Source organism: Carassius carassius, chromosome 22 (genome assembly GCF_963082965.1).
Source record: "Carassius carassius chromosome 22, fCarCar2.1, whole genome shotgun sequence".
Classification (NCBI taxonomy): Eukaryota; Metazoa; Chordata; class Actinopteri; order Cypriniformes; family Cyprinidae; genus Carassius; species Carassius carassius.
The window spans coordinates 25481511-25553599 of NC_081776.1; the positions used below are offsets into that span (position 1 = coordinate 25481511).

Below are 72089 nucleotides of genomic sequence, written 5' to 3' on the forward strand. Positions count from 1 at the left end.
ACAACCGTCTCCTGCCTGAACGACTACCGCCCTGTAGCACTGACATCAGTCATCATGAAGTGCTTCGAACGGCTAGTCAAATCCCATATCTGCTCCTCTCTGCCTGACACCTTGGATCCATTACAATTTGCTTACTGTTCTAACAGATCCACTGATGACGCCATTGCAATGGCCATACACTCTGCACTAGAACACTTGGAGGGAAGAGACACCTATGTGCGGATGCTGTTTGTTGATTACAGCTCTGCATTTAACACCATCATCCCTACCAAACTTATAGCCAAACTGAAAAATCTGGGTCTTAACAGTCACTTATGTAACTGGGTCCTGGACTTCCTGACCAGCAGACCCCAGGTGGTTAGAATTGGCAATCACAAATCCTCCTCACTTACACTAAGCACAGGTGCCCCAAAGGGATGTGTACTCAGTCCTCTCTTGTACTCCCTGTTCACATATGACTGCTCTGCTAAGCACAGCACCAACATCATTCTCAAATTTGCTGACGATACTACTATCCTAGGACTCATCACTAATGGCTATGAGACATCCTACAGAGATGAGGTTAATGCACTCACAGCATGGTGTGCTCATAACAATCTCTCTCTAAATGTCACCAAGACCAAGGAGATGATTGTGGACTACAGGAAGTCACAGAGAGAGGATCATGTTCCCATTCACATCAATGAAGAGATAGTAGATACAGTTAAGAGTTACAAGTTCCTTGGCATTCACATCTCTGAGGATCTTTCCTGGAGCCTTCACTCAGAGACCATAGTGAAAACAACCCATCAGCATCTCTACTTCCTGCGGACACTTAAGAGGTTTGGCATCTCCTCTAACATTATGTCAAACAAACCACTGCACTATTGAGAGCATTCTGACCAGCTGCATCACTGTATGGTACGGCAACTGCTCATCTATGGACCACAAAGCTCTTCAGCAAATGGTGAGAACAGCAGAGTTCATCATGGGCCATAAACTCCCAGCCTTACAGGACATCTATCAGACTCGCTGCATGAGAAAGGCTCGCAGCATCATCAAGGACCTCACCCTGCTCATCACCTGTTTGCCACACTGCCATCTGGCAGACGTTTCCGATCCATCCGATCACGGACAACCAGACTGAAGAACAGCTTCTATCTTCAAGCCATCAGACTACATAACAATCAGCTGTCCTCCATCTAAAAAACGGAATACATGCTGCTCTAATGTTTACTTCATTGTACTTGCACTGCCACTTTTTTTAATATTCCTTCATGTTACTCTGTAATGACTCTTTGAACATTGCTCTACTCAGGAATACATCAGAATGTGTGCTGCTCTTAAGTTTATTCATTGCATCTGCACTGCCACTTTAATTTTTCTTCATGTAGCTCTGCGTCACTCTACGATGACATTTTAGACACTGTTCTACCTCAGTAATCATAATATTACCTCAGGACTACTTATGAACACTTTAACTCTTAACACTGACTACCTTTATTGTACCTGTTACTTCCACTTATGGGCATATAATGCTCTGTCCATGTCTTTCTGTCTATGGGCACTGTAGTCACTGAAGAACCTCATTGCTTCACAAGCATTTCAATGCCCAGTTTTCCGCAGTGTTAACTATGCAAATGACAAATAAATGCCTCTTGACTCTTGAGACTCCAGATCTAAAGGACCTTCCACTTATTGCAACTTCACGATCACAGAAGAAGAAACAAACTGCGTCAGCAGAAACGTCCTGGTCTTCAACAGAACAAACTGACCTTGTTTTAAATGAAATAAGAGCACTTAGAACCTGATTGGGGAAATCGATGGTCGTTTTGACACTATCTAAAGTTGTCTCGATGTTATATCGACCTGTTTCTGCAGTTCACATGACTTTATTCAACTTATCACAAAGAGTGTCTGTGAGTGAATCCCATTTAATGGAAGCTGAAAACAGAATCTCTATCACAGAGGATGCTCTGCGGGCCCACAAAAGTGAACTTTCTGCTTTGACGAAAACGGTGACTTGGCTAAGTGGATGACCTAGAAAACTGAGGAAGACGTAAAAATCTGTGAATCGTCGGATCACCTGAGAAAGCTAAGGGCTCTACGCCAGTCTCCCAATTCCTGAGGGAAATTATACTGAAATGGCTTGACCTGTCTTTTGATCTCAGGCTTGAAATTGAGAGGTCACACCAATCCCTTGCACTTGCTCCAGGAGCTTTCAAGATCTCTTGATGATCTACGGCTCTGTCTATTAAATGCTGCTCCATTTAAAAGCAGGTGATGGTGATTTAGCGGTTATCACGGAACCAGATTTACTGTTTAGATGCGCATGATCATATTGTTAGATATTAGAGCTGAAACAACGAATCGATTAAAATCGATTATTAAAATAGTTGTCAACTAATTTAGTCATCGATTCGTTTGCTAAATAACTTTTATTTGCCGTAAGCGGCTCATTTCGTGCATATTTCAAATCTGCGGTGACCAAAGTGTGGCAGTAATGAGCCACCGGAGGTTTTACTCAGCCAGTACAACAGGAGAAGTAGCGAATAGCCAATAGCTGGCCTTGTTTTATGTCACGTGCTTCCCGAGCAGCGTCTCTGCAGCCAGACATCATATGATGTCTATGTCTGCAGCATTCAGCGTGATGTGGGAGTACTTTACATTGGGCCTTTAAAAAAAAGAAGAGTAACCTGTAAACTCTGCACTACTGAACTGTTTAAGGGGACGTTCACATATCGCGTCTTTTGCGCGCTCAAGTTTGTTATTTCCAACACCGCACCGCATCGAGTTAAAAACATTTCAACTTTTCAGAATGCCGCAACCGCACCGCGGGTCATGTGACAAGAACTAACCAATCAGCTTCATCCTTTCCCGTAACAACGTTAAAAGCTCAGTCAAGATGAAAGGAACAGCTGATCATAGTTGTATATGGATTTCCATTTTGAAATAAATTTAGTAGCAGAGCTACTGCAAGCGATTTTTTCAGCTGCAAATCCATTTATCCTTTGCTGAAATTTCCGCGTCTTCAAGGAGAGAGCACGTCATGGTTGCTTATCAAAGGCAGACGCCTCGGTGGCGCTTCTGCCCGAGCGCTTTGGAAAGGAGGAGAAAGCGGTGCGCCTAGCGTTTTCCACGCGTTTTTAGGCGCGATTTGTGAACGGCCCCTAAGACTTTCATTTGTGCAGATTCTCCAGTACAATGTTGTTTGCAAATGTTTAGTCGTAAAAGCTGAGAACATTGCTTTTTAACAGTTAACATTTAAAGCTTTACAAACATGTTCTGTGATCAGTTTGTCGTTTACCAGTTCAAAATTCAGTCGTGCAGCCTAATTATGACTGAATGAGAGAGGTAAATGTAGATATTTGAAATGCACTTTTTTTTTCTAAGTATTCACTGCTCTTTTTCACACAGCAGGTTTTTTGTGTGTGTCCTATTTTTTTTCTGGACAACCTTCTGATGGATTTTACTTTAAATTGTGAGTTCCATTCAGGTTTCATGCCATTGGCACTTTTTTTGAAGGATTGTTTACAATTTCACAGCAAAAGCTATAAAGCTGTTTCCCAGTAAATAATAAAATACAATGCACTGCAATTTTATTCTGTTTTATCCTTATTCTTCGTGAAAATATGTTCTGAAAGATTCCTTAATAAGCTTTGTTCAGGATGTTAAACTACTTTAGGAGCTCTAAGGACTGCCATGGTGAAAACATTATTTGAAATCTCCTTGTGAAATTTGCTAGAGTATGGGTCAGTGTTCTGATTGCAGAAGAGTTCGACAAAGGATTACTAACACAATAAAACAACTCCAGGTATATTTTTGATGAGGATATGACAGTGCAAAATGGTTAAAATCTCTTAAATCTATGCTGAATGATAAAGACCCTTTATTAATAATTCACTTGGGGAAAAAATGGAAAAAACTAAAATATAAGTACATAAACCGATTAATCGTAAAAATAATCGACAGATTAATCGATTATCAAAATAATCGTTAGTTGCAGCCCTATTAGATATATTGCCCAGCCCTAACTCTAAGTGTACTTCCCTTGGGATCCATGAGCTCAACTTTAAAAAATGTTTTATATGATATATCTTACACCGATGCATATTAAGATGATGTTTATCAATGCTACGGTTTCAAGTGTGAACAAGATAAAGGTACATTCGTTCATTGTTTTTGGTACTGTGATAAAATTTTGCCATATTGGAAGGAAATACATAGGGTAATGAAAGATCTTCTTGAACTAGACTTTGATACGACCCCGGCTTTGTATTTATTGAATCTTAATCGTATAGTCTGTTTTAAAAAAGATGCAATACAGTTATTTATTGTTTTGGTATATTTAACTTAAAGGGGTCATATGATGCTAGTAAAAAGGAACATTATTTTATGTATTTGGTGTAATGAAATGTGTTTATGTGGTTTAAGGTAAAAAAAAAAAGAAGCACATTATTTTCCACATACTGTACATTACTGTTTCTCCTCTGTGCCCTGCCTTCTGAAACACATCTATTTTTACAAAGCTCATTATCTGAAAAGCGAATACCTCAAGCTTGTTACGGAAAAGTTATGCCCCTTAACATATTATGCCGTCTCTCATGCCAGCATCTCTGCTCGTGCACATCCCATCATCGGTTCTCTTTTAGCAATTCAGTCAATGTACTGTTAGGAGTAACTTAATAACTTATACCGTCTTTTTATGCATTGCCTATCGCACTGCGTAAAACATAAAACCATATCTGCATTTGTGATCTGAGAAACAACATACAACAAGTCTACTCTACAGCTGTTGTGCCACAGACGCATTGCAGGCTACTGGTTCAGGAAACAGTCCTCATCCTTCATAAAATGTGCTGCACACATCTGAATATTTGAGTTGGACTGTTCTTGAACGGTGTTGAAAAACAACTTAACCACTGATTTCTAGTCGTGTCCTCTTTTGGAAGGCCAAACTGAGTTTCACTTTAATGAAACACACAGCAACTCCACAACATGGCAGCTGCAGCAACAGAGAGAATAAAAGGTACACCTTCTTTCTTTGCGTGAACATTTGGGCGGCATTATGCAGATCTTCCCACATCATGACATAGACATGTGGGGCGTGTTGGAACGATCCGTTTCAGGGGGGTGTTGATGATTCTTAACTTTTATAAAGAATACCTCTTTGGATTTGAGACTTTAATCTTTGCAACTTCACAGATCTTCTTTATGCACCAAGAGTTTGTAACTCTCCAAAGAGAAAGGATAAATTTAAATAACATATATAATGTATAATTAATGGTGCGTCTATTTAGCCAATCTTCCTTCTAGAGTTTTTTTTCTTGGGGGCTGTTGAGTTTATGGTCATTTAATGACTTATGAGGTAAATGTGACATTATGTGGCATACTGTTTACAAGCTGTTTTATTGACATCTTTCTACAGTACAAACACTGATCGACTGATTACATTATACATTAAATTGATTTCTGTAAGTTATAGCCTACTTCTTTCAGCACACAGATAGTTAAGAAATTTCCCCTGCGGTTATTATGGGTGGCTCAATAGCGCGATATGCGGTATTACCGACGTTTTTTTTTTTTTTTTACATACCTAATTTATCCTGATTTTGCTGCATACAAAGCTCTATCGTTGAGTTATGTAGCATATATTGTTGCTTTTTTTAACTGACAGAGATGTTTTAAAACATTTTTATTTATTGTTAAATGCCAAACAGCAACAAGAACATGCGTTTTCCAATATTATTATTATTTTTTTTTTTTAAGAAATCAAGTTCTAACATGTATTACATGTATGTGCGCGCGACTTTGGACAGCAGCGGAAATCTAGACTGATTATCGCGCCACCACTGGTCCACCAGGACAGTAGATTCGCGCTGGAGTCGATGCACTCCTCATGCAGATAGCGTGTGTGAGCTCGTTATCTGCTCACGCTCTCTTGGGTATGGGCACTGACGCAGAGGTTGTCCGTGACTTCAGCATGTATGCCTGTTACTTTCACGGCTGTATTTTGCAGATTTCGCAAAGGCTTCAGCTACTCCTAACTGTCGGCCGGTCTCAGCTGTTCTTTTTGATGTTGCTGCGCGACCTGATGCTTGAGGGGGCAGCTGCGCTGGATGACAGGGGACACTCGAAAACGCTTAACATGGCTTAATGTACTAAGACAGTGATATTAACAGACCAAACTCACTAAAAATCATACTAATAAAGTATACTATCTATAAAAAAAATCAGATGAGCCCTGAATATGAATGCAACTCGTTTAATAACACGTTAAGCCTTTTCCTCCCATAGAAAACCGTTATAAGAAAACGCTTAATGTGGCTTAATGTACTAAGACAGTGATTTTTAAAAACCAAACTCACTAAACATTATACTAATGAAGTATACGATGTACAAAAAACAAAACAAAAAAACAGATGATCCCTGAATATGAATTCAACGCGTTTAATAACACGTTAAGCCTTAGGATGGTTTTCTATGAGAGGAAAAGGCTTAACGTGTTATTAAACGCGTTGAATTCATATTCAGGGATCATCTGATTTTTTTGTAAATAATATACTTTATTAATATGATGTTTAGTGAGATTGGTCTGTTAATATCACTGTATTGGTACATTAAACCACATTAAGCGTTTTTCCCGTTAAGCGTTTTAGAATGTCCCAATGACCTCAAATTAGATGTATTGTATTGTAGATGTATTGTAGATGTACACACATTTTGCATATCGGCTCATCTATATTCGCTGGCTCGTCCTTTTCATTGGGTTGAAAGCCAAAATGTTCCCAAACTGGCGACGTGACATTAGGTTTTGGGACGAGATCGAGCGCCTCCCATCATTTTAGCCGGCCTATTCAAAACTAACGAAGCACCATAAAGCTACAACGGCTCACGAGAAAATTACAGTCATGACCATATTGTATCATTAATATAATTTATTTAACATTGAATGCACAGTGACAAATTGGAAAAAAAAAAAACTAAGGCCACAGCCTCATAAAAAAAAAAAAAAAAAAAAACCTGAACACTGCGGTTGCTGCGGTTTCTGCGGTTGCTATCTTTGCTCTGCGGTTTGCTTGTCAATAGCGCGGTATTACAATTTTGCGGTTATCGCGACAGCCCTACACACAGACTGATGTTCATTCATGTTTATTGCGTGTTGTAATCAGTAGTAAAGCAGAAGAGATGTTCATTCACTTGTGCTTTGCTTGATCTGAGGCGACAGTGATCTGTCATGGCACATAAAAGAGTGCCAAAACAGTATTTATTGAAATTTGAGATAAAACCAGCAAAATTTGTAATCCTTAATTTCAAAAGTAACAACTGAAAACAGCATCTAGACCAAAAGACAGACTGGGATTTAAGAATCAACATCAGTATTAAATTTTGAGAATCAAATCAAACAATCTATGGAGACTGTTGCATAAATAATTGACATGAATAAAAGTTGTTTTATTGTTTTTAATCAAGCAGAACTGGGTTTAATGTTACACTCAATGACTGTTTTGTTTGGGCTACTATTATTTTTCCTGATTTCTATAGAGCTGGTCATTTTAATAAGGATCAAATCAAACTGAGTTCTGCTTTGAGAAAGAAAACCAACCTGTTTGTGTCTCAGTTTCTTCTTGTTTGACTCTTAATGTTTCAATCTTCACATCTTCACTCTCCTCTTTAATAAACTCCATCTTTGTTTGTTCCTCAGTATCTTCATGTTTGACTCTGAATGTGTCTTCAATCTTCACGTCTTCTCTCTCCTCTTTAATAAACTCCATCTTTATAACAGTGTGTGTCTCAGTATCTTCAGCAGTTTTTCTGTGTGTTTGAACACTGTCCTGTTTAAGATGAGAACAATGAACAGAAAGAAGAATAAACTCAATCTAAATCTCTGGGTGCGTCTCAATCTGCTCCCTAGTTCAGTAGTCAGCGCACTAGTGAGGGAATCAGTCAGAGTCAGAGTTACCGAACTTAAATCACCCGATGAATAAAAAAAAAAAACTAGCAAATGAAGGGACACAAAATAAATTATTCATTTTGTGAATCAATTGATTCAATTGACTCGGATCTTCAAAAAGCTCAGTTTCTCCATCACTACTCGATGATGAACTGATTCAGATAGAGAGTGATGAGACTCACCGTTTCTGTTACTCTTGCGCTTTAAAAGCACAAAATACCCTTCATTAATAACACTTAATAAAGCATTACAGTAATACAGTCGGTAACAATTCATTTCTATGTTTTATAAACAAAAATCTGATTTAAACACATTAAATGATTAAAATCACACACCTTTCTTCAGCCGAATCACAGACAGGGAGCGCGCGCAGCCTTATGACGTCATATCGCTAGAGCAAAATAAAAGTCCTGTTCATGAAATTAATTGAATGAACTGCAGAGCTGTCAAAAGACCAAAACTGATCTTGATCTCCAAATTACAGGACTGGAAAGAATTTATGAATATTTTAAACTCAGAGATTTTGTAGAACAAAATTAAATGTGTGGCTGCAGAAAGCTCTTAGCCTACTATTTAATTTTTTAACTGAAACTGTAAATGTAAAGGATTACCCAGCAAACATGCCCCTGTGGTTTTTCTGTGGGACAGTGTGGGCAGAGCAAACCACACTAAACCCACGTGGACCCATGCGGGTTGCCCACAAAAAAATAAAATAAAATAAAAAAGGCTAGTATATATATATATATATATATATAACTCTGGAAGCTGACTGAACAGGAGCCTGCATTTTGATGAAGACTGCAGAGAAACAGATTTTACATGTATACCATTTGCAAAATTACACTTTGGGATGTCCACATAAATGGAACAAATGCATATACTGTGTTTTTGCCACTCAGTCTTAGTTACATAAACATCACTGTTATACCTGGAAATAGAAGTCTAAGAGCTGGACAGAGCTTTCTTTTTTTAACTTCGTCTTCTGTATCAGATGTTCTGTTGTAAATGAGATTGGGTCTAATAGAAAAGGAAAATTCCAGATACATCTAGCAATTTTATTTTTGTGATTATTCGTTCCCCTTGCCATTTATTAATTTTTCCCCCTTCTGAAAAGAAATGCAAACAAATGTCAGGTGATACCTGGATTTTCTTTTTTTAAACTCTTCTCAGCTTCTTCATATGTGGCTTCAAGTCTTTTTTTTCTGAGTGTAATAACTGTAAAGTACACAATTTAATTCCACCTTTTCCTTAATTTGTGCTTAATTTGAATTTATACACTTACCTCAATTTACAAGGTGTCTAACAGGTTCATAAGACCACCATTCCTCAGTAGGCAGCTCATTTTTTTAAACTGGAGCCCGTACCTTGGCTGTGTCTTTGGGTGGATATGGTGGCCATAAAAGCTTCTTTCCAATCAGCCAGCTGTGTGGCACAATTTCTGTGCCACCATTTTCCAATTGAACGATGCACCACTGCTTCGTTTGTTTGTTTGTTTTTTGTTTTTTTGACAAAATAACTCCCCTACAATACAAGAATACAAATTTAACCTTTCCCTTGGATAGAAAAAAAAAATTAAAGCAGGAACTAATTATGTTAAGTACAAGCTTCTCTTACAACAGCAAAAGCATGTTGTATTCTACAAACAATTCATTATGTCATATGAATGAGTGGCATGGCAATTAAGACATTTTTGTCAGGACAGAGTAAATATTTCAGCTTAAAGGGTTAGTTCACCCAATAATCAAAATTATGTCATTAATAACCTCTTAATCGCCATCAGCCTCATTTATGTTAAGGAAACAAACCGTAAAGGCCTTTTTTTTCTTTTTATATCTGCTGCATTTCAAATAATATAATCTATTTTATGTTCAATGCCAAAACAGTCACAGATTATGGCTGGGTGATATATCTAACAATATGATCATGCGCATCTAAACAGTAAATCTGGTTCCATGATTAGCGCTAAATCGCTATCACTTGCTTTTAAATGGAGTGCCATTTAATAGACAGAGCCGTAGATCACTGACAAGATACATTTTCATCAAATAATTTGTCATTAAAAGCGGATCACTTACGAGATTTGGTACAATTGCATTCACATAAGCAGCGAACCGTACCAGAGTTCACATGAAGCGTACCCCAGACCACCGTTTTTAAGCGGACTCGGGTACGGTTCGCGGGTGCGCATCCAAGTATGGAAGACAGCGTTCACATCATCCAAACGAACCGAACTCTAAAATCAATCGACCCCGGGTGCGCACCAAAAGTGCTAGTGTGAAAGCACCCTAAGGCACCTCGTTATCTGGATCCAGTAAACTCTCAGACTCCATTCCATAGAACAGGCAGTAGAACTTGTCTAAGACCTGTTCGTAAACATCCCTACATAGTCTTTCAATCCTACATAGACAATATTACAACAATTTTCAAACTAATTCATTAAATCTGTATAACATTTGCTTCCACCCACACAGAACACCTTTGATTGTGGACACTTCTTCCGGTTATGTGTGAGTTGCGATTCTCTCCCCTATGTCCCACCATGAAGGGCACCACTTCAGTGTTCTCCAAGCCCTTGTCTGAGCGCACTCGAGAGGGAAGTCAAAATTTCTGAACTGCTTCAATGAAACTGTCAAGAACTGTCAATGCTCGGTTGTTCGTTGCAGCACTCAATTAAAGCTGTAAACAATTAAAGCCGTCGATGCCTCCATGAATAAAAACCCCCACCTAAATAACAGAGCATATACATGAAATGAAAACTTGAATTTAATGACTCCTTCCCTTCCCCAATTATCTCCCCATGACAGTTTTTTTTCCTGAATTTGGTGGCCATCCAGATGAAATTTATCACCTGAGCAAATAAAAAAAATACCCTTCCAAGTTATTTTTATTCAAATGATTGTGTAACATATTAAAAACATATATAATTCTATAATTAATGTAAATTTTAACACACCAAAAGTTTGTGAGTATCTTGGGGATTAAATTATATTTATATATATATATATATATATATATATATATATATATATATATATATATATATATATTAGTGCTGTCAATCGATTAAAAACTTTAACTAGATTAATCACACATTTTTTCTGTGATTAATCGCAATTAATCGCAATAAAAAAAGAAATGTTTTTGTACGTTTTTAATATATTTTTTAATGTAATAATTTCACAGTTAAATTTAAATACTTGTTTAAATCACATCTTTTTATGAATGAAGGCCAGTATTACTGATATTAATACAGCTACTGATTTTTTATTTTTATTTTTACATTTATTATTAGGCTTCAAAAATATAACAGTTTTTAATTTAAGTAAACTTAAAACAATGCTAACATAAACCCATAATAAATGTCATGTTTACTCCTGCCCTTCCTGTCTTAACAGTTAGCAAATATACAGAAATTTAATAAAGTTATCAAAGTTATATGCAGTCTGCACTGCATAAACTATAAATTAAATAGTTAATCCTTATTAAACAGGATTAACTATTATATAAACAGAACTACAAAAGTTATTTAGTCAAGAGCAGCGAGTCATTTTCTCTGTTCCCTTTGTTCTTTAACTTTACTGACAGGAAGCTTTATTGGCTGCTGTCCCTTTAAGAGCAGACAGACACGCGGATCTCACCGTTTATATACTGTCTATGGATCTCGCCTCATTCTCTCACAACTCTTTTTGTTCATTTTAGACTCTATATAAATCATTTAAGATTGCTCTTATGAGGATAATCGACAAAACTGGCACTTTGGGATGTTTATTGTTAGTTCAAGCGCTTAAGAGAACTGGATTCTGGCGCCCTGTCTATGCATTGTGTGTGTGTGTGTGTGTGTGTGTCACATAAGGGCATTCACAGACAGTGCATTCTCTTTTGTCTTGCCGCGCTTGAAATGTTTAAAAGCATTTAAATGAATAAGAGCGTGATCATATAATGTTAAGCTAGCCAACGGATGGCAGAAAATAGGAATGCTGCGTTAATTGCGTTAAATATTTTGACACGTTAAACCAGACAAAAATTAATCGCATGCGTTAACGCGTTAACGTTGACAGCACTAATATATATATAATGTATAAAAGCCAACTTTTATAGGGGCAATTATTTTACTTTCCCCTGAATACCTAATAAAATTATATTCACATATTTTGACTCTAATAGTTACTTATTTTCTCATGTATATAACAGTCAACTTATCTTATGGAAAATGTAAAGTAGGAAAATGTTTTCCTACGGATAGCATTAAAACAAAATATAAAATAAAAAAAACTGAAAGGTTTGTATATCATGAATGTTAGTCTTTTAACTTTTAATGAATGTTAGTACTTTATTCACTTCTGATGTATACACAAATTATGTTAAGGTAAATTAAGAATATCCAATTCGTGACGAGTGGGGTGGGGCCGAGGGATGTGGGAACACGAGCGAGGCCGGTGGAGTCATTGGGAAATCAGCGACACCTGCGACCCACCACCTGTCTCGAGTCCCACAGAGGAGATGGAAGTGTCCAAACAGTGTCCAAACTTTTGGTCTGTACTATATATATATATATATATATATATATATATAAAATATGTCCTGAAATATTATGGGGGACCAGTAGTCAAAAAAGTTTTAGAACCACTGACTGGTAAAGTAAGGTGATCTTCCAGGACGTGTCCTCAGAAAATGGCATATCTGGTCACCTGGTATAGGCCTTATCTGGCCCACACACACACACACACAACAAGTCAGAACTCAACCTAAAACCGGTTTTCCACACATGCCAGAACTGACACTAAAACCGGCTTGATGTGTGTGGGTCAAATCTGGCCCAAATGACCTCTGCCACTGCCAGAACTCAACCATATTTGGCCCAGATAAGGCCTGGAAGTATATGCTATCAGGGAAGTGCCACAAAAAAATAACTGCCCTGATGTGGCCCAGAACTGGATTAAAGACCAGGCCCACACACATGGGCCATAACCAGCCCGAATCTCAGCCAGTTAATCACCCTTAGCTGGGCCTGAACAGGGCCGAATCAGGTTTTATTATTGGTGCCAATTCTCAGCCTTAAGTAAACCAGTATCCCTAAATCTGATCCACACCTAAGCCTTATATAGCCTAGACCCAGAATCTTAAAATTTCATAGTATTGCTTTTTATATTACTATAATAGCCATTATTTATTTTGTGACAACAGAGTTAATGTGGTGACGTGACCCAGATGAGAACCAAAAAACTTCAAGTGTCAACATTGAAGTTCTTCAATGAATCTACCTGACTTTATACCTGGGAATAAGACACACAAGCATTCGCTAGAGGGGTTTCATAAAATGACCTACAAAAACAGGTAACAGAGTTAACAATGTTAAAATATCCACAATGCTCTGATCAGACGCTTTCACAAATTCCATTTGTTCTCTTTACTTTAATGAAATGAAAACATGCAACACATACATATTAAAAACATTCAGTACATATTTACATGTTAATGAAATAAAACATTCACAACAGCACATATCTACATATTAACCAAGTTTACACCTGCAAATAAGATCTTATTTTAAATAGAGATTTCTAATTACAGTTTGCAAACATGATGAGCTTGTTCACTTTTGACCACTTAAAGAGGTCGTGGAAAACATATTTGACCTGTTTCCTGATATTTTATTCTATCTGTCAGATTGACCTACCAGGTCTTACTGTGCATCCGCACAGCAATAATGCCTCCTTTTTCTCAACAATTGCTGTATTTGCATTACTGTAATGGGTTAGTGTACCCATTAATAAAACATTATTTGACAAGTAGCATTTTTCATTGTTGAATTGTACTACCTACTGTTTTAAAGGGAGGTAGCAAAATCTGACGGGGTAAAACAAATCAACAGAAAACTGGATTGTTTTTGTAGTGTAAACACTCATGTGATCAAATGTATTCAAACAGCCACAAAATACTGCCTACTCTTTGCCCACAGATCTAAACACAATGGCAAGCATCTTTCCAGATGGGATGTAAACTTTGTCGGATGAAGTTGTAAGTTTGGTTTGAAGATGAAAAATGTACAAAGCACAATGTTCTCCACCAATTTCTACAAAACCACAGCGTTAGGTGTGGTTTTGTAGAAAGCTGCTGCTCTCTTTACCCATTGTCTCATTTCACGTTTATTTGTACATTTTGTGAATGTGTTAATCCATTTGATCAAAAGATCAGGAAAAAAAAACCTTGGAAAAAAAACCAAAAACATGCATTTACCTGCCCAGTGACCCCACCGCCCATGAAAAATTTGTGGGGGAGTCGTGGCCTAATGGTTAGAGAGTCGGACTCCCAATCGAAAGGTTGTGAGTTCGAGTCCCGGGCCGGCAGGAATTGTGGGTAGGGGGAGTGCATGTACAGTTCTCTCTCCACCTTCAATACCATGACTTAGGTGCCCTTGAGCAAGGCACTGAACCCCCAACTGCTCCCCGGGCGCCGCAGCATAAATGGCTGCCCACTGCTCCGGGTGTGTGTTCACAGTGTGTGTGTGTGTTCACTGCTCTGTGTGTGTGCACTTCGGATGGGTTAAATGCAGAGCACGAATTCTGAGTATGGGTCACCATACTTGGCTGAATGTCACGTCACTTTCACTTTCACTTTTCACTTAAAAAATGGGGAGTGGTCGAAAGTGGAAAAAGAGATGGTCATACGAAGTCTGTTTATTTATGATCCGATCAGCCTTCTCTTTGGTGTTATAACATGATTCTTAACAATGTTTCCTGTCTGTGAAAATTTCCACAATTCGACAGATTATATAAAACTGCTCTCTGCTTTGTGAAAACTCATGTGGTACTTAAGTGCTGCTTTATTTTTGAAACTCTTTCCGCAGTGACCACATGTAAACGGCTTCTCTCCAGTGTGAACTCTCATGTGCCTGTTAAGGCTTCCCTTCATATTGAAACTTTTTCCACATTGTTGGCAGATGAAAGGCTTCTCTCCAGTGTGAGTTCTTAAGTGGTCTTCAAAGTGTCGTTTGTAATTGAAACTCTTTCCGCACTGAGTGCATGTGTAGGGTTTATCTCCAGAGTGAATTCTCATGTGGTTTTCAAAGTGTTGTTTTTGACTGAGACTCTTTCCACACAGAGGGCATATGTAGGGTTTCTCTCTATGAGTTCTCATATGGACTTTAAGATTTTCATGTTGATCAAAACTATTTCCACACTGTTGGCACGTGTAAGGCTGCTCTCCATTGTGAATTCTCATGTGTTGGTTAAGGCTTCCTTTTTGAGTGAAACTTATTCCACACTGTTGGCAGGTGAAAAGACTCTCTCTACTGTGAACTGTCATATGACAATTAAGACTACTTTTCCGGTTGAAACTTTTTCCACACTGTTGGCAGGAATAAGGCTTCTCTCCAGTGTGAACACTCATGTGGTCTCCAAGGTTTCCAGAATGAGTGAAACTCTTTCCACACTGAGGGCATATGAAAGGCCTCTCTCCAGTGTGAATTCTAATGTGGCTTTTAAGAGTTACTTTTTGACTGAAACACTTTCCACAATGATGGCAGGCATAGGGCTTCTCTCCTGTGTGAATTCTCATGTGTCTTTTAATACCTTTTTTTTTACTTAAACACTTTCCACACTGTTGGCAGGTGATATAACTACTACTTCTGGTCTTTTGATCCATTTTTCTTGTGGAACTTATTTCAGTCTGTGAGCAACTCAAAGATGTTTCTCCAGTTATAAAATTATGTTGATTCTTATATTGATCTCTCTCTTCCATTTCAATCAGTTCTTGACTCTCCTCTTTCAGCACCATCAGGTCTAGGGCGAGAAAAGACAAATAAAAATTAGAGATGATTGAGATGCAGTTTGACCAATGTTTGTGTACATGACTGGCCAGTGGTGGTGGTCAAGAAGGCGGAGAGCTAAAGAGAAAGGTTAAAACAATGCAAAAACTCACAGTGAATGGTGAACCCCATACATTTTGGGCAATTTAGAAATCATGGTTGGACACATTTTCTTTTAGGTCCGAAGGGAAAAATAGGATGAATGGTCACCTTACTGCACAGGCACAGGCCTCTTCTGGAAATGACAAACTGCTTATTGTAGTTACATGACCTACTTTTGCCATCTGATTGTGGCTACATCTACCTTTTAATTCTGTTAGATGAGTCGTGTAATTATGTCCATGCATGTATACGCATGTAAAGGCTTATGCTTTCCCAGGGCAGATTTTTTCATGGTATCGGAGAGTGAGGCGTGAACTCAAATTCAGGAGAAAATTTATATTTTTTTAGTAATAAAATGAAACCGAACAAACAAAAACTACCCTTAGGGAGAAAAACAGGCAGGCAGGCTTGAAACAAAGCACAACACTGCAAGGCAGGAATACGGCAGCAATATGGGTAAGAAACATTGAATTAGACGGGAGACACTGTGACGGATGGCGGAGAGGACGCTGGCGCTGGCTGTTCGCCGCTTCTCTGCAAATTCGCGCAAATCCGCTCTACCGTACTATTCTTACTGTAGTTACTGAAATCGCTACAGCAATTGACGGATATTTTTTTTTGCACTCAGTAGCCAACTGATTGCTACGTGAAGTGTTACCTGGCACATACCTGTTACTAAGCTGAAACCGGCAAAGTCACAGTGTATTTTCCACTCTTTGGCTTCAAATCCCTGAACCAACTTCGGGTTCTGCAATCGCCTCTGCCTTCAAGCGGATGTCTGCACGTGGAATACCATCTTTGTGGAAGCTGTGGATTACCTTGGCTTGTGTCGTTGTCTTTCACCGGTACTCGCCTGGATATCGGCTAGCCGCTAACACATCACGCATCATGTTGTGGTCCGACACCTCGATGCAACATCTCCGAGCTCTCAATAACAACAACCGAGCTCCCCTGCAGCAACTGGATCTTCCGTACCGACCTCGATATATCCATAGGGGATCAAGGCGCCGGTTTGTTGTGTTTAAATCCGGTGACCACAACTCCATCTCATCCCTCTGGTCGGCATCGCGTCCCGTTGCGCAACTGACACGTCACCGTTTGCGTCATCAGAGTACCGCTACTCCTGGCATAGATAGTGCTGGGTGTAAACGGTGCACTGTAAAACCTGGAGTGGATCGCAGGGTTCTCCGCCCTGTCAATAAACTGGATTTTAGAGCTCAAATGACATTTGAACTGCTAAATGTGCAGTCCCTGTCAAACAAATCTGGACTTGTATACGACCACATCCTGGATAAGGGGATAGATATTCTCTGTCTTACAGAGACATGGCAGCAGCCTGGAATATACTCATCCCTAAATGAGGCCTGCCCACCCGGGTATAACTACCTCGATAAGGCTCGTACAACTGGCCGTGGTGGGGGCCTAGCTGTTTTACATCGCAGCAACATTGAATTATCCCCCGTGTCTGTGCCCAGTACTGGCTCATTTGAAAGTCTGGTTTTTAGTTGCAAAAAAGCTTTTTCAGCAACAATAGCCCTCGTCTATCGCCCTCCCAAACCACAACCAACTTTCATTCCTGACATTCATGATTTTCTAATCTCCCTCTGCACAGCTCACTCAAATATTCTGGTTATTGGTGATTTCAATATACACGTGGACTCCCATAACTGTAAACTGGCCTCAAATTTCAAACAAACCCTGGATTGTCTTAACCTCCAACAGCTTGTGGATGCCCCCACACACAATAGGGGGCACACACTGGACCTTGTCATTACAGACTCCCTCTCAGTTTCAGGCCTTCAGGTGTATGACGTGGGTGTCTCCGATCACCTGGCGGTTACATTTGAAGTCCCAATATTAGTTCCTCCCACCAAACCAAAACGCCATATTACCTTCAGAAACATTAAGAACTTGGACGCCACCTCCCTCAGTCAACATCTCCAGCATCTCTCCCCCTCTCCTCACTCATCAGCTGATGACTTAATGGACTACTACAACACCAGCCTCACCTCTATTCTGGATTGTCTTGCTCCATTAAAAACCCGGACAGTCACGTTTACCCGCTCTGCCCCCTGGTTTACAAACGAGCTGAGAGGGATGAAGAGGTCTGGCCGTGTCCTGGAGCGTGCCTGCAAAACATCTGACCTGACGGTGCATAAGTTGGCCTACCGGGAACATCGTAGGGCTTATGCCAAAGCACTCTCCAAGGCTAGGTCAGAATACTACTCAACACTTATAAACAACAACCCAGGTAACTCCAAAAAACTGTTCTCCACAATAAATCACATCATCAAACCACAGATTTCCTCATTCTACAGTCCAACTGATATAAATTGCAACCGGTTTCTTGATTTTTTTACATCAAAAATTGACATTATTCGCTCCTCATTTCCACTTCTAAATAGCACCTCACTAGACCTGCCCGCAACACCCATCTCTCAAACCCTATCACAACTGTCCCCCACAACGCAGCAGGAGGTCGAGAACATCATTCGTAAATCCAAAACATCCACTTGCCGCCTTGATCCCCTCCCATCTCCTCTGCTTAAAACTCACACTAACTCTATCAGTTCCCTCATAACCAAAATAATAAACATGTCCGTAGAGACAGGCTATGTTCCCACCTCCCTCAAAACTGCTCTCATCAAACCCCTCCTCAAAAAACCTACCATGGACCCTACACCACTGTCGAATTACAGACCAATTTCTAATCTCCCATTCATCTCCAAACTCCTGGAAAAAGTTGTTTCCACCCAGCTCCATAATCATCTCAAATCCAACAGGCTATATGAGAAATTTCAATCTGGTTTTCGTCCCTCCCACAGCACAGAAACAGCTCTTATCAGAGTCACCAGCGATTTGCTGATGGCTTCTGATTCCGGTTCCACATCCCTCCTCATTTTTCTCGACCTCTCTGCTGCGTTTGACACTGTAGACCATCACATTCTCCTGCACCGACTTCAGCACTACACAGGTCTTTCTGGTACTGCCCTGAAATGGTTTCACTCCTATCTCACTGATAGAACCGAGTATGTAGCTCTGGGTGATGTAAAATCCAGACCCCACACTGTCACCTGTGGGGTCCCCCAGGGCTCCGTACTCGGTCCAACCCTCTTCACCATTTACATGCTCCCCTTGGGTCGTGTCGTCAGCAGGCATGGAGTTAATTTCCATTGCTATGCTGACGACACACAACTCTACCTTCAAGTCACTCCCTCTAGCTCCCCCTCTACCACGACTGCCCGCCTTAGCTCCTGCCTGGAGGAGATAGAGGCGTGGATGAGTCAAAACTTCCTGCAGCTGAATGGCTCCAAAACAGAGGTCATTCAAACTGGAACTGTTCATCAACTCCGCTCCTCTCCAATCACCACTGTTTCACTCTTTGGACACACCACTCCCCTTTCTTCCTCTGTTACTAACCTAGGGGTAAAATTTGACCCCCACCTTTCCTTCGACAGTCATGTCACCTCCATCTGCAAAACTGCATTTTTTCACCTCCGCAATATTTCCAAACTGCGCCCCTCCCTCTCCATTTCTGCTGCAGAGAAGCTCGTCCATGCTTTTGTCTCCTCCAGGCTGGACTACTGTAATGCACTCCTCATTGGGATTCCTGGCAGGAGCCTTCAAAAGCTCCAGTATGTTCAGAACAGCGCTGCCAGGGTCCTGATGAGGGTGCGAAAACATGAGCACATCACCCCCATCCTTCGTTCGCTGCACTGGCTCCCCATTCAGTCCCGCATAGAATATAAGGTCCTCCTTCATACCCATCACTGTCTGCACGGTGCGGCCCCCACTTACCTCACTGAGTTGCTCACGCCAAATTCATCAACCAGAACCCGGTCAGGCCAACAGCACCGTTTGGTCATGCCCAGGACACGGCTCAAAAAAATGGGCGACAGGGCCTTTCAAGTCGCTGCTCCCTGCCTGTGGAACGCCCTCCCAGACCACCTCAGGGCCCCGCAGACAGTGGACACATTCAAAAAAGGACTAAAAACCCACCTTTTTACACAGGCTTATTTTAACAGCTAAAGCTTGTTTTTTAGTCCCGTCTTTTAACATGTTGTGTTTTTATTGTAATACTGTATTGTTTTAATTATGTTCTACTGTAGCACTTTGAGATTTGGTGTCAAATGTAAAGTGCTTTACAAATAAAATTTATTATTATTATTATTATAAATTAAAATAATGGATTAGCACAGGACTGCAGACACCAGCAGAAAATATAGATTGACAAATGAGGAGCAGCTGAAGCAAAAAAAAGGTAACGATATGGGAGGGAATAGACAATTAGGACCTAGCACATGGTGAGCACATGGCACCTACAAACACACAAGCAAACCATGTTCTCACACAAAACAATGTCCTCTGGTGGCCATCTAAAACACACTAGCAGAAAACCATGAAGAACCCCCTCTGCCCTCAAGATGCTCCATCAAACTAAAAAGGAATCCAGGAGGGAGGTGGAATGAAGGCGGACCCGGGGAGGTACGTTGGGTCAGGCCTGTGTGGCAGAAGAGGGCCTAAAGCCAAAGATAGACCAGAAAATTCTGGCAGACCAGTAAGCAAGGGTGGAGTGTAAGCATACTAGGTGGAGAATTCAGAACTGAAGCCCACTAGGGCGGAGCATGTGGAGCTCAAACCCACCAGAGCAGCTCAGTGAAAGCTGAAAATCTCCACGGTGGTGCAGAAGACCACCACAGCAGAGCAGGCATGACCGAACGACATGAGTTATTAATGAAATAATTTTGATTTTTGGGTGAACTATCCCTTTAAGATACCAGCTGCTCTGGTAGAGATCAGCGGTGGATCTGCCACACTGGAAGCCAGTCTCAAAAGCATTTGGCCCATCCAGTGAAGAGGTTCCGAACTGGCAGCCATCTTGTGGAGAGTCTCTGGAAAGGCAGCCTTGACAGGACAAGATTCAGGAGTGGGGGCCATGATGGGATGAGACTCAGGAGTGGCTGCCATCCTGTGAAGAGGCTTTGTACTGGCAGCCATTTTGTCATGAGACGCTGGCCTGGCGGCCATCATGTGAAGAGACTCTGAACAGGCAGCCATGTCAGGAAACGTCCCATTGTTGGCTATTTAGTCCGCAAATGCTCCCAAAAGACAGGTGTTCAGTGCTGTACCTCATCAAGGGTATAAGAAAACAAGTTTTTGGGAGCCGAATCATTACACTCTGGCCCCTCTGCAGCATTCCTGAATTCCAAGGCGAATTGGCCATTTTCCGCTGAGCTCTCATTTGGTTGATCCATTCGGTCATGGTACTGGTAATATAACAGGTAATCCCCTCAATATCTTAATAGTGATGTTCAAATGAGTTTGAGTATGTACGGTGTTTGTATAGTTGTTATACGTCCGTGCTGTAAAAAAAGGATGAGATTGAATCACACATGGTGAAAGTGATTAGTTCTCGAAGCTAGGCTATCGTTAGCACATTTCATGTGCTGTACTGTATATTATGCATATTATAAAATATTTAATCAGCTTATGTTGTCACTGCAATTGATTCTCAACTGGGTTTGGGGGTGCAGTAAGATCATTTTAGGGTAGCATGGGATCCAGATTCTTTGAGAGAGAAAAAATCCATCACTTTTGGTTTAATTTCCATTAAATTAATTTGATGAAATGAATGACATGATATTAATTTAATGTAAATGACATTAATTTCCATTTAATTCATTTTCTTGAACATTGTGATATGATTTTTTTTCTTGTCAGGTTCCCCTTCAATGATAAAGACAGGTTGCAGCAGTGGATACACAATGTCAAGAGGAAGAGCTGAACACCAAACAAGCATTCTCGCCTCTGCTCCCTTCACTTCACACAGGACTGTTTCATCCCTGTCCAGGGAGGAAACACCATTAAACCAGACGCGGTGCCAACCATCTTCTACCCCCATTGCCAGGTGAAGGTCGAGGTGAGGCACACCAAACTCAGTAAGAACACAACGGTTAGTAAGACTGAATCTGACACACAAGCTGTTAAACGCAGGAATGTCAGTCATGACCATGATTACATCAGTTGCACTCACAGTAAACCACAGACAGTTGAGATGAGTGTAGCCAGTTGCAGCCATAGCCATTCTGCAGATCATGGTGCACACACACTGAAAAACTCCCCCAGTCCTCTAAAGAGGGAGGTGGCATTTGTTCAAAGTAGCCTGGGTTCTTGCAAGAAAAAATTGAAGCTTCAAGACCAGAGAGTCAGAAGACTGAAACAGAAAGTGAAGTCTCTCTCTTCAGTTGTCACTGATCTGAAAGGATATGCTGGAGGCTTTTTAGCGGTGTTGCTAAAGAAATTTTTACAAGGGCCAAGTGCAAGACTAAATCTTCTAGATTCTCTGATAAATTGAGATCTTTTGCCATGACTCTCCATGTCTACTCTGCAAAAGCTTACCAGTTTGTTTGTGATAGCTTTGATTGTGTTCTGCCTCATCCTCAAACAATCAGGTCTTGGTACAGCAGCATTCCTGCAGACCCAGGCTTTACAGAGACATCATTCGCTGCCCTCCAATCCCATGTGGAGAAAGGAAGGAAAGATGGTAAGGAGACTGTTTGTGCTCTTATGATGGATGAGATGGCCATCAGAAAGCATGTTGAATGTGCTGAAGGGAAATTCCATGGGTATATTGATGTAGGATGTGGCAAAGTTGATGACTCTTTGCCAGTAGCCAATGATGCATTGGTCCTTATGGTTGTAGCTGTTAATGAATCTTGGAAAATCCCTGTGGCTTACTTTCTCCTTGACGCGTTAAGTGGACAAGAGAGAGCAAATATTGTCACACAGTGTCTTTACAAGCTGCATGACATTGGAGTGCGTGTTGTTTCCCTGACATGATGGACCGTCTTGTCACTTCACCATGATGCAGGCTCTTGGAGCCAATATCACAGCTGGAAACATGAGGCCATTTTTTCCTCAACCTGCAAATCCAATGCAGGCTGTACATGTGATTTTTGACATGTCACATGATGAAACTCTTGAGGAACGCTTTTGCTGAGGGACTTGTTTTCCAGACAGGCAGTGGCAAAAAGATTAGGTGTCAATACCTAGAAGACCTAAACAAACTTCAGGAGACTGAGGGCTTGAGGCTGGGTAATAAGCTGAAGATGGCACATATTCTGTGGAGAAATCAGAAGATGAAGGTAAATCTTGCTGCTCAAGTTTTCAGCAGCAGCACTGCAGATGCCCTTGAATTCTGCAACAAGGAGCTACACTTGCCTCAGTTTCATGGTTCAGAGGAAACCGTTGAATTTCTGAGAACAATCGACCTAGCTTTTGATGTTCTCAACAGCAGGAACCCTCAGGCAAAGGGTTCCAAAGCTCCTTTGAGAAGTTGTAATAAACTTCACATGCTGAGTCTGTTGGAGAGAGCTGAAAAGTACCATCTGCAGCTAAGAGATAGCTCTGGGAGACATCTTCATGCAGGTCCTAGGAAAATGGGTCCCGTTGGATTTATTGCCAGCTCCAGAAGCATTACCAACATTTTTAAAGAGCTGGTTGAAGCACAGGATGCACCTTGTAAGTATCTCCTCACTTACAAACTCAGTCAGGATCATCTTGAGCTGTTCTTTTCTGCAGTTAGGGCACGTGGAGGCTACAACAACAACCCAACTGCCCGACAGTTCAAAGCTGCATACAAACGCCTCCTAGTGAGACATCAAGTGAAAAATGGAACAGGGAACTGTCTCATTAGAGATGGAACCAACATGTTGGCAGTGACAGTTGGTCCAACTTTTCGTCAATTTGATGTCACACCAACACTCTCTCTGGATTCTGACCTCGACTATAGTATCTTACCTTATGTCGATTCAATATCCGAGTTCAAGGTCGCCGCTATCCATTACATTGCTGGATTTGTGGTGAAAAAGACGAAGGAGAAAATCTTGTGCATGCCCTGTTCCCTTGCACTGAATTCTGAAGAACAGGGGAGGCTTACAGAATCCATCAACAAACATTGTGGAGGTGTGTAAAGGCTCTGAAAGGTGCTTTCAAAGACTTCTAAACACCAGTGGAGGTGGAAAAGGATTGACAGCTGCCATTATAATTCAGGTTCTGAGTGATTGTGCTGACAAAAATATTTTTTCAGAGTTGCACAACCACATGTTTGAGAGTGTTGAGGACAATCATGTTCACACCTTGGTTAAGATGGCAGCCTCCATGCACTGCAAGATACACCTTCATCATTTGGCAAGGCGAGAAACTGAGAAAGTAACAGGGGCTCTTGTGAGAAGGAGGATGAACAAATTAATACTTTTCCATCACCAATAGTATAGTGTTTTTAGTGCACATCTTCCTGATTGAATAATGTTTACAGCACTTTTTGTGTATCGCTCACACTTGCTTTGCTTAGAGACCACATTAACAGAGCATAATCATTTGCTGTGAGAACGTCTTCACCTTTGTTAATTTATCTCTCAAACTTGCATTAGCATAATCATTTGCTGAATAAAGCTGATTTTACATATGCTCATACATTGCTCACACTTGCTTTGCTTTGCTTAGAGCCCGCATCAATGGGGCATAAGCATTTGCTGAATAAACCTGACTTTACATATGTTCATACATCGCTCACACTTGCTTTGCTTAGTGTCCGCATCAACAGGGCATAAGTATTTGCTGAATAAACCTGACTTCACATATGTTCAGCTGTCATGCTTCTCACTTGATTTGAGAAAACCACGTCTTTACATGCACATGGAAAAAACCTGTCAGTAACACATTTCTGTTCGCTGTTACTCAAATGCTATCAACAAGTTACCGTATTTTTCGGACTATAAGTCACACCTGAGTATAAGTCGCATCAGTCCAAAAATATGTCATGATGAGGGGAAAAACATATATAAGTCGCACTGGACTATAAGTCGCATTTATTCAGAACCAAGAGAAAACATTACCGTCTCCAGCCGCGAGAGGGCGCTCTATGTCTTCAGTGTAGACTACAGGAGCACTGAGCAGCATAGAGCGCCCTCTGGCGGCTGTAGACAGTAATGTTTTCTCTTGGTTCATGTCTCTTAGTTCATTTCTCTCGGTTCATGTCAAATTAATTTTGATAAATAAGTCGCACCTGACTATAAGTCGCAGGACTTACATGAAATACGTTCACAGTTATACTTTGCTCACATTATTAATGCATTATAAATTTACACTGCACTATGACATTTACTGTTTATACTACACTACCTGTCTATACTGAACTTTTTTTGCACTTCTGGCTAGACACTAACTGCATTGAATTGTCTCTGTACTTGTACTCTACACATTGACAATAAAGATAAATCTAATCTGAAGGTGTCTTGAGGTATCACCTCCCTTATCAATATTCGGTAGGCCACTGACTTTGAATATGTATCATTACGAAGTTCTCAACCATAAGTAATAAAACCACATGACATTTCTGTCAAAGTATGTCTACTTGAAGTGTCTACTGTGCTTTTCGATAATAAATATTGAATCATTTGGTTAATAAAAATTTCTTTATTATATATACCATAAACACATATTTTTGAAAATCTTCAAAAAAAAAAAAAAAAACAATTAAAAAAAAGTAAAAAAAAAATCCCTATCCCCTCTAGCTACATTCATCGCGGAGAAGAAAAGAGAGGCTATGGGGTGGATGGCTGGGGTGATACGTAAATGGTACGGAGGGGAGAAAGAGCTGTGACTATTGAACAGTGTTATGTCTACCAATGTGATAATGTATTAAACTCAAGACAAAAGGCACAAACACAACCCCAAAAGAATTTAACAATCTTCAACTGTTTCATGTTTAAAACATGTTGAGAGGTTACATCCAGTATCACTCCTACTGGATTAAGCCTCTCAAGGCTTCAGCTAAATTATAAAAAAAAACATCTGAGGGAAACGCCGATAGAGATGTTGCAGATCTTGCTTCATCGCTGTGATGAGATCAATGCCTCCCAAGTCGTTCCCGCCACAGTGAATCAGCAGGACATCCGGGGCTGCTCTTCCTCTGAGGGACCGGTAGAAGAAAGGAAGGAGTCCGTGCCATCGAAGTCCAACCCAGCCAAACAAGTGATCCTTGGCCACTAGGGTCTCTCTGGACCTCTCTTCCCAATCACGAATGTAGCTGCTGCCCATGATCCAAATCACTGCATACAGCAAGCACAATCAAAACATTGTTGTTTCAGTGTCAGTAAACATATTTTAACACACAGAAGTAACTTGTGTCACTGATTTCTTTCTATCCGAACAAAACAGAAAAAAGCCTACGCATACAATAAAACACAAATTAACTGATCTTATCTGTTCATTGAAATAATAATAATATGACAATATAGGTATTACACAAGGTTAATTTATTATTTTATTCTCTCTTACGGTCAATGTGTTGCTTTCCATATTTTATACTATATTTCTAAATGATACTATAGCTACATGGCTTACCTTTGTTGTTATCCATGGTGTAACAGATTATACAGTCTGTGAAAGTAGTGCAGATGAAGTTCTAAAAGAAGTTTCTGAAGTTGAGGAAAGAAAAATGAAAAAGGCTACCATTAGTTATAGATGTTATTGGTGACATTCGTTATTGTCCATCTACTATCTTTATGTTATTTAAGAGGCCAAAGCAGACGTTTTTGTCCAAAGCGATTTACTATATAACTTTTTTTATATGACTGATTTGTCCATTTCTCTTGCGATGTAGATAACATTTAATGCCATTTTGTGGTTATATTGGGTGACCATTAACGTTATACAACACCATGTGCATCAATTAATATGTGCCCAGCAAGCACGTTATCTTTACCAATGCCTAATTTAATCGTGCTTAAATAATATTTAAAATATGCGCTCCCTGAGCGGTTAAATAAATATGACTCATTTAACTTACATTCTACTAAACGGTTTAAAATTAATTACTAATGTTAACTAGCATTTAGTTAGCAATAATTTGCCTGTGCCTAGTATGTTATCTGGTTATTTCCTTACATGTACCTATTGGGTAACTTATGATTCATAATTCATATCACAAGTTGAATGTAATTTTATATACATTTTTAATATTATGCATTAACTTAATATGGCGTACTGGCATTACATTTTAAGATAAATAAATACCATGCAAAATGACAAAATAATTAATCAGAATACTTACCAAAATTTGCTCCTGTTCACGCTCCCTACTCTGGAAGATTCGGTGGGTGATTCAGATTTCTCTTGGCACAGCGGTTAGAAGACTTACAGGTTGCTTGCGTCACATCTACGTCATCAAGCTCAGTGTGAGTCTGCGCAGTACGCTCGATCCCCAGGAAGTGCATTCTTCTAATTGACTTCACTTGTCTCCGTTGAATCCAATGGGGTCGCTGTGTCCATTTCTTTTACTATGGTTTTGTCACCCGGAAATGTCAGCAATGGAGGAGATCGCATTCTTTTTTATTTTTATCGCAGACGAAGTGGATGTAATCGAAATACCACTGTTTTGTCATCATGTGCATCAATCCCTTTGTTATGCTGAACTCAAAGGAGGAAATTTAGAAGAATGTTTGCAAACAAGCAGGTTTCTACCAACATTTTTTTCATACTATGCAAGTCAAAGCTGTTTTGTAGCAAACATTCTTCAGAATTTCTTCCCTTGTTTTAAGCCAGACCCTGACACTTCTCAGATGAAACCACACAAAGATGAAGCATAATGGCTAAACAGTCCATTTAGATATGTATGTGTGCATGTATATTTTTAATTGATTGATTTATTAATTCACACAAACATACAATAGAATAAAGTGAAAATTACAACGAGGAAGAATTCTAACTAGGAGAAAAATAAAATAAACGCATGTCCTAATTCTTAAATTCACTAGGTGTGTTTTGTTTAGTTTTTGTTTAGTTCGCATGTAAATATAAATAAATAAATGGCTAATCTAATTCTTAAAATAAAGACAAAATGTATCAGTTGACATTCTCAGCCAATGAGCATGAAGTTGTATCGTCAGTCAGTCGTTTCCCATCATGCTTTTGAATAGCGCAGTCGGTGGAGAGCAACTGCACTCGACTGCTCAATCCAAGCCGCCTTGCCGTCACGTTGCGAGAGTTTTGGCACACGTCAGCATGACATCAGAGCAAGGCGACGTAACTCGGACACTTTTCTACCCGGCATGCATCTCGCGGTGATCACTGGTGATCGGTTCTGCGCAGATTTTGATAATCTCAAACAAGCCTATTGTATGCCTGACCCCCAATTTCCACCAGATGCGTAACGGCTGCGTTACGGCTCCGGCACGGCAGCGGAGTCAATAGGTTTCCATTAAAGTCAATGAGTGTATTTCCACTGAATGCGTTACAGCTGCGTTCCGACTCCGGCGATCCGCAGCCCTCCGGAGCAGATACGCAGAGCTTCTATTTTTGCCGGAGCGCTCCGCAGCACTACAGGGCAGAGTACGCAGGACAGGAAGTCGAGTGACAAAACAGAACAGCCAGAAACAAAATAAAAGATCCGTTTAATTTTCAAAATAAAATACACCGCACTCATATTTCCCTACACTACACCTTGAAAACGTCATAATGGGCGGAGACAGGCTTGTTGAAGTTTTAACCCCGTTGACACGATGGATGAAGAAATGAAAAGAGAAAAGAAAAGAGTTCTATCCTATACTCCTCCGGATGAAAAACTGTTCCTGGTTTGGTAGTTCTGTTTATAGAAACTACATATCGCGAGATTACATGGGGCCTCGTGACGCAGCCATTCCGCAACAAATACGGACCTGGTGGGTATTGACGGACGACGGAACACGGAGCTGTCACGCAGCGGAGCCGTTCCGAAGCCGTTACGCATCTGGTGGAAATTGGGGGTGAGTTATAACAACTTCCTGTTTCATGACGAAACATTGAAATCAGTCAGGCTGCCTCTTTAAATGTAATGTTTAAATCAGAGAACTAATATGAGTAGAAAATGGAAGTGATTAATGATTAAGTGGAAGTGAAGCAGTCAGTCAATTATTTAGTAAATTGTCTTATATTTTATAAAAAAAAAAAAAATTATATATATATATATATATATATATATATATATATATATATATATACACACAATTAATGTAACCATTTTAAACAAAAAAGGTGTTTTGTTATAGCTTTTCTGAGCAAGTGTGCCGCCATCTTGCATTACCACCGTGTGTGACGTCACAGACTTGGTTCACTCTCTGTTGGCCAGGGAAGTAATTTAACATTTCTTTACTTTGGAGGAAGACGAACTTGAAAGGACTGTTGAGCCCATAAGAAGCACTATGTTTATGTATTTTAGGGGACTGAATAGTACTGAAGTTACAGGTGAAAGAAGTCATGAAATTTATAAAAAATAAATTAAGCTATAAATTAAGCTCAAATCCTCTAAAAAATAAACCGCATGCGGACTGACAAGGGTATAAAAACCAATGGCAAATTAATTATGAAAAAAAAAAGTACAGGACAAAATAGTTCAGCTTTGAGAATGAAAACCAACCTGTTTGTTCATCCGTATCTTCATGTTTGACTCTGAATGTGTCTTCAATCTTCACGTCTTCTCTCTCCTCTTTAATAAACTCCATCTTTATAACAGTGTGTGTCTCAGTCTCTTCATGTTTGACTCTGAATGTGTCTTCAATCTTCATTTCTTCTCTCTCCTCTTTAATAAACTCCATCTTTGTTTGTTCCTCTGTATCTTTATGTTGGACACTGAATATTTCTTCAATCTTCATGTCTTAATATCCTCGTATCGTAATAATAGTGAGTCGTGTTGATCTCACTTTTTGGTGTGTTTGGTGTGTTTAGACAGTTAACCTGTTTAAGATGAGAACAATAAACAGATAAATAAACCCAAACTAAATCTCTGGGTGCGTCTCAATGAGCTCTAGTTCAGTAGTCAACACACTGGTGAGGTAAAGTCAGTCAGAGCGAGAGTTAATGGACTTAAATGGAGTATTTAACCAAAAACACTCAAAACCTTCCACCAATAATTAAGATAAATAATAGAACAAACATTAACACTTACTATGCAGTTATGATAAATATTATGTATTTAATGATGAGTATGTGACATTTAATAGATTACACTTTCTTAAAAAAGAAAAGCTTTTGTTTGTAAAAGTTGTCGCTGCACATGTTTGTGTTTGTTGTTCTTTCACACCGTTTCGAACTGCAGTGTCGTCAGAGTGCGATGACGTCAGAGTGATTCAAAACAGAGAATCATTTTTTGAATCTGTTGATTCAATTTACTCAGAGTTTAGATGAGCTCTGTTTCTCCATCACTACCATAGACAGTAAAATAACTACTCCCCAGCGACTGGATTCGTGGTTAGGGTAAACTGATACAGTATATAAGGAGCGAAATCAGACAGTTTCTGTTACTAATGCATGCATGCGCTTTATTTACACTAAATCGAATTAATTAATGCTATGTAAAGTTTTACAATGCCTCATTCAATCATAATTAATTAACTTTACAGCGCTTGTAAAAACTATACAGCATACCGAACGCGTTGTAGTAATTAAAACACTAACATTTTAAAACCACAAACCTCTCTTCAGGTGAAACAGACGCAGAAACGTCGCAGTCTTATGACGTCACCCCTCCAGATCAAAATAAAAGTCCTGTTCAATCGCTGCTGCTTCTTCTTCTTCTTCTTGTATTTAGAATGGCGGGTGGCAACTAACGTTTAAGATGCATATCCGCCCCCTACTGTGCTGGAGTGTGGACCAGAAATGTATACTTCAGGAGAAAAAAATAAAATAATAATAATAATAATAATAATAATAACTCCCTTTATAACATTAAGGAAACCAATGAATAAATTAATACAATAATCCCCAAGAACTTAAATTCTTTTCATTAAACCAGTTTCTTTCAAAAAACCCCACAAAGCTTTATATATCTGATCTCCAACTTTAAATAGGTTTTTAAGATTTAATGTGTTCCCTCCATATTTCTTTAATTCATCTCTTAATTTTATCCTTTGATTTTCATATTTGACACATTGGCTAATCACATGTTCTGCTGTTTCTTCTTCCATTCCACACTCACACATACCTGATGGATGTTTTTCCAATAAATGCATTGTTTTATTCAACCCAGTATGCCCCAATCGCAACCTCGAAATAATTATAGGTTCTCTTGTATGTCCACCTATTGATTTCATTCTTCCTACCATTTGTTTAATATTGTATAAATGACGTCCCTTCTTCCCTTCATCCCATTGTTTCTGCCATTCCTTCATAATATTATTCCTTATTTTTGCTTTACTTTCAGCTTTACTAAATGCTACTTCCATAATTCTATCATGTTTCAGAGCTTGCTTAGCCAACGCGTCTGCAGCTTCATTCCCCTCAATCCCCCTATGAGCTGGAATCCACATAATTCTGATTTCTGTTTTTATATGCTGAAGTCTGAACATAATTTCATACATTTCATATACAATATCAAGTCTGTTATTAGATGATAAAGACTGTAGAGACATCAATGACGATAAGCTATCTGAACATATCACAACCTTGCCAATTTTATTTTGTTCTATCCACTGCAATGCCGTTAAAATAGCTAACAACTCAACCGTAAACACTGTTAGATGATCAGAAGTTCTTTCTTTAATACTTATCTTCAACTCTGGAATAGTGAATGCAAACCCAGTAAGACCACTCTTAGGATCCTTTGATCCATCGGTGAATACTGCTATAAAAGATTTATATACAGACCTTAGTCTGTCATCCACTATCTCTGCCCAGTTGCCCTCCCCTTTATGTCTTTTTATTTCCTCTTGAAAATGTAGGTCAACAATTAATGGTGGAAACAGCCAAGGTGGCGTGATTGGATAAGGGACAGTAGGACTGAACTTTCTCTCCTGTAACTCCATTTCAATTGCTATTTTTCCTGATGCCCAAGCAAAACATTCTACCTTTCCCTTTGCACTTTCCCAACATGGGTTTAGATACTTTACTGTTGGGTGCCTACTTTCATTATGCCCTTTTAGGTTTGCCCAATAATTCATCATCAACTGTTTGAATCGTAAATTTAGAGGTAACTCACCCATCTCCACTTGAACTGCACAAGCTGGAGAGGTCCTTATAGCCCCACAGCAGATTCTCAGTGCTTGATTTTGAATAACTTCTAGTTTCTTTATTGATGTTTTCAACGCTGATCTAAACACTACACTTCCATATTCTATCACAGGTCTCATTAAAGTAACATATAAATCTCTCAATGCCCTTCGGCTAGCGCCCCACTCTGACCCAGTTAAGCACCTCATTATATTTAAAATCTTCTTGCATTTTTCCTCTACTTTTCTTACATGATCTGTCCAGTTTAATTTGGAGTCAAATATTACCCCTAAAAACCTAAAACTATTTACCTGCTCAATTAGTTTTCCATACATCAAAATCCTAGCGTCCTTCACCCTCTTCCGAGTAAAAACCATCATCTTTGTCTTCTCTACTGAAAATTTAAAACCCCATGAATAAGACCATTCTTCAATCGCTCTTACAGATTCCTGCATTTTCTCTTGAATTAGTGTTAAACTCTTACCATTCTTCCAAAGGGCCGCATCGTCAGCAAACAATGACTTCCCGATATCATACTTTATTTTACAAAACACATCATTTATCATGATAGAAAAAAGCAATGGGCTTATCACACTACCCTGCGGAGTCCCATTTTCCACTCTAAATTTATTGGACACTGAAGTACCAATTTTTACCTGAATATACCTTTCATACAAAAAGCTTTTAATCCAATTAAAAGTTCTTCCCTTAATGCCAATTTTATATAATTTAATCAATAATCCCTCTTTCCATACCATATCATACGCTTTTTCTACATCTAAAAAAACTGCCATAACAGACTCCTTATTTATTTGAGCTTTTCTAATTTCAGTTTCCAAGCAAACCACAGGATCCATTGTTCCCCGTCCTTTCCGAAATCCACTCTGATAAAGAGATAAAAGTCCCTTATTTTCTACATAAAAAGTCATTCTTTCTACAATCATCCTTTCCATTATTTTCCCAACCTGCGATGTGAGAGCAATAGGCCTATAGTTTGCTGGATTTGTAGGGTCCTTACCTGGTTTTTCTATAGGTATAATAATCGCCTCTTTCCAACTTATAGGTAATCTGCCTTCTACCCAGACCTTATTAAATAATCCTAAAAGTTTAATTTGAGTTAGAAATCCTAAATGCTTTAACATACTATAGCATATCTGGTCTTTTCCTGGGGCAGTTACTTTTGACTTATCTATTGCACGATTCATTTCTCTTAATGTAAATGGAGTATCCATAGCATCTTCTGTACTTTCCTTTCTTCTTAGAGCTTCTGGATATGCATCTCTAGTCTCTTCCCTCCCCCGTTTACTTGCCTCTGACAAATTATTAGAACTATAAATTTCCACTAAGGCCTTAACTATTATTTCAGCTTTTTCCTCATTTGTTACAGCTATGACTTCTCCTGATTTTAAAACTGGATACTGCCAATCTTTTCTAATTCCCCTCATTTTCCTTATCATTCCCCACACATCCCCCAATGGAGTTGTTCTACCTATACTACTACAATATTCTCTCCAACTATTCCTTTTTGCATTTTTCACTACTTTCCTAACTTGTGCTTGAGCCTTTTTATACTCCATTAATCTTTGAAAGTTGTGTGTTCTCTTCAATCTCTTAAATGCCCTGTTTCTTTCTTTAATGATTTTACTACATTCTTCTGTCCACCATGGAACTGCTTTCCTATTCATTTTCCCTTTACTTCTTGGAATAGATAACTTAGCCGCTCTCAAAACTACTTCCCTAAACTTAACATCAATTTGATCTATGTCTTGGTTTAGATCTATTTCACTACTTTCCACCTCGCATAAATACTCAAATTTTTCCCACTTAGCTTTATTAAATATCCATTTAGCCTCTCTTTCCTCTACCCTCTCATCACTTCCTACATGTATTTGACATAAAACAGGATAATGGTCACTACCTATAGTCGAATCCTCCCATATCTCCCACTCACAAATACCTGCCACCTCTTTTGACACCAGTGTTAAATCAAGTGCTGAACCTTTGCCTGTGTGAACATCTATTCTTGTTTTCCTCCCATCATTGAGGCACACCATCTCATTTTCTTCCAATAACTGTTCTATTATTTGTCCATTTAAATCAGTTTTTCCTCCTCCCCATAATGAACTATGAGCATTAAAATCACCACATAAAAAAAATCTGGTTATCCACTTTTCCTACAATCTGACATAATTGATCAAAAACTAGTTTTCTACACGGATTATAATAATTTATAACAGAAAGCTGCCCTTGATTAGTCCATATTTTTATTTTGATATACTCTTCTTCCCTTCCTTTTGCGATAACTTGATAAGGAATATTCCTTTTGATAAATGTAGCACATCCCCCTCCTATACCATTTTCCCTATCACCTCTTACACTAATATAATTATTTATACTAAAATCTAAATTCAGTGTCAACCATGTTTCTTGTATACATAACACATCAGGTGCAATTGGTAATGAATTGATAAAATGTTTAAATTCCTGCCCGTTTGCCCCTAAACTTCTTGCATTCCATTGTAGTATAAGAACCATTTTGTCAGCCAACAGTTGAAACCTCCTGACTAGCCTGAGCACTTAATTCATTCCTCACCTCTTCCCAAGACAAGTCAGTAAGGTTTAGGTGATTCACAGCTGCCTTTACTATTATTTGTATCCTTTCCGTTTTTGATTTTGTTTCCGTTGTAGCATTGATGACTCCTGCGATGAAAATAATTAACTTCTGTAAATCAATCAGTACTTGACCATCTTTTGTCTGCTCCTGATGATTATTGCTCAGTTTTCCATTTGCCTGGTCTAACTTTCTCTCCTCCCTGTAGTTTACCATCTTGACAGCCTCTGCATACGAAATCTTATTTTGTACTCTAATCTGCTGGATCTCTACCTGCCTCTTCATCACTTCACATCCTCCGTATGCCACACTGTGATTCCCCCCGCAGTTACAGCATTTCAGTTGTACTTCTCTCCTACATTTCTGATACTCATGATCCTCACCACATCTAGCGCACCTTCATTTCTCTTTACAATTCATAGCTGTATGCCCGAACCTCTGGCAGTTAAAACATCTCAAAGGTTTAGGGACATACTCTCTCACATTATATGACATGTATCCTAATGTTACTTTGTTTGGAAGTATTTCATCTTCAAATTCCAGCAGCACACTTTCACTGTCTTGTCTTATCCCATTTTTAAAGTTATGTAATCTGCTTACATTTTTCAATTTTTTCTCCTTTCAAGTTTGCTTTTATTTCCTCCATATTAACATCCACAGGTATCCCCCAAATCACCCCTCTATTCCGCATGTATCTCTTCTCCACACGACTCACACTTATCACTTTATGTCTTCCGATCTCTTTCATTCTACACACCCTTTCTCTTTGTTCTTCATTTATACACATCATTAGTAAATTCCCATCTCTCAAAACTTTAGCCATCTTGACATCTCCAATCTGATTTTTCAATATTGTAGTTAACTTCACTGGACTCATGTCATGTACTCCTTTTTCTTCACTAAATCTAAGTATTACCTTGAATTCAGCATCACCCCCCTCCATATTACCATTAATTTCATCAGAATTACTCATCTTTTTAAATTTCTTTGACCCCACTTTTACAATTGCGCTTCCCCGTTTATCTACTTGTCTATTCATTTCCTGATTTAACTCCATATGATCTTCACTCTCAGTTTCATCAGATTCTACCCATTCTGGCCCATTCACAGCACAGCTTTGCCTACCCGCCGCTGCTATCACTGCTTTGCCGTGTTTTCCCATCTCTTTCAATATAGCTCCTTGTCTTCTCTTCATTAAAGAACGAACAGTCGATCAGAACCGTTCCTGGAGCTCCGAAGAGTCACCAAACTCGTGCCCTGTTTGAAAACGAGTAGCGACGCTGCTAATGGACGCACATTGCCCCCCTGCTGCTTCTTCTTCTTCTTCCTTCCGTTTTATGGGCGTTCACTCCTTAGGAGTACTACCGCCACCTACTGTATACCTTGCACACATGAATAATGGATCTGAAATGCAGGAGAAAAAAAACAAACAAACAAACATTTCCATGTTTTCCCATTAATGCCCGTGTAATCATGTATGCCCCGTCCTTAGTCTATAAATCATTACTTCTTCTTTTCTATGTCCTCCATAGCACAATTTTTTTTCCCCTACTGACTTAACAATACTATAATACCACTTACCTGTACTGCTACTTTCCCATCTTTGTTGCCATATTTTTTTTATTTCTCTATTAATTATTGATCTAACTTCATTTCTTCCTAAAGGTATCTTAATATCTATCTAGTCTTTCCTTAACGCTTCTTTTGCTAACTTATCTGTTACTTCGTTTCCTACTATCCCAATATGTGCCGGCACCCAACAAAAGTATACATTTATACCCTCTATGTTCAACCTATATAAAAATGTATAAATTTCTACTAGCAAATCTTCTCTGTCAGTTTTTGTTGACAATATACTTTTAAGTGCTGATGCAGAATCTGAGCACATTATAGTTGGCATCCTATTTGGTTTAGTGTCCGCCGCTGCAATCCTACTATTATAGCAGTTAGTTCTGTTGTATATACAGACATTTTATCACTCAACCTTAAACTTACTTTTGTCTCAAATTTTGGAATATATACTCCTACTCCCACTTTTTGTTCAACTGGGTCTTTAGATCCATCTGTATAAATCTGTATACAAGAATAAAAAAAATTATCTCATAAAACCATCAATTTCATAACTATTAGAATATCTATCTTCTGCTTTCTCCCGATCCTCCAGCAATCTCGTTTCAACATTAGCTTCAGGAATAGTCCACACCGATACCCCTTTTAATGGCATATTGGAACAAATATCTACATTTTTCAGACCACATTCCTTAACCCATTGTTTATACTTCTATCCAAAACTATTCGCATTATTCTTTTTATATTCCCAACAGTCAATTAAAATTTATTGTGTGGGATGACTCTTATTACAACCCTGCAAATTAACCCAGTACATCATTGTAAGTTTTTTCCTTCTTAAGTCTAGTGGCACCTCTCCCATTTCAACCCTAATGGCATCTTATTGCTCCACAGCTTCTTTAGCTCTGATTTTGCTGCAGCACCATACACTACACATCCGTATTAAGGCTTGATATACATTTAGTAGTATGCTTTTCCATAATGTAGATGTGAGACTAATTGGCCTATAGCCAACATGCTAATTATGGCAAAAACATGCTAGCAACATGCTGATCATGTTATCAACATGCTAGCGACATGCTAATCATGCTAGCGACATGCTAATTATGCTAGAAACATACTCGGACATGCTAGTCACATGCTAAACATGATAGCAACATGCTAGAAACATGCTAATAATGCTAGCAACATGAAAGCGACATGCTAATCATGCTAGCAACATGCTAGTCGCATGCTAATCATGCTAGAAACATGCTAGCAACATGTTATTTTCTTTTGAAATAATCTGTTTATCATTCTTTCTAACTAATATATCTTTCTTTCTAACTAATCTATCTGTCATTCAAACTAATGTATCATTCTTTCAAACTAATCTATCATTCTTTTGAACTAATCTATCTATCATTCTTTCTTTTGAACTAATCTATCATTCTTTCTAACTATCTTTCTTTCAACTAATCTAACTTTATACTACTTTAAATGTCAAACTACTTTAAAGTTCTTCAAACTTTCTGGTCAGGCTTTCTCAAGCCAACTTAAAGTTTGTCTCAACAGACTTTTTTCTAGTTTTCCTTATCATTCTCCATACCACATGCATTCCAGTCTCGCTCCCAATTGTGTTACAGAACTCCTGACATGCTTTTCTTTTTGCACTTTTAATTACCCTTCTTGCAGCTGCCCTTTTTTTCTGATAATCTATTACTGTATCTTGAGTTATTAACCCTTTTAAGACCTGGAATGCCTTATTCCTTTCTTTAATTGCCATTAAGCATTCTTCAGACCACCATGGAAAAAATTTTTTCTTTTCCCATTTCCTCTTATTAATGGTATAGAAAGGTTCCCTGCAAAAATAATTCCATTTACTACTTTTGTACAACCCGAATTCCGGAAAAGTTGGGACATTTTTTAAATTTTAATAAAATGAAAACTAAAGGAATTTCAAATCACATGAGCCAATATTTTATTCACAATAGAACATAGATAACGTAGCAAATGTTTAAACTGAGAAATTTTACACTTTTATCCACTTAATTAGCTCATTTAAAATTTAATGCCTGCTACAGGTCTCAAAAAAGTTGGCACGGGGGCAACAAATGGCTAAAAAAGCAAGCAGTTTTGAAAAGATTCAGCTGGGAGAACATCTAGTGATTAATTAAGTTAATTGATATCAGGTCTGTAACATGATTAGCTATAAAAGCTTTGTCTTAGAGAAGCAGAGTCTCTCAGAAGTAAAGATGGGCAGAGGCTCTCCAATCTGTGAAAGACTGCGTAAAAAACTTGTGGAAAACTTTAAAAACAATGTTCCTCAACGTCAAATTGCAAAGGCTTTGCAAATCTCATCATCTACAGTGCATAACATCATCAAAATATTCAGAGAAACTGGAGAAATCTCTGTGCGTAAGGGACAAGGCCGGAGACCTTTATCGGATGCCCGTGGTCTTCGGGCTCTCAGATGACACTGCATCACTCATCGGCATGATTGTGTCAATGACATTACTAAATGGGCCCAGGAATACTTTCAGAAACCACTGTCGGTAAACACAATCCGCCGTGACATCAGCAGATGCCAACTAAAGCTCTATCATGCAAAAAGGAAGCCATATGTGAACATGGTCCAGAAGCGCCGTCGTGTCCTGTGGGCTAAGGCTCATTTAAAATGGACTATTTCAAAGTGGAATAGTGTTTTATGGTCAGACGAGTCCAAATTTGACATTCTTGTTGGAAATCATGGACGCCGTGTCCTCCGGGCTAAAGAGGAGGGAGACCTTCCAGCATGTTATCAGCGTTCAGTTCAAAAGCCAGCATCTCTGATGGTACGGGGGTGCACAAGTGCATACGGTATGGGCAGCTTGCATGTTTTGGAAGGCTCTGTGAATGCTGAAAGGTATATAAAGGTTTTAGAGCAACATATGCTTCCCTCCAAACAACGTCTATTTCAGGGAAGGCCTTGTTTATTTCAGCAGGACAATGCAAAACCACATACTGCAGCTATAACAACAGCATGGCTTCGTCGTAGAAGAGTCCGGGTGCTAACCTGGCCTGCCTGCAGTCCAGATCTTTCACCTATAGAGATCATTTGGCGCATCATTAAACGAAAAATACGTCAAAGACGACCACGAACTCTTCAGCAGCTGGAAATCTATATAAGGCAAGAATGGGACCAAATTCCAACAGCAAAACTCCAGCAACTCATAGCCTCAATGCCCAGACGTCTTCAAACTGTTTTGAAAAGAAAAGGAGATGCTACACCATGGTAAACATGCCCCGTCCCAACTATTTTGAGACCTGTAGCAGAAATCAAAATTGAAATGAGCTCATTTTGTGCATAAAATTGTAAACTTTCTCAGTTTAAACATTTGCTATGTTATCTATGTTCTATTGTGAATAAAATATTGGCTCATGTGATTTGAAAGTCTTTTAGTTTTCATTTTATTAAAATTTAAAAAACGTCCCAACTTTTCCGGAATTCGGGTTGTATATCTCTCCTCAATATTCCCTTTTAGCTTCATAATTTTGACATTTTCTTCACACAACACATAAAAAAAAAATCCTCCCACCTTGCCTGTGTAAATTCCCACCTTGCACACTGGTTGACACTTTGCTTTTGTACTTCACTCTGAATCTCACAAAATACAGGACAGTGATCACTACCCAAATTATCTTCTTGTACACTCCAAGTGCACTTACTTGCTAATGCAGCTGATGTTATTGTGAGATCTTAACATGACAAGCTGCCTTTAACTATATCCATTCTTGTTGATTTCCCATCTTTTAAACATACTAATGAGTGTTCTTCTTTAAATTCTTCTACAGCCAACCCATTATTGTCTGTATTCTTACTACCCCATAGACCATTATGTGCATTAAATTCCCCACATATAATAATTTTACCATTTGAATCACCCATCACATCTTCTAGAATACTATTATTTATTTCTTTGCATGGGTTATAATAGTTTGAAATTCTAATTTCCTCATACCTCCCCATTACTTCTATACTTACACACTCTATATTATTATTTGTAGTTATTCTCTTATACACTATACCTTCTTTAATAAATGTTGAACACCCTCCCCCTCTTCAAGTTGCTCTGTCTTTCCTTATACTACATATCCATTGATCTTAAAGTCCAAAGAATTATTTAACCATGTTTCTGGATGCACATGATGTCTGGTGCCTTTTCCATTTCTGAGATGTGTTTTTTAAATTCTTGACCATTTGCTATTAAACTCCTAGCATTCCAATGTAGCAGTAGGATAGACATCTTACAGTTAAGGAATATTACTCCGAGTCATATCCATGGCAGTAGTTCCTTCTACCGCTTTCAAAATCCCATGCACCTCCTCAGCTGAGACTCCTGTTAACTTGAGAAATTTATTAGCACATCCTACAATAATCCTTAATTTGTCAGATTTCTTTTCCACTTGTGAGGTACCATTCACCACCGCACAAATGAATGCCACAAAGTAAATTTTGTTTATTGTGATATGCAGATCTGGCTCATTCATCTCATGATTTAATTCTCTCTGAGAATAGGATTCCAACCTATTTCCTCGCACATTATTTACCTTCGGTTCAGCTTTACCTTTCTTTGTCTTTTATCTTGCGCATAGCTTCTGCATATGTTAAATTTTGCAAATTTTTTTATTGTTTGTGCTTCACGGGCTTCTTGTTGTACAGGATTATGGGTTATGTCCACCGCCACAGTTACAGCATTTAAACACTACATCCTCCCTCACACGTGCCATATTCACCCCCCCCCCACCACCACCACCACCACCACCACCACATTTTGCACACCGCATTTTCCCTTTACAGACATTTGCAGTATGTCCCATCTGTTGACACTTAAAGCATCTCAAAGGTGGAGGTCTGTTGTCTTTCCATATCTGCAGTCTTCTAATAGAAATAAATGTGCTTCCACTTAGATTTCCTTTAATATCATCCACACTTACATTAAGAGGTATTAATATTTTACCTATTTCTGTGCATGATATCTTTCCTCCTGCCGTTTTCATTTACATAATTTTTTGTTTTTGCATTTCATCCTTACATTTAATCATTATTCTTCCATTGTTTATACAAGCTACAGCTTTCACTACTCCTATCTTTTTCTCAATTGCTTTCGATAATTTAAAAGGATGAGTTTGTTGTTCTGACTGCTTAGCAAAAGTAATTAGGACCTTGATTTCTCTTTCCTCCTCTTTATCATCTCCACTGCTCATTTGTTTTACTTTATTAATTGTTCGTTCACAATCAGATCCATCACCCATGCTGCTCTTTTTCTTCCTTTTATTCTATCTTACTTCCTGATAATCCATTTCTTGATCATTATCGTCATACGCTGTTTCTCCCCACACTTTCCTCCCTTCCATCGCCATTTCCGCCAATCGGTCCTCGCTATCCATCAAATCACAGACGAGCGCGGCATTATGACGTCACACCGCCATAATTTTTTTTAATATAAAATCATATAATTTTACATTTAAAAAAGCAAATGTAATACAATACAGGATCAATCGAAAAGAAAGCAAAATGATTTAACTATTTAATCAACTTAGCCTGAATTCTCATGTCAATGTATTCATCTTGTTCAATCTCAGTTTCTCCTCAGAATATTAAATTTAAGTTTATTTGTATAGCTATTTTTATAATACAAATCATTGCAAAGCAACTTTACAGAAGATCCATTTTCCCAGGACGCGTCCTTGCCAAATTTTGGCTGTTTGTGCTGTGCAGATCGATCATTGTATGACATGCATAAGAGCTATAGAGAGCAGAGCAGACGGCTCCTTATTAAAATCACTCTCTTGGTACATTGGTGTCAGACATGATCGGTGCACAGCGACGCTTCAAGTTGAATGAACGAACAAACACCTAACATGCTCGTGTATTTGCAATGCTTTGATTGCTCTATGTAGATCTTCTGTAGACACAGAAGAAGAGTGTTTTTGTAGTGTTGTGGACACACACAGAGTTTTGTGTAATGTGAATAAATGCCGTGCAGTGAACAAGATTAAACTAACCCATCAAATTATGCATTTCTTGGAATTGATTAATTTCGACATGCACAGTAACATGGTAGAAGACTAGTGAGGTACGCAGGAGATAAACCATTTAGGGCCATATAGGTAAGTAATAATAATTTGTAACTGATACGGAACACAATAGGTAGCCATTGCAGAGACTGTAAAATTGGGATAATATGATCATATTTTCTTGACCTGGTAAGGACTCTAGCTGCTGCATTTTGGACTACCCGTAGCTTGTTTATTGAAGAAGCAGGACAACCACCTAGAAGTGCATTATAATAGTCCAGTCTAGAGGTCATGAATGCATGAACTAGCTTTTCTGCATTAGAAACAGGTAAGATGTTTCGTAGCTTGGCAATGTTTCTAAGATGGAAGAATGCCGTTTTTGTAACATGGGAATATGGTTTTCAAAAGACAAGTTGCTGTCTAATATAACACCCAGATTTTGGACTGTAGAGGAAGTAACAGTACATCCATCTAGTTGCAAATTGTAATCTACAAGATTCTGTGTACTGTATTTTGGTCCAATAATCAATATCTCTGTCTTATCCAAATTTAATAGGAGAAAATTATTGGTCATCCAATCTTTTACATTTTTAACACTCTTGTTAGCTTAGATAACTTAGAAGTTTGATCTTGTCTTGTTGAAATATATAGCTGAGTATCATCAGCATAACAGTGGAAACGAATCCCGTATTTTCTAAAAATATGACCAAGGGGCAACATGTATATTGAAAATAGAAGGGGACCTAGGACGGATCCTTGTGGCACTCCATATTTTACTGGTGATAAATGAGAGGACTCCCCATTTAAATAAACAAAATTAAAGTGTTCGGACAGGATCTAAACCATCTTAGAGCCTGCCCTTGAAAACCTGTACAGTTTTGTAATCGATCTATGAGTATGTTATGATCTATGGTGTCAAACGCAGCACTAAGATCAAGTAAAACTAGCAATGAGATGCAGCCTTGATCTGACGCAAGAAGCAGGTCATTTTTAATTTTTAAAGTGAAGTTTCTGTGCTATGGTGGGCCCTGAAACCTGACTGAAATTCTTTTCACAGATAATATTTTACAGGAAGGAGCTCAATTGAGCAGACAACTTTTTCTAAGATTTTAGACATAAATGTAAGATTTGAAATAGGCCTATAATTTGTCAGTTCAGTAGGATCTAGTTTTGGTTTCCTAATAAGAGGCTTGATAACCGCCAGCTTGAATGGTTTTGGGATGTGACCTAAAGATAACGACGAGTTAATAATATTGAGAGACGGTTCTTAGGCTACAGGTAACAACTCTTTCAGTAATTAAGTGGGTACAGGATCTAATAAACATGTTGTTGGTTTAGATACAGTGATAAGTTTATTTAGCTCTTCCTGTCCTATAGTTGTGTAAGGGGTAGGACATTAGGACCCAGTAGATACCAACTCAGAGCGTGTCATTGCTCATCCAGCTATTTAGTGTGACGTAGTCACAGAGCGATAAGCTAAGCTAGCATTCCAGCATAGTGTGTCGGTACAGCGTGGGGAATGAAAGCACCAGGATCGATGGTTCAAACCAGTGCTGTTGTCATTGCTTGAGGCTGGAGATTGGCCAGTGGACAAAACGGTTGTTCTGGGCAAACTGTTGCAGGTACCAAGTTAGATTATGAAATGTGGTGAATGATCGCAAAAGCTTGGTATATCGATTTTTGTATCTTCTTTCACAGTAACGCCGTGAGATTGTGGTGAAGACGCATTGTGCAAACATTTGTTTGCTATTCAGGACGTGTGTTCAGTCACTGTTTTTCCTATTTAGTTTTAGCTATAAAAACTGCCTACCATATTTTATACTACCATTTGCTGAACGCCCTAGGGGTATGAGAGGAGAGGGAGAGTGCGGGTCTTGTGTTTTACATTGTATGTTTGTTTTTGTTCTGTTTTGACTCTCTCTTATAACTTGTATATACAATGTGAGGTTCTCTAATTGAACTAATAGGGTGATGTGTAGTTTTCCAAAGAGACAAATGCCTGCAGTGGTGTGTGTGTGAAGTGAAGAGGGAATATTGCTGTAAATCACGTGTGATATATTAATTGGGTTGTTTTACCTGTGTATTCTTAAATTATTTATTACGAGTGATGTGTGGTGTGCTTTAAATTCTGACATGTCTCAGGAGGGAAACTCCGTGCACACCCTTAACCATTTGGTGTTTTGATTGAGGGAAGTTTCATAAAGTATAACAGTTGTCTTTTAGAAATTGTTTATATAATTGAACTATTGTGAAATAAATAAATGTTTTTTTTTTTTTTGACATACCAGCTTCCATCTGCGTCCTTTAATTAGGGTGGCTTGCGTGAAACCAGGTAGTCCTTTTGAACTGAATATTTTATAATTTGATTTAAGTAGTATAGAGAGTATTTGATAGACTCCACAAGGTCACATTTGGCGTAGTCGGCAGGGTCGTCTGGGTGGTTGCTGGTAGTGTCGTCCCCTTCCTCATATATATATATATATATATATATATATATATATATATATATATTTTTTTTTTTTTTTTTTTTTTTTACTAATTTATCTGTATAACTGGTGGGCAGTTGGGTTTGTTAGGGTAAAGGAAAAACAGTGGCTGGCAAGGAGGATCGGAGAAGCTGCCCAAGACCAGCTGGACTTTAACCTCAAGACAATTTTTTTCTGTTTATCACTGTTATTATTATTATTATTATTATTGTTATTTTTGTTTATCATTGTTATTATCATTAATGTGGGTTTTTTTTGTGTATATATATATATATGTATATATATATATATATATATTTTTTTTTTTATCATGTCTGTAGGTTCAGAAGATCAGATTAGGGCTCTGACCGAGCAGCTCCAGCAGCTGCAAGCCGTTAATACCAGGCTTCAACAGGAAGCAGCAGCACAACTAAATGCTGTGGCAGGACAGGGAGGGGTAACCAACAGTCAGCAAGAAAGTTTAGTAAACCCAAGGTATGTCATTATCCCAAGAGAGCGGAAATGCCCAAGGTTTTCAGGTAGTAATAGTACTGGATGTCTGGGGGTTGAGGAGTGGGTAGAAGAAGCCCGTAGATGTTTAAATTCCAAACATGACCCCTACTGAGCAGGCTTTGTTCTTGTATGACCATCTTGATGGGGAAGCTAAGTCAGAGATCCGATTTCGTCCCACTGTAGATAGAAATAACCCTGATCGAATCCTGGCTATTTTGCTCGAAACATTTGGTTGCCCTCAATCTTATATTGAAGCTCAGAAACAATTTTTTCAACGACGCTAGCGTGATGGGGAATCTTTACGTGAATTTTCTCATGCAATAATGTCTTTAATGGAGATAATTGAGCGTAAGAATCCAGGGGGAATTCCTGATTCTGATATTGTAATTCGTGATCATTTTGCTGAGTATGTCCGTGATAATATGCTTCGCAGAGAGTTAAAACGTCTCATACGATCACAACCTAGTATGTCCTTTATTGACGTTCGCAGTGAAGCTCTGTGTTGGTCAGATGACGGGGAGCGTCCTAGCCTTCCCCGGGCTAGAGCCTACTCTTGTGATACCCACATTGATGCTTGTGAATTGGGGGTAAACTCAAGTGCTGTAGCAGTAGAATCAGGTAAAGAAATTAGTAAATTAAAAGAAACTTTGCGCAAGCAACAAGTACAGTTAGATGCAATTTTGCAACGTTTGTCTAACCCAGTTTGGCATGCTGCCCCCAGTGGCCCTAGCACCCAGCCTCGGCGATATCGGTATGATTCAGAAGGCCAACCTATCTGTATGCGGTGTGGACACCCAGGTCATATAGCTAGGCACTGTCGTAATTGGGAGGGAGCCCATCAAGCTGCTGCAGCCGGGGAGTTTCAGAGTAGAGCTGGGGGTCGGGGCAGAAATGCCATGGGGCCCTCGGGAAACTAGTTTCATCTAGTGCTCAGAGTCAGGCTCTAGATGATGGATTGGTTGGCTCCTCTTTAAAATCAACTGTACCTTCACATTCTACACTCATTGGTCAATGTCCAGTAATGAAGGTTGTAATGGCAGGTGTAAGTGTGCCATGTCTTGTTGATACAGGCTCAATGGTGTCAACTATTACAGAGGATTTTTTTGCAGAACATTTCCAACCCCAGGTTCAGGGTATTTTGCAGTCATGTGGCTGGCTACAGTTGAAAGCCGCCAATGGACTAGATATCCCATATAAAGGATATTTAGAGTTGGATGTGGAAGTACTTGGTAGAACCTTGTCTTGAATGGGCATTTTGGTTGTACGAGATCCCCCCTGATGTACAGACTCAGGCAAGAAAACGTAATGTTCCTGGTCTGTTGGGAATGAATATTCAGCAAAGTTGTTACCAAGAGCTGTTTAGTCAGCATGGCACTGCGTTATTTCATTCCCCACCCGCTGTACCTGATGTGCTGAAAAATGCTATGTCTGAATGTCAGGTTCTTGAACGTTTAACTGATTCAGAATTTATCGGTAATGTCTCAATTCCCCCAGGTCCCTCCATTTGTGTTCCCTCTGGGTCATTTAAGCTAGTCCCAGCCTTGTGCAGACAGGGAGTTGGTTCGCTTATTCCTGCTGCATTTTTAGAACCTCCAGGTATAGGCGACTGGCAACTACCTGCAGACCTCCTGATTCCATCTTCCTTGGTAACTATTGGTGAGGGGACAGTCTATGTACCCTTGGTTAATATAGGTACTCAGGACAGGTGGTTAAGACCCCATACTTTTTTAGGTAGACTTCAAATGGTTAGTGTATGTCCCCATAGTCAATCTCTAATTTTTGGCAGCGAAGAGAGTTGTGAAAGTCCTACTGTGTTCATTCAGTCAGCTGAGGTAGTGAATCGCACCGTCCCTGGTCTGGCCAATATATCATGGCCTAATCTAGAAGAGGTAGAACAGGAAGATGCTAAGGCTTTGTTGGAGAAGTATAGTGTGGTTTTCAGTCAGAATGATGGGGATTTAGGATGCCCAAACTTGATAGAGCACGAGATTCCCTTGCTAGATAATGCACCTATTCGCCAACGTTATAGACGACTCCCTCCCTCCCAGTATGACCTTGTGAAGGCTCATATCCAAGATTTGGTAGAGCAGGGGGTAGTGCGGGTGAGTTGTAGCCCCTTCTCCTCCCCCATTGTGGTGGTCAAGAAGAAGGACGTGGTCAATTCGCCTGTGCGTTGATTATCGCCAATTAAATGCGAAAACCAGGAAGGATGGGTTCCCCCTTCCACGCATAGAGGAATCTTTGGATGCTCTGACTGGTGCTTGCATGTTTTCTACATTGGATTTGGCGAGTGGTTACAACCAGGTCCCCGTAGCCGAGAAGGATCAAGCTAAGACCGCTTTCTGTACACCTTTTGGTCTGTTTGAATTTCAGCGTATGCCATTCGGCCTTTGTAATGCACCATCAACATTCCAGAGATTGATGGAGCGCATCTTCGGAGATGAACGATTTCACTCCCTCATCCTATATTTGGACGATGTGGTTGTTTTTTCTTCATCATTTCAGAATCATCTGGAGCGGTTGGAGCTAGTGTTACATCGGTTGCAACAGAATGGCTTGAAACTTAAGCTCAGAAAATGTCACTTCTTCCAGCCAGAGGTAAAGTACCTTGGTCATGTCATTTCCGCATCTGGTGTCGCCACTGATCCCGACAAGATCAGTGCTGTTAAAGGGTGGAAAACACCATTTACTGTCGTAGAACTGCGCTCTTTCTTGGGCTTTGCCTCTGATTATAGGAGGTTTGTGGAAGATTTTGCAAAGTATGCTGCCCCTCTCCACAAATTAGTAGCAAAGTTGCAGCCTTCCAGTAAAAGAGCTAGGCCCAGACCAAATAGCTCCTGGAGTGATCACTGGGACTGGAGTTGCCAACAGGCATTCCATCTGCTTAAGGAGAAACTGATTGGGGCCCCAGTATTGGGGTATGCAGATTTTACCAGACCATTTGTTCTAGAAGTGGATGCTAGCAATCTGGGGCTGGGGGCAGTCCTGTCCCAGGAACAGGGAGGAGGGCAACGTCGGCCACTCGCATATGCAAGCCGTGGGCTTAGACCTACTGAGAGGAATATGACAAATTATTCAGCTATGAAATTAGAGCTGCTTGCACTCAAATGGGCGGTAACAGAAAATTTTGAGACTATCTTCTTGGCTCTAAATTTACAGTCCTCACAGACAACAACCCTCTTTGCTATCTCCGTACAGCTAAATTGGGTGCTGTAGAACAATGCTGGGCATCACAGCTGGCACTTTTTGATTTCACCCTGATGTACAGACCTGGGACATCTAATAAGAATGAAGATGCACTCTCTCACTTGCCTCCTACCCCGCTGCCAAGTTCTATGGGAGAAGTCGCTCCTGGTATCATGGTTCCTGAAGAGATTGAACAAGCTTGAATTAAACATCATCAGCAGTGTTCTGCTGTTACATCTATTATTGCAGGCAGCTCCAGCAAGAGGTAAAGCCGACCTGCAAGTGTTACAGGCAGAAGATGCAGTGATACAGGCTTTCTTGGTGTATTGGAAACGTGGTGGGGTCCCCTCAGCTTTGGAGCGGACCAAGGGATCTCCAGCAGTCCTGGAAATGGTTCGCCAGTGGAATAGAATCCAAGAACATCAGGGAGTATTGTATCGACGAAGTCATGTCCCAGGGGGTAGAGAGGAAGTGTTACAGCTGTTGTTACCAAAGAGGCTGAGAAGTGAAGTACTGACTAATCTTCATGACCATCATGGTCATCAAGGGGTGGAACGTACTACCACCCTTGTACGTCAACGCTGTTACTGGCCCTTTATGTGACAAGATATTGAACACTGGTGTCAAGAATGTACTAGGTGCCTGACAGACAAAGCTGTACAGCCAAAGGTGAGAACTTTTATGGGCAGCCTGCTTGCTTCTAGACCCCTAGAGATTGTGGCCATTGATTTTACCACGCTTGAACGAGCTAGTGATGGTAGAGAGAACCTCCTCGTTGTGACCGATGTGTTTTCTAAGTTTTCACAAGCATATCCTACATCTGACCAGAGAGCTGTGACGGTCGCTTGAATTCTTACGGAACGATGATTTTATACCTATGGTTTCCCAAAACGGATCCATTCAGATCAAGGACGAAACTTTGAGGGAGAGCTACTGAAACGCCTTTGCCAGTTGTATGGAATTGAGAAGTCACGAACTAGCCCTTACCATCCAGAAGGAAATGGGCAATGTGAACGCTTCAACCGCTCATTGCACGATTTGCTCCGCACTTTACCCCCAGAACAGAAAAAGAGATGGCCTCATCATTTGCCTCAGTTGTTGTTTGCCTATAACACCTCAGTGCATAGCTCTACAGGATTCTCTCCCTATGAGTTGATGTTTGGAAGAAAGCCTCTTCTCCCTATAGATTCGCTTCTGGGACAAACTGAGGAGGTGACTGAGGAGGTGACATCGGGGGGACAGTAGAAGATTGGGTTCGAGAACATCAGACGCGTTTAACATCAACCTATCTTAAAGTGCAAACTCGATTGGAAGCTGCAGCTGCTTCTCGAGCACAACATCGTTCAGTCTCATTGCCAATTCTGCCGATTGGCTCATTTGTGTATAGGCGAAGTCACCCCCCTGGTCGCCATAAAATCCAAGACCAGTGGGAGCCTGTTGTATATGAAGTAGTGCGATGTCTGGATGAGGTTGGGTCATTATACAAAATCAAGCCCAAGAGTCAGTCAGGCCCAGAGCGGAATATCCATCGACAAGAATTGCGCCCATTGCCAATCCATTTAGGCTACCCGAACCCATATGCGATTGAGGTGGAGTTATTTGGAGAGGTGCCCAAGGGGGATGTGGTACTCAGCCCTGACCCTAGTACAGACGAGGAATTTGACTTGGGGATGTGTCCACCGTTGAATCCACATGATTCAGAAAGGCAGAGATGTGTTGCAGCCCCGTTGTTGTCTGGCAACTAAATGAACAACCTGCTCGTCTAAGTTCCGATTCTATGGAATTGAGTCAAGACCTTGAGTGTGGTAGATCAGAGGAAGAAGAACAAGCATCAATCCAACCAACTCGACGAACCACACGGCTAACAGCAGGCCAGCACTCTAATCGTTTTCATCTCCCTCGTGCGGCTGTAAGAAATGAGGAGGGTGGGGAGGAGGTTATAACTCACCCTACAGTCAATGCATTACATGCTGTGTTTAGACCCTGATGTTGACTTTTTTTGTTTCTGTCACCGGGACGGTGACATTTTTTACAAGGGGGGTGAATGTAAGGGGTAGGACATTAGGACCCAGTAGATACAAACTCAGAGCGCGTCATTGCTCATCCAGCTATTTAGTGTGACATAGTCACAGAGCGATAAGCTAAGCTAGCATTCCAGCATAGTGTGTCGGTACAGCGTGGGGAATGAAAGCACCAGGATCGATGGTTCAAACCAGTGCTGTTGTCATTGCTTGAGGCTGGAGATTGGCCAGTGGACAAAACGGTTGTTCTGGGCAAACTGTTGCAGGTACCAAGTTAGATTATGAAATGTGGTGAATGATCGTAAAAGCTTGGTATATCGATTTTTGTATCTTCTGTCACAGTAACACCGTAAGATTGTGGTGAAGACGCATTGTGCAAACATTTGTTTGCTATTCAGGACGTGTGTTCAGTCACTGTTTTTCCTATTTAATTTTAGCTATACAAACTGCCTACCATATTTTATACTACCGTTTGCTGAACGCCCTAGGGGTATGAGAGGAGAGGGAGAGTGCGGGTCTTGTGTTTTACATTGTATGTTTGTTTTTGTTCTGTTTTGACTCTCTCTGATAACTTGTATATACAATGTGAGGTTCTCTAATTGAACTAATAGGGTGATGTGTAGTTTTCCAAAGAGACAAATGCCTGCAGTGGTGTGTGTGTGAAGTGAAGAGGGAATATTGCTGTAAATCACGTGTGATATATTAATTGGGTTGTTTTACCTGTGTATTCTTAAATTATTTATTACGAGTGATGTATGGTATGCTTTAAATTCTGACATGTCTCAGGAGGGAAACTCCGTGCACACCCTTAACCATTTGGTGTTTTGATTGAGGGAAGTTTCATTAAGTATAACAGTTGTCTTTTAGAAATTGTTTATATAATTGAACTATTGTGAAATAAATAAATGTATATTTTTTTTTTGACATACCAGCTTCCATCTGCGTCCTTTAATTAGGGTGGCTTGCGTGAAACCAGGTAGTCCTTTTGAACTGAATATTTTATAATTTGATTTTAGTAGTATAGAGAGTGTTTGATAGACTCCACAAGGTCACAGTTGTAAAGCACTGCAGTTTATCTTTGGGTGCGATCGATGAAACTGAAGTGTTAGATGCTTTAGAATCTACATTCGCTATTGTATTTCTAATGTTATCTATTTTATCAGTGAAGAAATTCATAAAGTCATTACTATTAAACGTTGATGGAATATTTGAATCAGGTGGCGTCTGGTAATTTGTTAATTTAGCCACTTTGCTAAATAAAAACCTTGGATGGTTATTTTCTATGAGTTTGTGTATATGCTCTGCCCTAGCAGTTTTTAGAGCCTGTCTATAGCTGGACATACTGTTTTTCCACGCAATTCTAAAAACTTCCAAGTTAGTTTTTCTCCATTTGCGTTCAAGACTACGAGTTACTTTCTTGAGAGAGTGAGTATTACTGTTATACCATGGCACAGAACGTTTTTCTCTAACCTTTATCAATTTGATGGGGGCAACAGTTTCTAACGTATTAGAGAAAATATTGCCCATGTTGCCAGTCATTTCATCTAGTTCATGTGTATTTTTGGGTACAAATAGCAGTTGAGATAAATCAGGCAGGTTATTTGCGAATCTGTCTTTGGTGGCTGAAACAATAGTTCTGCCCAGACGGTAACGCTGAGACATATAGTTAATATCAGTTATACGCAGCATGCACGATACAAGGAAATGATTGGTAACATCATCACTTTGAGGTACGATATCTATATCAGTAAGATCAATTCCGCGTGATATAATTAAATCTAGTGTATGATTGTGACGTTCGTGCACCAGAGAGACACAGGGAGATAGCAAGATCCAGTTGCAGGTATTTATTCAATCAAGGGTAATCCAAATCGTTGTCAAACACAGCCAATGTCAAAACCAAAAAGACAGTCCAAAATAAACAAACAAAGGAAAAGGGACAGGAAAGGGAACTCTGAAAAACGAGAGGACTCGGAAGACGAGCAGACTGGGAAGAATCTCGGGGAACAAGAATGCTGGATACATGAAGGGTAAGGACTCCATACAGACAACATTGAAAGACAGGTATTTATAGGGAGGCTAATAACAATTAAGTGAATGCACCTGGTGCAATTAACAGGAGTGCAATTACTGTGATGACAGGACAATGACAGGAGGAATTCTAGTGCCTACGGTGAAGTGCCTAAGGGGAAGTGAGCCCACTAGTGGACACCCAGGGAAACAGAGACTAGACAGCGTAACATTACCCCCTCCTCCACGGAGCAGCTGCCAGATGCTCCACCCGAACCCAAGGGAAGACCAAAAACACAAAGAGACCAGGAGGGAGGTGGAGCGGCAGAGGACCAGGGGGAGGGACGGAGGGCCAGGTAAAATGGGGAAAACGGAGACAAGAGGACCAGGTAAAATGGGGAAACAGAGAGAAGACGACCAGGTAAAATGGGAAAACCGAGACAAGAGAAGTGCAACACAAAACATGGAGTCCAGGAGGGTGGTGGACCGGCGGAGGATCAGGGGAAGGGACGGAGGGCCAGGTCCATAGGAGGAAACAGAAAGAAAGACACAGACAGAAATCAGGGCGGAGCAGAAGACCACATCCGTACGTACGAACCAGACACCCCCCAGGGCGGAGCAGAAGACCACCACATCCGTGCGTCCGAACAAGACGCCCCCCGTGCGGAGCAGAAGACCACCACATCCGTGCATCCGAACCAGATGCCCCCCAGGGCGGAGCAGAAGACCACCACATCCCTGTGGCTGAATAAACAGGAGGATAAGTCTGACTGGGAAAGTCTGAAACAAAAAACATGAACAAGTTAAGGACAGCCTCCGTGGCCACAGCAGGATCAGTCGGGTGCTCAGAGAGTTCAACTGAGACGCGACGAGGCTCCGGAAGTTCCACAGAAGCGAGGAGAGACTCTGGTAGGTCATCAGATACGTGGAGAGACTCTGGTAGTTCATCAGAGACGTGGAGAGGCTCTGGTAGTTCCACAGGGAAATGACGAGACTATGGTACTCCCATGGTGTTTCCTTGTTCATGAAGATCAATGGTGACTTGCCTTTGTTCATGACGATCACTGGTGACTTGACTCGATCCTTGAAGATCACCGGTGACTGGACCCTGTCCCTGAAGATCACCAGTGACTTGACTCTGTCCTTGAAGATCACCAGTGACTTGACTCTGTCCTTGAAGATCACCAGTGACTTGACTCTGTCCTTGAAGATCACCAGTGACTTGGCTCTGTCCTTGAAGATCACCAGTGACTTGACTTAACTCTGGAAGGTCAACGGTGATTAGCCCTGATTCTGGAAGGCCAAAGGTGACCAACCCTGACTCTGGAAGGTCAACGGTGACTAACCCTGACTTTGGAGGGTCCACGAGCACCTGACTCGACTCTGGAGGGTCCACGAGCACCTGACTCGACTCTGGAGGGTCAACAGGAACTAACCCTGACTCTGGAAGGTCGACGGTGACTAACCCTGACTCTGGAGGGTTCACGAGCACCTGACTCGACTCTGGAGGGTCCACGAGCATCTGACTCGACTTTGGAGGGTCAACAGGAACTAACCCTGACTCTGGAAGGTCAACAGTGACTGACCCTGACTCTGGAAAGTCGATGGTGACTAACCCTGACTCTGGAGGGTCCACGAGCACCTGACTCGACTCTGGAGGGTCCACGAGCACCTGACTCGACTCTGGAGGGTCAACAGAAACTAACCCTGACTCTGGAAGGTCAACAGTGACTGACCCTGACTCTGGAAAGTCGATGGTGACTAGCCCTGATTCTGGAAGGCCAAAGGTGACCAACCGTGACTCTGGAAGGTCAACGGTGACTAACCCTGACTCTGGAGGGTCCACGAGCACCAGACTCGACACTGGAGGGTCCACGAGCACCTGACTCGACTCTGGAGGGTCCACGAGCATCTGACTCGACTTTGGAGGGTCAACAGGAACTAACCCTGACTCTGGAAGGTCAACAGTGACTGACCCTGACTCTGGAAAGTCGATGGTGACTAACCCTGACTCTGGAGGGTCCACGAGCACCTGACTCGACTCTGGAGGGTCCACGAGCACCTGACTCGACTCTGGAGGGTCAACAGAAACTAACCCTGACTCTGGAAGGTCAACAGTGACTGACCCTGACTCTGGAAAGTCGATGGTGACTAGCCCTGACTCTGGAAGGTCGACGGTGACTAACCCTGACTCTGGAGGGTCCATGAGCATCTGACTCGACTTTGGAGGGTCAACCGGAAACTGACGCAACTCTGGAAATTCAACGGGCACCTGAGTCGACTCTGTAAGGTCAACAGGAATCTGACTTGATTCTGGAGGATCAACTGGAACGTGACTTGACTCTGGATGGTCAACAGGAACCTGACTCGACTCTGAATAGTCAACTGGAACCTGACTCAACTCTGGAGGGTCAACGGGAATATGACTCAACTCTGGAGGGTCAACCAGAACCTGACTCAACTCTGGAGAGTCAACGGGAACTTGACTCAACTCAGGAAAGCCCACTGTAGCTGCCATCCTCTGCAGTGGCTCCGGGCTAGCGTCCACCTTGTGCAGTGGCGCTGGGATGGTGGCCATTTTGTACTGTGGTGCTGGCTCAGCAGACGTGAAGTGAACAGTCTCTGGATCAGCAGACGTGACGTGAACACTCCTGGGAATCTCTAGGATCTTTGACAGCATGGAGAAATAATCCAAATCTTGGGCGTTGGCGCTGAGCTAGTGGCCATCTTGCACCGTGGCGCTGGGCTGGTGACCACTTTGTGCTGTGGCGCTGTGATGGCATCCATCTTGCCTCGTGGCGCTGGGCTGACGGCCATCTTGTGCAGTGTCGCTGGACCTGCGGCCATCATGGGCAGTGGTGCTGGGCCGGCGGCCATTCTGCGCAGTGGCTCTGGGCTGGCGTCCATCTTGCCTCGTGGCGCTGGGCTGGCGGCCACCCTGTGCAATGTCGCTGGGTCGGCGGCCATTTTGCACAGCGGCGCTGGGCTGGCGGTCATCTTGTGCAGCTGCGCTGGCTCGGCAGACTTGCGCCTCCTCTCCCCTCTCTGTCCACAATGGTGAGACAGCGGCTCCCATCTGACCCCAGGGTCGATGGGGGCCATATTGGAGAGTGATGCCGGACCTCCTCTTGACCACTCACTCCTGAGCGACCCTCGAAACCATTCCTCTCCCGCTCGGTGACTGGGGAGGAAATATGAACAGACATACCAATGGATCTCAGTGATGGAGTACTTCTGTGACGTTCGTGCACCAGAGAGACACAGGGAGATAGCAAGATTCAATTGCAGGTATTTATTCAATCAAGGGTAATCCAAATCGTTGTCAAACACAGCCAATGTCAAAACCAAAAAGACAGTCCAAAATAAACAAACAAAGGAAAAGGGACAGGAAAGGAAACTCGGAAAAACGAGAGGACTCGGAAGACGAGCAGACTGGGAAGAATCTCGGGGAATGAGAATGCTGGATACATGAAGGGTAAGAAAGACAGGTATTTATAGGGAGGCTAATGACAATTTAGTGAATGCACCTGGTGCAATTAACAGGAGTGATGACAGGACAAGACTAGAGGAATTCTAGTGCCTACGGTGAAGTGCCTAAGGGGAAGTGAGCCCACTAGTGGACACCCAGGGAAACAGAGACTTAGACAGCGTGACAATGATTAAAACGATGAGTGGGCCCAGTGACATTTTGCTTGACTCCAAAAGAGTTTCTTAGGTCAGTAAACGCAAGTCCTAATACATCATTTGTATAATCAACGTGAATATTAAAATCTCCCATGATTAGCGCCTTATCAACTGTAACCAGAAGGTCTGAGAAGAAATCTGCTAATTCTTTTAAGAATTCTGTATACGGCCCTGGTGGTCTATACACAGTTGCCAGAGAAAGAGATACATTAGATTTATTTTGCATGTCTGACAATGTAACATTAAGCAGAAGTATTTTGAATGAGTTAAACCTGTATCCCGTTTTCTGGGTAACATTGAGAATATCACTATATATTGTTGCAACACCTCCGCCACGACCAGTCTGACGAGGCTCATAATTATAACAGTAGTTTGGTGGAGTCGACTCATTTAGACCAAAATAATCATTTGGTTTTAGCCAGGTTTCTGTCAAGCAGAGTACATCAAAACTATTATCTGTGATCATTTCATTTACAATAACTGCTTTGGGTGTGAGTGATCTAATATTTATGAGACCAAACTTTAAAAATTGTTTTTGTTCATTTACTTTAAAATTTTTCTGGTTTAATCACAATCTGATTTTTTCCAGATCCTGCATTAAATTAATATTTTGACCTCACTATTCAGGGAACAGACACAGTCTTAATAGTTTTTACAGCGCAAGTACTTTTATCATTAAAGCGGGTAGAACAAAAGTCATCATAGCAGTTATTTGAGAATAGGTTTACTAGTCACATGGAGCACAACGTCCTGGAGATGTTGTTAGAGAGCAGCTCCGCTCCGACTCTGCTGGGGTGCAGGCCATAAGTGCGTAAAAATAGTTTTATATTTATGTGTTTAAAAAAAACAACATGGTCATGATGTGGAATAACATGCTTTTTCATTAAACGAAAGTTATTTAGCTGTTATCAAATTGATCATAAAAATGATTAGGGGCTGTATTAACTGTTACAGGTAATGACAGAATTATTTTTTGATATGAAGCTATGGTAGTTTTTGCATTTATATCCATACTAAATGTGAGGTTACTGTTTTTCATGAATTTCAGACTTTTATAAAAAAAAATTATTTTATTACTGTTTAGTGAAGCACGATTCTTGGTTTTACCCGTGGTTACCATGACCTACAAATGTATGATACTATGGAATAACATATGGTAAATTATAATGAGCAAATGTAAAGAAAAGCAAAGGCTATAATGACCTAACTCAGTCAGAATACTTAATTTTAACAAGTTATAATTAATCACAAATATTTCCACTTTCACCTTATTAGCTACAAATAGATAATAAAGGAGGCCAGTATTGATACAAATTATTTCACTAAAGTAATATTTGCATTATATCTAAGGTAGTACTTATTTAAATAAATAAAGCACAGATACACATTGTCACTCAGCAAGACACAATAAAAGGAAAACCCATGATACACCCCAAACCCAGGATAGACGGGCTGAGTGAATGTGGTCTGGACTGTGTGGATGATGCTCATTGTGTTTCTGGAGACACTGTCAAAGGACAGAGTTCCTGCTCTGGGATCTACAAACACTCCTATCCTCCTGCTGTTGGACTCTACAGGGATATGAGTCTCTCTGTTATTGTGTCTGAATGAGTAACTGGAGGGAAAGCAGATCAAACTCTGGGACTGATCATTAGATCCAAACCAACATTGTTTACCCTGTCCCTTCCTGTTGGTGCTCTTATATGACACAGATATACACACAATCCCACTCCACTCAATCTCCCAGTAACAGCGCCCACATACACTCTCTCTACACAACACCTGAGGATTATATTCATCAAATCTGTCTGGATGATCAGGATACGGCTGGACTTCATCAGTACAGTAGGTTGACAGCCTATTTGGGCATTACCGCCACGGCGGTGCCGCGGCATTAACTGAATTCAGCCGTGTGTTAAAATAATTTGCTTAACTACCGCCAGATGGCGCAAAGGGACTAATTTTGAACTGACTGTAATAATAAAATGAGGGTTTGTAAACGAAGATGAAAGGACAAGTAAAACATCAAAAGCATTATATAACATTTTAAACGTGGGATAGTTTTAGGCTGCAGTAAAAATGTAAAAGAAAGACCTTTACACAAAGCCTTACTGCATGCTATTGTCATTAAACAGTCATTACTAGGTATATATATATATATATATATATATATATATATATATATATATATATATATATATATATATTAGGGCTGGGAATCGATTAAAAAAAATTAACTAATTAATTGCACAATTTCTGTAATTAATTGCAATTTATTGCGTTTCCCCCAAGCTTGTAATCATCAATATTTAAAGGAATAGTTCACTTTAAAATGAAAATTCTGTCATCACTCACCCTCATGTTGTTTTAAACCTGTATGAATTTCTTTCTTCTGCTGAACACAAAGGAAGATATTTAGAAGAATGTCAGTAACCAGACAGTTTCTGGTACCATTGACTTCCATAGTATATATTTGTCCTACTATCACCTAATTAAACAACACAGGGGAAAAAAGGAACAGAAAATAGCCCTATATTAAATATCAATATATATTTTTTTTCAATAATCAATCAACATAATCAATTTAACAGATTATTATAATTTTTTTTAACTAATTATCAAAATAAAATATAGTCCTACAAAGCTATTATTACCAGAGCATGTAATCAGAGCAGGTAATTTTACCATTGCTGCCCAGCATGGCTATACCAGCTCAGCAAACAGAATTTCACGTTATTTGAGTGGACTTTACTTTTCCAGTGCTCAGTACATGATTGAAGCGTTTGGGCCGTTGTCGACAGAGCCGCCGACACACACACTCACACGTGACACACACACATACACGGAACAGAGAGCGTGCCGCTGGGCCGTTAACGACAGAGCGCGCCGACACACACACACACACACACGCGGAACACAGCGCGGCGCACACACGGAGCGGAAAAGACCAGCTCATGAAAGCTGCGTGAGAATGAAACGTGATCGTCGAACACGGAGGGGCGGGACGGCCTTTTCAATAGCAGCCGCAACAGGAAATCATTAAAACGAGGCAAAAAAAAGTGTGCTGCGTTAAATGCGTTAATTTTTTTTTACGCGTTAAACATTTCAAATTAATCGCAAAGATTAACGCTTTAATTCCCCCAGCCCTAATATATATATATATATATAAACAAACCAGAATAAAAATATAAAATAAAAATGTGTGTGTGTTCCTATATATATATATATATATAGGAATACACACAAGGATTAAAAAATATATATATTTTCATTCTGGTTTGCTCTTAGCAAAAATAAATAAATAAAATCCTTCAAGTTCCATATGCGGAACGAAGTGAGAATGGTCCAGCATTAAGACCGCACTAACAGCAATCATTCTTATTAACTGCACTATTGTTCTTGATTTTTCAAACTGTCTCCAATTATGCCTTAACCGTGTTATCAAAAATTTAGTATAGTATATTTCAGCTGTTTTACGCGCTGGTGCCTCATGCGCACATGTTCATTGTAAACAGCGCAGTTCAGCATGAGCAGCGGTCTACTTTGGCATATTTTTTCTCATTATAATATTTTTCCGTCGATACTGAAACACACGTGAACCACAAAGCCTATTTTGCCTAATAAATAATAGTTTAGCTGCAAATACGCAACATCACGAATGTGGAAACATTTTGATGTGTCCAGAATGAGAGAGGTAAACCCAACAGGTAAGCTAAGTGGATATACTGTATATCAATTTATTTTATTTACTTATTAATTTCGTGTTTATCCCATTTTTTTCATTGCATATGAACATTTAAGAATAAAAAAGCCTCCTACCCCCTAAAAATTCTCTTCACATTCATTCGCTCTTGCGCAATACCTTCCTCTCGCGTTGCTCAATTGTGGACAATGTAAAAGTGTTTGATATAAATGTTGCTGTGCCATTTTTACATGAATTGTTAATTTTAAAAAAATCAAATTATTCTGTTAGTTTCATGGTAACATGCAATCGAGGTCTTCTGTTATTTAGGCTATATTTAACATTCACTGTGGCATTTTCACCCGTTTAAACTTAAAATTCCATGAGATTTTAAATTCAGTTTAATAGTATTAAAAATTCAGATTTAAACTAGTATAAAACACATTAAATTGCTTAAATTATTTCTATAAGTTAAAGTAGCCAACCTTAAAAATGTGTTGTCATGACTTTTTCATCGTATTTTTTTAACATTCTGATAACGAGCTATATTCGTTTTCCTTTTTTTATTATTATTTTTGTTTTAGTTTATTGAAAACAAATTGGCTAAAATAGAAGCAGACACGTTTAAATTAAAACAACCACAAAAACATGACTAGGTCTTGAGGAAAATATAGGTTTTATTATTTTTATTTTTTTTAATAGAAATCGCCAGATAAAATACAACTACTAAAATATTATAATAACAGATTTTTAAATGTATTTAAAAGAAATGTATTTTAAAAGAAAGTGTCTTCAAAAGTACAGATGTCGGTGGGCAAGAGAGTTCCTTGGGGAGTGTAGGAATTGGTGAACCCGGTCCTTTATGCGCTTGCTGTCAGCGCTGGACATGTGGGGAAACCTCTGGGAGACAGTGCTTGTAATATACTGTCTTATGTTCATGGGCAATGCAAATTTACTTCTCGAACCGTCCCAGTTAGTTGTGGTTGCCCATTCTGCATATCGCTGTTCTGGCACAACAGCGCGGAACAACAAGCAACCATACCGATCTGGACGTCCCCGACTCTGCATCATCAGTTTGTCAGTATGCTCCAGAGTGGAAGGGCAGAACTGGAAATCAGGATGACAACTTCCAGGTGGAGCACGATTCAGATCCACAGAAGCGATGGAGGGCATATTTTCACTCCGGTCTGTTCCCACTCAGGTTCGGAGTGACCCCGGTCCGAGTCATACAGTCTGCTAACGGAGTGCTGGACGGGGGTGTTCTTTGTGCTTCCGTTACTGCTGTTTGAGCCTCTCTCAACTGCATTACAACCGTCACGTGGGTCTGAACAAGTTGCTTGTGAGTGTTATTTATTTCAGCAAGGGCTGTATTTGTGCTTGCACATGCCTGTTTGCATGCATGCAGCTCCTTCCTCAGTGCCTCAGTTTCAGTGGCATTTGCCGCCTTGCAGAGACTTAGCTGCTTTCTCAGTGCCTCAATCTCGAAGCGCTGCCTCGCCAGCTCAGGCCTCAAATCCTCCAACACAGTCGGTCTTGCTTGGTGTCCACTGCTTTCGACTGTCACCGAACTAAACAGGACATCGGCCTATTAGGAGAAAACATGATATACTATTATTAGGCTACATTTCACATCTTTTACCATTCGCACAAATACAGAATAAGGTTTTAAAACATAAAATAACCAAATCAAGTAGATTACCGCTTTTTTTAGGACCATGCGCTTCTTCGGCCGTTTTTCTGATTTTGGCTTTGGTAGCCGATCCATGTTCTCCGACAAACTTGTCTGTCAGCAAGGCCGGAATAATTAAAACAATAGGTTAAGCTATATTAAAAATAACCATTTAGAGTGCATGATTGTTAAATCAGTAAATTATATATATATATATATATATATATATATATATATATTTATTCACCTTTTTGTGTTCCTCAGCCTGGAACCGTAAAACGACGAACTGTTCATTTTCTTTAAATGCAGCAGATCAGAAGTGTCCCCGATGTTACTGTAGTATGTGGTACTATGTGGCACATGCTACCTTTATGCTGGCTGTGAAATGTAGGTGGGGTTGCAAAGGTGTGGCTACGTGGACAAAGCATATGCAAATTGACCAATCAACAGCAAACTTTAAAAAAAATCCCTACTCGCTCCAGTCAAAACTGCTCACATAACTCTGCTCGGCAGCAGAAGGCACGCTGGCAAAAGAGCGAGGGAGGGTTGATCCCATTCGGAACTTACGGAGCCCTGCACGTCACCTGTAGGAGAAAAAAAATCAATCCGTGGCGACGGTTTTGCAATCCGTCCCCACAGTTTAGAAACCGTACTCACGAATTCATAAACTGTTCCCTCGGTTTAACAAACCGTGCCCACGAATTTCCAATCCATGTGCTCAGATTTGGTAAACCATACCCTCGGTTTTTGAATCCGTACCCACGAATTCATAATCCGTGCGCACGCTTTCGCAATCCATTCTCCCGGATTTGTAAACCGTACTCACGGATTCATGCAGCAAGCTCCTACGTGTTAACATACAGTTTTACTGAATATTATTATGTGGAATAGGTTTACAGCAAAGTGTCTTAAGTGATTATCTATCAAGTGTAGTAGTATGAGGTTAAATGTAATGATTTAATAAGAAAGATGTGCATCAAAATATTGTTTTTGATCATCTTAGCACTTGATTATTATTGAACAATAAACATGGCATTTTGACTGACTGAGTATTTTTTTCCTCTTTTGTAAGTTATTTTGGATAAAAGCTTCTTATGCATAACCTGTATAATAATATATAATAATTATAAAAATAAAAATAAAGTTATTTTTATAATTTAAATTTATAGGCTAAATAAATGAGTACACTTAAGACAAAACCGCCGCCACGGATTGATTTTTTTTCTCCTACAGGTGACGTCCCGGGCTCCGTAGTACATACTGGATCCTAGTGGATCGTGAAACACTGCAAAACACTGAAAATCCCCATAACACAAACAAATAAATAAACTTACTGCAAATACTCATAACAGAGTTTTAATATTCTGTATTTCGTCAGCTTATTTTTTGCTAATACTATGCAAAAAAAAAAAAAATAATCATCTGATCATATGATCAGATCAGTATGTTAAAATTAACAAAAAGCACTAAGATTGCAAAAAGGTCTGTCAAGCGCTTAGTTTAGGCTAGTCTCCCGCCCTCTGGATTAATGGCTTTGGTGACAAACATTTTAAACAATGCGCCCTTTCCCCATCTCAAACTTGTCAAGTGTTGCAGGCTAGCACTGTTAGTATTTGGAGAGAGTCAATGTGGCACATGAAAGAATGGTGCTTTTTCTACACAAAAGATAATGTAAACATTATTCACTTAAATATAAATGCAACACAATCGTTTTTTTTTTTCTTTAACATTTTTATTTCTTTGTCTTTCAGGGACATTTTATGGCAGTAAATATTCTGTACAGTTATTGTTCTACATTCTACCAATACGGTGCCATAATGTTAAATATCTTGGTCAATTATTTAGAGCTGGTTTACAGCTTAACCACAGTTTGCAACATCATCAGTTATTAAAAAGAACTGAATCAACAGATATGCTGATATAAATAAATAGGCCCAAATAAATAGCATAATTCAAGACTGTGTTTGTACGGTTCATTTGAACTATAATGTAATAATTTGTTATGATGTTATACAGGATCTTAAACTTCCAATGTTAAACATGTTCTCATCATTATGCTCTTAACTGCAGTCAAAATAAAATACAAAATATTCATATGCATTGTAATAGAGACAGTGGTGTGCCAACTGCTACAAGGTGTTCAAGCAGTGGCGGCACCCCTGCTCTAGATGTACCAGCCCATGGAAGAGTGAAAAGAAAAATGAAGTGACGTGCTGATGAAGTCAAAAAGTTGGGGTTTATTCCAAAATGTGAAAAACAAAGATTTTCCAAAAGAATGCAAATGATATTTACAGCATAACTCAAAATATCAAAAAAAAAAAAAAAAAAAAAAAATTATATATATATATATATATATATATATATATATATATATATATATATATATATATAGAGAGAAAAAAAACTGTACAAAGTTTAAATGTACAAACAAAACTTTTGGCTATGTCAATAATTTGATCCAAAAATCAAGCAAGCAACTTCACCAACTCACTCTACAAGCCTCTTTACCAGACTGAGAGAAACACTTAAAAAGTATAAGCCCCTCCCACTAGGACTAAACCATTAAATAATTGATGGTAACAAATAAGTTCAAGAAAGACAAAACAATTAAATAGCGATTTAACTGTAACAAAGGCATGACTATTAGAACCAAGAAATATACAGAAATATACAACCATTTCAAAGCACACCAACTAAATTCATTATTACGGTTTATCAAAGCATCAAACAAACACCGATCTCCCCCTCCGGCATAAGACCAATTAAGTGTGCCTTCTTTTGGCGGGAAACAGGTATTTAAAAATGGTGGCAATGTGCCCGGGATTCTCTGTTTGTTATGAGGAAATGTTCCAGTACGTAAGTATGACTATTTACTTTATGTAAGTGGATGATGGAAAACAATAAACGTTTAACATGCCAACCGGTCTTGTTTGTATTCTCAACCATACACAAATGAACATAATAAACTTATTGACTCACAAAGTGTTAACCTAAAAAAAATGGTGAGAACAGGATCGACACTTAAACAATACACAATCAATTACACACACACATACCTGGTGTTAACTGATGTTACATTGCACAAAACAAATATGTGTTGTTGTATGAAAAGTGTATGTATGCCTAGTGTGTTGTGTTCTAAGTCTAGTGCCAAAATCTCTAGTCACAGTGGCCCACTGTGACATGCATTCATTGTGGAGAGGCAGATTAGGCGCAAACTATCTTTAGCAGAAACTTTTTTATCTTAATAGCCTAGCACTTGTTGAATAACAAAATGTTTTTTTTTTCATAATTGTGTAGCTTATGTCATGACATTCCTTTTTGTAAAGTTCATGAGCGTGTTAATGGATACAAACTGCACAATTGCAGTTCAGATTGTTACATACAATAGCTACTGTATAATTTGCACGATATAGTTGAAACATTAACACAACCATATCAACTATATCGTGCAATTATAGCTATTTTGTGGTGTGACATCATTAGGATTAGTTTAATGGTAGTACATCGCTTACAAAGGGTTCATGTTAACTACTGTATGATTATCAGATGATTTTAATGTGTTAATGCAGGTTGATAATCATACAGTAGTTAACATGAACCCTTTGTAAGCGATCAGTGTTGGGAAGGTTACTTTGGAAATGTAATAGGTTACAGATTACAAGTTACCCTATTTAAAATGTAATAGTAGTGTAACTTTTTTAATTACTTTAATAAAGTAATGTAACTAATTACTTTTGAGTACATTTTGATTACTTTTATAAATTTCTTATGAATGTTAATTTGCAACTGTAAATCATCTTCAACCATTTTACACCATGCAGGTTTAACCTTACAGTAGTGCTCAATACTGTCAGACTTTCACCATCCTTCATCACTTGAATTAAGATGATCACATTTGAACACATCCACCACACAATCAGACTTTAGTACTGCCTTTTACTTAGAGATTGATCTGAAGTTCAAAGCAGATTTAAAATCAAAAGAAACAGTTTATAGATACTGTTTTTGAAACCAAATCTTTGCATAACTACAGGCATCTAACTGCATCTAACAATGGTTTGGGGAAAAATAGTTAATAAAAAAATCACCTTCACTTCCATTATCCATCCATCTCTCTCATGACTTTAATACTGAAGATTTTTATTTGACTTTTACCATGTTTTGTAAGTGCAATTTTGTTTTTTTGGCAAATGAATTACCACTTGTATTTATTTTTACTACAAATTCCATAATTAATGAGACACAGATTTATTTCGAAATGAGTGGCAAAATCAGGTCTTTGTGGGGAGCAGGGCACTTTCTCTCTTGACATCAGGGCTTTCCTGTTTCAGTCAGGTGTGCATGTCTCCGACAAAACTATAAGACGGCACTTGAGTCTTCGTCGTCGTCGAACTCACGTGACTAAACAACCAACTGTATTGAAAATGAACAGGTACAATACAATACAATACAATTGCAGTATGCCGACTGATAAAATACCAATATTATATATATATATACATATTGCTGCACTTAAACTCGTCGATGAAATGCTGCATGAGGACGATGAGCGGTCGGCAAAAAACATTCAGGACCAACTTCAGTCCAGACTGCAATTACAAGTATCAACCCGCACAATCAGGAGATCATCAAAAAAAATTGGATGGACATACGGCAAAGCCAGGTAACTTTTCCATATGCAATTCTAGATAGGCTACTTCAGATTAATTTCAACATTGTTTCTTATTATCTTAATTTGTATAATAGGACGGATCCTATGATTCGTGACAACAACAAGGCCCTGCATCTTAGTCAAGTTCAGCAGTGGTTATCTGTCCAAGAGACATTTGACAACGTGATCTTTTCTGACGAAACTACCGTGGCTTTGGAGCACTTTGCTCTGATGTGCTACAAGAAAAGGGGTCGCCGGGTTGTGAAACCAAAAGCTAAGCATCCTGTAAAGCTTCACGTTTGGGGAGCCATATCCCGTCAGGGACCGGGACCGATAGTTGTGTTTGATGGTTAGTTCTATACCCATTCAGTATGATCGAATCGATTTCAGAGGCTGAGTTTGTAAACTTATAATTTAATCTTTGTACGTTTTCAGGAATTATGGACAAGCATTTTTATCAAGATAACATCATAAAATCTAATTTGGCGCCTGACATAAGACAACAATTTAAAGGACCTCATCGCTTCTTCCAAGGTAAATTTTTACGAATTGTGTTGCGATCTTTTCTTATTTTAATGACTGAAAGTTGAATAAGCACTTTAATGTTATATATATATAAAAAAAATTGTATTATTATTTATTTATTTTATTTTTTTTACAGACAATGACCCGAAACATACAGCTGCGAGGCAGTATATTGCTGAGGAGGGGATTAACTGGGTGAAAACACCAGCTGAGTATGTTTTTGTTCTGTTATGTTTGTGTCTGTCCTTTTTTTTTCCTGGTTTATGAAGTGTACATTTGACAAAATTGTCCAACTTGTCAATTTTGTTCACTTGCAGATCACCAGATCTTAATCCAATCGAGCTGGTATGGCACGCAATGAAGGAATTTATCAGACATCAGGTCAAGCCAAGAAATAAAGACGAGCTTCTTGAGGCCATTGTAACTTTTTGTGCAATTGCTTGACAAAAACTGTCTGCAACAGATAAATTGACCACCTTCAGAAGGTTTTGCCAGCTGTAGTGCAGTGCAACGGATGTGCTACTGGAATGTAACAAATTGATTGCAATTTTGTACATTTATTGTAAACTTGCTATTATTTAATAAACTTTAGACTAACAATAATCTGCTGTCTCTTATTTCTAAGCATTTCAAGATATCATGTCTATGAGACTGCAATTTAAAGTAAATTAATTGTCAGGAAAAAATTCAAGTGATCAATAGGGTGCCTCCCTGTCATTAATGTGCATTAATAATTTTCGCACAAACACTTAAATATGAATATTAATACACATTTTGCAAATGCATTACAACGTAAATTATTTTTTACATGCAATTATCCAAACAAGATTTGTAATGAAGATAAAACAAATGAGAATAATTTCTGCACATCGCACTCAGCATCACACGTGCCACACACATTTTACACACCTGCAGTTAAATGCGGCTGCAATTTATTATTATTATTTTTTTTTTACTTTAATTAAAGCAAGTAGGACTGGGCAATAAATCAATTTTATTGTTTAAGTAGAATGTGTAATTTACATCGGTTTGTTTGAAGGAAAATCGGTTTTCTTTTTAACATCCACTGAAGCTCCACTCAGGAAACCCATAGTTCTGAGTGGCTCAACTCTCCCCGCGCGTCTGACAGACTCGTGCTGTCTAGCAAAGCATGAGCAGAACGGTATGATTCTGACTGGAGCAAGGAGAGGATTTTATTAAGAGTCTGAGTGTCACACACAATAGTCTAATCCATTTTGAATTATTATATGTATTTATTTTGTATTTTTATAGGCTATGTTATGAACATGAAATTTCAAACATACTGAATAAACTTTATCCGCGGAGAGAAGGCGGAGCGTGTTTGAGTAAGCGCGCAGCGGAGTGAATATTAAATGCTCTGAGCGCAGAGGAGGAGTAGTGGCTGCTTCACTCTGCTCACGTACTCTGCTGCGGAGTGAGAGAGATGATTCATCCGACAAAATGAAGACCACGGCAACACAAGCACTGCATATCCGTAAAAAGCAACTTGCAGTAATGCTCGTTGTTCACACAAAAAAAAACTTTATCAAAAAAACTAATTCTGTATGATTTATAAACCTTTAGAAAAATGGGGACATGGGTTATGTCCTCATAAGTCACCCTCTCCTTGTAATACCTGTGTCACACCCATGTCATTATTCAGGGTAAAAAAATGCCCCTCAGAAAGTTCCTGCTGGTGAGGTGGTACTTTTTCAAAGTTCCGGAACTTTCGGGGTCAGGACTCGGGAGCTAAACATGCTGATTGTTTGAGTTCACGCAGCATTGGGATTTCGACCACCATTTATTCAAATCATTTTCAAATATTACTGTTATTGTGTCATGAAATTTAATTTTTAAAGTATTTCAGGCGAGAATGTGGTTGTTTAAAACTCAAATCTGTGGTTTATTTATAAAGACAGCGCCTATTTAAAAATGTTTCACTGATCTCGATCTAAAGCCGGTGACACACTGGCTGCGTGGCATCTCTGCTGCATGTCAGGAGCGTGGCGGCTGCCTCGCGTTTTCTGTCTTTACACACCAGAAGCGTGCCTGACGCGGCGCTGGCACGCTGCTGCTGCTGTAGGTGACACAGAGGGAGGCCACCGACAGACCAGGCTCTTGTCTTCATGACAACAATATCAACTTTTTTTACACACCTACACCTACGCCTACTGAAACAGGTGCAATATTTGAAAATCGGTAATTATTATTTTTAATGATTATATCTGAATTTATGTCAACCTATAGACTTTCAAATATCAAAATGTCATGAATTAATATGTATTTGTGTACAAAATGACATATAAACATATTTTCCTATTATATTTTGCCTAGGCGTCGGTTCTATTTCTAGCATGCACCCGTTTTCGAAGCGGCTCGAGCCGCGCCTGAGATGCGCGTCTCACGCAGGCAGTCTGCAAGCTCTAACCTGTTAACATGGGAGCCGAAATAAAAACAGACACACCACGCAGCTGAGACGCTTGCGCCATGCATCCAGTGTGTCGCCGGCCTAATGGTTAAAGAGTTTGTTTCCTAACCCTAAGGTTGTGGGTTTGAGTCTCGGGATGGCAATACCATGACTGAGGTGCCCTTGAGCAAGGCAATGAACCCCTAACTGCTTTCTGGCGGGTGTGTGTGTGTGTGTTCTTGTTTTTGTGACATATCAGGACACAACTCTGTATAATGACATGGGTGTGACACAGGTATTACAAGGAGAGGGTGACTTATGAGGACATAACCCATGTCCCCATTTTTCTAAAGGTTTATAAATCATACAGAATGAGTTTTTTTGAGAAAGTAAAAATGCACAATGTTTCCTGTGAGGGTTAGGGTTAGGTGTAGGGTTGGTGAAGGGCCATAGAATATACAGTTTGTACAGTATAAAAACCATTACACCTATGGGATGAACCCACTTTTCACAAAAACAAACGTGTGTGTGTGTGTTATAATCATAGTTATGGGTTTTTATTTTTTCTCAGCATTATTGCCATTTAATTATTACTGATAATATCATAGACACTGGCAGCTTTAATAGACTGCATTTACACGAATGTACAGATCTATTTCCACATATCAGATGCTTCGTCCTGTTCTGAAAACATAACTGACTGTGTTTACATCAATTTGGTATCATAAAAGTAGATGCAAGTGCATTTAACCGCAGCCTTCAGGACAAACAAATTCAAGGCGCACATAAAAGTCTGTTAGTACGTGAGTTTCATGCATCTAATACGTATTACATTCCAAACATTAATTTATTAGTATTAATTTAGTTTTGCCTGTATATGTCATTTGGTCTCTCAAAGTGCCGGCAGCCATTGACTTGCATTATATGAACCACTGCTGATCAGTGTATCAGCAGTGCCTCAGTACAGTTACTGATATCCTGTACAATTGTGTTATCAATTCTTAATCTCTTCTTTAGCCGCGTTTCCACCGCAGGAACTTTACCCAGGAACTAGGGACTTTGGGCCGGTACTCGTGTGTTTTCACCGCAGGAACCAGGAACTAAATAAAGTTCAGGGTAAAAAAAATGCCCCTCAGAAAGTTCCTACTGGTGAGGGAGTACTTTTTCAAAGTTCCGGAACTTTCGGGGGCGGGACTCGGGAGCTAAACAACAACCATCAAGCAACACAACTTACCTTCGGCTCGCTTCCCCGCAGTTCCTGTGTCACCATCTCTTGCTGCCTACTCACCTCCGCCTTCCGGATTCATCACTCCTCACCACCACCTTGGACAGTGCATTCCTCCCAGCGTTATTTGTGTTCCAGTTTTGTATTGTCTCTATATTCTCATTAAACATTATTAACCTCGCACTTGCTTCCTGCTCCTCCTTCACCCAGTCATCACAAAAACATAATCAATATTCTACTCTGTGCCCTACCGAAAGCGGCCATATTGCCAACAACTTATCGTTTTGACATCTCGCGTGATTCTGTGAGATTTCGACAACTTCAAGTTACGCCTCTTTCAAGTTACGCCCCTGTCTTGCTCATCCAGAATTGTTAATATTCTAAGTGAAACATTAAGAGCTTTTTATGTAATTTTTATTTATGTGAACTTTCCATTTATATTCCTCGCATGGTTTAGTAAATATGCCAGTTAATTACAGAAAACGAATAAATCAAGTTTATTTTCATACTGTAGTTGTTACAGTTCAAAATAAACTTTACTGATGTCCTGAATTATAAAACTAAAATCACAATCATTTTGGAACAATTCTGTTTGTATGAAGATTTCTATTATGTCAGTGTATTACTGATATTATTTCAGTCTGTAGAAACATCGCTGTTGTTTTTTACATTCAGATTGTTGTTTTTGATTTTGAGATGTGACAGTGTTTTACTAAACATTCAAAATAAAGTGATTTTAAGAAGTTTAATATGAAAGTTGAAATATTACAATAATTTTTACAGAATAATCTAATTAAAGTGCCAATCAAATAAAACCTGGCAAAATTACTAAACACTAGACTTGATGTTTAACAGACATTGTAACAAACATAATATACAAACAGTATTTTATATATATATATATATATATATATATATATATATATATATATATATATATATATATATATATATATATTGTATAAGGTGTCATTTAAGAATACTTTCTTCACAGATCCATTTAGACATATAATCACATGGATAATCAGCCCATCCTTCTGAATAATTTATAGCACAGTCTTCATCTGTTCCCTGATGGCTGTCTGGCTCTGTTGACGCCCAGAACCTGCATCAACAGATCAATGTTAGATCATAGCTGCTTTCTGTGTGATATGATACTTACTGAGACAATTATTTATTATATAATAATCAGTTCAGTTCAGTGATTTCTCACCCAGAGGTCAGTGTGCTGCCATCAACCCATTTCCATCTGCCCTCCACTTCAACATCAGTCAAACCAATCCAGAAATGACCAGAACTACCAGAAATATTCTTCACAAAATCCTGAGAAGTCAAACAATAACATGAATAAAATGAGCAAAAAGACTGATTTCAGCACATTCTCTTTCATTTAAAAACTAAACACCACGATCACACACACACACACACACACACACACACACACTCTCTCTCTATTTCTCACACACACACTCACACACACACACACACACACACACACACACACTCACTTGTTTCTCTGTGTTGTTGATGATGATCAGATCTGCTGCTCTCTCTCTACAGTAACTTCTGCTCTCAGTCCAGTTTTTCATCTCAGAAGAAATGAAATAAAGACTGGATTGATGGCACTTCCATCCATCTATAAACACAACCAGATGAGCCATGAACTAAACTTTGATCCACACAAAGTTAAAAAGGTTACGTTAGTTTTAATAGAGGTGTTTATATTATTTCAGTTGTTTTTAATATGCTGCTTAAATATTTTACATTTGTCTTGTTGTTGATTGCTAATCTTAATTCTTATGTCACTGGATCAAATTAACTGTAATTATTATAGGACTATTATTTTATTCATAATGCCATGTGTAACCCCTCTCTCCCGGGTCCTCTCTGACGCTCCTCGCACTCGCTCCGAGTGGGGCTCGAACCCGGGTCTCCGGCATGGGAGGCGGACGCACTAAAAAGGA

At 39.5% G+C, this 72089-nt stretch overlaps 3 protein-coding genes across 3 annotated transcripts in view; all 3 read right to left on the reverse strand.

Annotated features, from left to right (window-relative positions):
- LOC132099144 (gastrula zinc finger protein XlCGF49.1-like) overlaps positions 1–7927 on the reverse strand; it is a 15220-nt gene extending 7293 nt beyond the window's left edge. Inside the window, exon 1 of the mRNA XM_059505609.1 lies at positions 7586–7927. Within this exon, the coding sequence (XP_059361592.1) occupies positions 7586–7754 (169 nt within the window). The 5' untranslated portion in view covers positions 7755–7927. The remainder of the gene's footprint in view (positions 1–7585) is intronic.
- Positions 7928–14573: 6646 nt separating this feature from the next.
- Positions 14574–29591, reverse strand: LOC132099137 (zinc finger protein 501-like). The gene is made up of 2 exons (XM_059505599.1): positions 29299–29591; positions 14574–15714 (listed from the first exon to the last, which is right to left on the reverse strand). The coding sequence occupies exons 1-2, from the start codon at positions 29531–29533 to the stop codon at positions 14702–14704; spliced, it is 1248 nt and encodes a 415-aa protein (XP_059361582.1). The 5' UTR covers positions 29534–29591; the 3' UTR covers positions 14574–14701.
- A 41503-nt stretch (positions 29592–71094) lies between these two features.
- LOC132099255 (uncharacterized) overlaps positions 71095–72089 on the reverse strand; it is a 6240-nt gene continuing 5245 nt past the window's right edge. The window contains exons 8-10 of the mRNA XM_059505694.1: positions 71634–71789; positions 71339–71448; positions 71095–71230 (exon numbers count right to left, since the gene is read on the reverse strand). Coding sequence (XP_059361677.1) covers positions 71095–71230; positions 71339–71448; positions 71634–71789 — 402 coding nt within the window. The remainder of the gene's footprint in view (positions 71231–71338; positions 71449–71633; positions 71790–72089) is intronic.

Coding starts and splice junctions, on each gene's coding strand:
- LOC132099137 (XM_059505599.1), bottom strand. CDS start 29,533: ATGAAGATTGAAGAAATATTCAGTGTCCAACATAAAGATACAGAGGAA. Junction 15,715..29,298: donor AGATACGGATGAACAAACAG/GTTGGTTTTCAT, acceptor TTCTCGCCCTAG/ACCTGATGGTGCTGAAAGAG.